The following is a 60,948-nucleotide window of genomic DNA, read 5'->3' on the forward strand; positions in this document are numbered from 1 at the left end:
TTGCAGGGGTTCTCCAGGCGGTGGCAACCGTTCCTTGACTTTCTCGCGGAACGTTAGATGGAGGTCAGCAGCAGCAGCAACCCGGGAGGGGGGGGGGGGGGGGGCGGGGGTAGGGGGGGGGGGTCGGGGGGGTTGATTTCATTTTATTTGTAAGGGGCAAATTCCCCACCTTGTTTGGTTTTGTTTGTTAAATTGTTAATTTGTTAGAGGGTTAAGTTGTTTTTGTTGGCATATTGTTTTCTTCTCTTTGCATTATATTTTCTTTTGTAGTGGTTTGTAAAAATTATTGAAAATTTTGAATAAAAACATTTTTTTTAAAAGAAGCCGTCCGGTGAACTCAGAATCTGTTTAGATCCTAAAGACTTGAACAAAAACATTCGCAGAGAACATTACCCTATCCCCAAGCAAGAGGAGATAACGAGCGAAATGGCGAAAGTTCACATATTCACCAAACCTGATGCCTCACAAGGCTCCTGGCAGGTGCATCTCGATGATTCCAGCCGACGCTGTGTACCTTCAACACGCCAAAGAACAAAGAAAATTACAGCACAGGAACAGGCCCTTCGGCTCTCCCAGCCTGCGCCGATCCAGGTCCTTTATCTAAACCTGTCTTCTATTTTCCAAGGATCTACTTCCCTCTGTTCCCCGCCCGTTCATATATCTGTCTAGGTGCATCTTAAATGATGCTATCGTGTCCGCCTCTACCACCTCCGCTGGCAAAGCAGTCCAGGCACCAACCACTCTCTGCGTAAAAAACTTTCCATGCACATCTCCCTTAAACTTTCCCCCTCTCACCTTGAAATCGTGACCCCCTTGTGATTGACACCCCCACTCTTGGAAAAAGCTTGTTGCTATCCACCCTGTCCATACCTCTCATAATTTTGTAGACCTCAATCAGGTCCCCCCTCAACCTCCGTCTTTCCAACGAAAACAATCCTAATCTACTCAACCTTTCTTCATAGCTAGCACCCTCCATACCAGGCAACATCCTGGTGAACCTCCTCTGCACCCTCTCTAAAGCATCCACATCCTTCTGGTAATGTGGCAACCAGAACTGCATGCAATATTCCAAATATGGCCTAACCAAAGTCCTATACAACTGTAACATGACCTGCCGACTCCTGTACTCAATACTCCGTCCGATGAAAGCAAGCATGCTGTATGCCTTCTTGACCACTCTATCGACTTGCGTTGCCACCTTCAGGGTACAATGGACCTGAATTCCCAGATCTCTCTGTACATCAATTTTCCCGAGGACTCTTCCATTGACCGTATTGTCCGCTCTTGAATTAGATCTTCCAAAATGCATCACCTCGCATTTGCCTGGATTGAACTCCATCTGCCATTTCTCTGCCCAACTCTCCAATCTATCTATATTTTTTTGTATTCTCTGACAGTCCTCCTCGCTATCTGCAACTCCACCAATCTTAGTATCATCTGCAAACTTGCTAATCAGACCACCTATACCTTCGTCCAGATCATTTATGTACATCACAAACAACAGTGGTCCGAGCATGGATCCCTGTGGAACATCACTAGTCACCTTTCTCCATTTTGAGACACTCCCTTCCACCACTACTCTCTGTCTCCTGTTGCCCAGCCAGTTCTTTATCCATCTAGCTAGTACACCCTGAACCCCATACGACTTCACTTTTTCCAAAAACCTGCCAGGGGAAACTTTATCAAACGCCTTATGAAGTCCATGTATATGACATCTACAGCCCTTCCCTCATCAATTAACTTTGTCACTTCCTCAAAGAATTCTATTAGGTTTGTAAGACATGACCTTCCCTGCACAAAACCATGCTGCCTATCACTGATAAGTCTATTTTCTTCCAAATGTGAATAGATCCTATCCCTCAGTATCTTCTCCAATAGTTTGCCTACCACTGACGTCAAGCTCACAGGTCTATAATTCCCTGGATTATCCCTGCTACCCTTCTTAAACAATAGGACAATATTAGCAATTCTCCAGTCCTCCGGGACCTCACCCGTGCTCAATGATGCTGCAAAGCTATCTGTTAAGGCCCCAGCTGTTTCGTCCCTCGCTTCCCTCAGTAACCTGGGATAGATCCCATCCGGACCTGGGGACTTGTCCACCTTAAGCCTTTTAGAATACCCCAAACTTCCCCCTTCCTTATGCCGAATTGACCTAGAATATTTAAACATCCATCCCTAGCCTCAACATCCGTCATGTCCCTCTCCTTGGTGAATACCAATGCAAAATACTCATTAAGAATCTCACCCATTTTCTCTGACTCCACGCATAAATTCCCTCTTTTGTCTTTGAGTGGGCCAATCCTTTCTCTAGTTACCCTCTTGCTCCTTATATACGAATAAAAGGCTTTGGGATTTTCCTTAACCCTGTTAGCCAAAGATATTTCATGACCCCTTTTAGCCCTCTTTATTGCGCGTTTGAGATTTGTCCTACTTTCCCGATATTCCTCCAACGCTTCATCAGTTTTAAGTCGCCTAGATCTTATGTATGCTTCCTTTTTCATCTTAGCTAGTCTCACAATTCCACCCGTCATCCATGGTTCCCTAATCTTGCCATTTCGATCCCTCATTTTCATAGGGACATGTCTGTCCTGCACTCTAATCAACCTTTCCTTAAAAGACTCCCACATTTCAAATGTGGATTTACCCTTAAACAGCTGCTCCCAATCCACATTCCCTAGCTCCTGCCGAATTCTGTTATACTTGGCCTTTCCCCAATTTAGCAGTCGTCCTTTAGGACCACTCTCATCTTTGTCCATGAGTATTCTAAAACTTACGGAATTGTGATCGCTATTCCCAAAGTAATCACCGACTGAAACTTCAACCACCTGGCCAGGATCATTCCTCAATACCAGGTCCAGTGTGGCCCCTTCCCGAGTTGGACTATTTACATACTGCTCTAAAAAACTCTCCTGGATGCTCCTTACAAATTCCGCTCCGTCTACGCCTCCAACACTACATGAGCCCCATTCAATGTTGGGGAAGTTAAAATCTCCCATCACGACCACCCTATTGCTCTTACATTTTTCTATAATCTGTCTACATATTTGTACCTCTACTTCACGCTTGCTTTTGGGAGGCCTGTAGTAAAGTCTCAACAATGTTTCTGCACCCTTCCTATTTCTTAGCTCTACCCATATTGCCTCAGTGCTCTAATCCTCCATCGTGCCCTCCTTAATCACAGCTGTGATATCATCTCTGACCAGTAATCCAACTCCTCCACCCCTTTTACCTCCCTCTCGATCCCTCCTGAAGTATCTATAGCCTGGGATATTTAGTTGCCAGTCTTGCCCTTCCCTCAACCAAGTCTCAGTAATACCAATAACATCATATTCCCAGGTACTAATCCAAGCCTTAAGTTCATCTGCCTTACCTGCTACACTTCTCGCATTGAAACAAATGCACCTCAGACCACCTGTCCCTTTGCTTTCATCATCTCTTCCCTGCCTACTCTTCCCCTTAGTCACATTGAGTTTATTACCATTTGGACAATATTGTTATAATCGTATGCCTTTCGGGATTATCTTTGCATCCAAACTATTTCACAGAATTATGGAGCAGATGACGGAAGGCATTGAAGGCGTCCGTGTATATGTTGATGACATCATAATATGGTCAACGACAGAGGAAGACCACATTGCTCGGTTAAAACAAGTCTTCCAAAGAATCCACCAATTTGGGCAGAAGCTCAACCAAGCCAAGTGCACCTTCGCACGTTCATCTCTGACCTTCCTGGGTGACACGATATCAGAGCACGGGGAAAAGCTGGACACTTAGAAGATTGCAGCAATTCAGAACATGCAGCGGCCACGTGACAAGAAAACGGTGCTCAGGTTTCTTGGATTCATCAACTTCCTAGGCAAGTTCATATCGAACCTAGCAGCACGGACGACGGCATTACGACAAGTGATAAGGAAGGACACGGAGTTTGAATGGACTCCACGCCACCAAGACGAGTGGGTGGATCTGAAGCACCAATTGAAGGCAGCTCCATCGCTGGCATTCTTTGACCCGGCAAAACCCACAAAGATCTCCACCGACGCCAGTCAACGTGGAATTAGTGCGGTGCTACTTCAACAGAATGACCAGTCGGACTGGGTCCCAGTGGCTTACGCTTCTCGAGCGATGACCGCCACCGAGTGCAAGTATGCACAGATAGAGAAGGAGTGCCTGGGATTGATCACGGGTATAACAAAAGTCCACCACTATGTGTGTGGTCTTCCCACATTTCTCGTGGAGACTGATCATAGACCACTGGTCAACATCATCAACAAAGATCTCAATGACATTGTGCTGCGCCTACAACGCATGATGATGAGGTTGGGATAAACGAGGACATAACAAACATGGTGCTCACATGTGACACGTGTCAAAAACATCGACCGGCACAATGCAAGGAGCCACTCCGACAGCATGAGATGGCTACGTCACCTTGGGACAAAGTAGGTATTGACTTGTTTAATTCCATGAGTCGACACTATGTTCTTCTCATAGATTATTACTCCAACTTTCCGGAGGTAATGAAACTCCCGGATCTCACATCGGCGTCAGTTATCAAAGCCTGCAAAGAAACCTTCTTGCGGTATGGCATCCCACAGACGGTCATGTCCGACAATGGTCCTTGCTTTGCAAGCTGGGAGTGGTTGGAATTCTCAAAAAAGTACAACTTCAAGCAAGTGACATCGAGTCCACACTTTCCTCAATCGAACGGCAGGGTGGAGAAAGGTGCCCACATTATTAAGCAACTGATCAGCAAGGCCACTGACTCGAATTCCGACATACACTTGGCTCTATTGTCATATCGTTCATCGCCTTTGAGCTCTGGGCTGTCACCGGCTCAAATGCTCTTCAATCGAGATGTGAGAACCACGCTACCGGTGTTACACTTCGCCAATCCAGATCACTCGCCCGTCCTGGACAAGATGCGTCACCAATGTCACGGACAAAAGCAGCACTATGACCGGCATGCAAAAGTGCTGCATCCGTTAGCGATCAACGACATAGTTAGATTGCGACACCCTGGTGGTGGTTGGTCTAACATGGCGATGGTGCTCCGCTAAATGTCGCCACGATCGATGTTGTGAAGTCTGATGATGGAATATTGTTTCGACGCAACCGACGAGACCTGCTGAAGGTTCCACCTCATCAACCTGTATTTCCGACGTTAGATCCGCAGGACTCTATCATGCGACATCCCGGGACTCCAGCAGTTGGTGCCCAAATGGACATAAAAACCTCTGGGTCTCCATGCCCACTCAGGAGGTCTACCCGAATCCGACGTGCACCCAACCGTCTGAACTTGTGAACATGAACTGATACAATCATTGCTCTCTGTTCTGTATTTGTGCATGCAACTAACTGTGTTTGATTTTTTTTTTAGTTACAGCTCTGCAACTAGAATCATAGAATCATAGAAGTTTACAGCATGGAAACAGGCCCTTCGGCCCAACCAGTCCATGCCGCCCAGTTTTTACCATTAAGCTAGTCGCAGTTGCCCGCACTTGGCCCATAACCCTCTATACCCATCTTACCCATGTAACTATCTAAATGCTTTTTAAAAGACACAATTGTACCCGCCTCTACTACTACCTCTGGCAGCCTATTCCAGACACTCACTACCCTCTGAGTGAAGTAATTGCCCCTCTGGGCCCTTCTGAATCTCTCCGCTCTCACCTTAAACCTATGCCCTCTAGTTTTAGACTCCCCCTACCTTTGGGAAAAGATGTTGACTATCTACCTTATCTATGCCCCTCATTATTTTATAGACCTCTATAAGATCACCCCTAAGCCTCCTACGCTCCAGGGAAAAAAGTCCCAGTCTATCCAGCCTCTCCTTATAACTCAAACCACCAAGTCCCGGCAACATCCTAGTAAATCTTTTCTGCACTCTTTCTAGTTTAATAATATCCTTTCTATAATAGGGTGACCAGAACTGCACACAGTATTCCAAGTGTGGCCGTACCAATGTCTTGTACAACTTCAACAAGACGTCCCAACTCCTGTATTCAATGTTCTGACCAATGAAACCAAGCATGCCGAATGCCTTCTTCACCACCCTGTCCACCTGCAACTCCACCTTCAAGGAGCTATGAACCTGTACTCCTAGATCTCTTTGTTCTATAACTCTCCCCAACGCCATACCATTAACTGAGTAGGTCCTGGCCTGATTCGATCTGCCAAAATGCATCACCTCACATTTATCTAAATTAAACTCCATCTGCCATTCGTCGGCCCACTGGCCTAATTGATCAAGATCCCATTGCAATCCTAGATAACCTTCTTCACTATCCACTGTGCCACCAATCTTGGTGTCATCTGCAAACTTACTAACCATGCCTCCTAAATTCTCATCCAAATCATTAATATAAATCACAAATAACAGTGGACCCATACACCGATCCCTGAGGCACACCACTGGTCACAGGCCTCCAGTTTGAAAAACAACCCTCTACAACCACCCTCTGCCTTCTGTCGTCCAGCCAATTTTGAATCCAATTGGCAACCTCACCCTGGATCCCGTGAGCTTTAACCTTCTGCAACAACCTACCATGCGGTACCTTGTCAAAGGCTTTGCTAAAGTCCATGTAGACAACGTCTACTGCACTGCCCTCATCTACCTTCTTGGTCACCCCCTCAAAAAACTCAATCAAATTTGTGAGACATGATTTTCCACGCACAAAGCCATGCTGACTGCCCCGAATCAGTCCTTGCCTCTCTAAATGCTTGTAGATCCTGTCTCTCAGAATACCTTCTAGCAACTTACCTACTACAGACGTTAGGCTCACCGGTCTGTAGTTCCCAGGCTTTTCCCTGCTGCCCTTCTTAAACAAGGGCACAACATTCGCCACTCTCCAATCTTCAGGCACCTCACCTGTGGCTGCCGATGATTCAAATATCTCTGTTAGGGGACCCGCAATTTCCTCCCTAGCCTCCCACAACATCCGGGCAAGGACCTGATCATAGCCGACGCTCTGTCCAGGGCAGTCAACACCCCGTGTGACCCAGAGGGGTTTGTCTGCCAGGTTGACTCCCATGTGGCCTTCACGGCCTCCAATCAGCGGCCACGGAGGAACGCCTTATCCACATTCGCTGCGAGACTGCGGCTGACCCCCGACTACAGCGTGTCATGCGCCACATGACGGACGGGTGGCTCAAGGGCCAATGCCCGCAGTTCTACAATAACAGAGATGATCTGGCAGTAATCGATGGTGTCTTCCTAAAGCTGGACCGCATCGTGATCCCGCACAGCATGGGCCAGCTCATTTTGGAACAGCTTCACGAGGGCCATCTTGGTGTGGAGAAGTGCCGACGGAGACCCGAGAGGCTGTGTACTGGCCCGGCATCAATGAGGACATCGCCAACACAGTGCTCAACTGCCCCACCTGTCAGCGGTACCAGCCGGCCCAACCACGTGAGACCCTACAGCCCCATGAGTTGGTTACGTCCCCTTGATCTAAGGTAGTCGTTGACCTGTTCCATGCACTCGGCAGGGAATATGTTCTAATTGTAGACTATTTTTCGAACTACCCGGAGGTTGTACACCTGCACGACATCACATCATCGGCGGTCATCCGTGCCTGCAAGGAGACCTTTGCTTGTCACGGCATCCCACTCACTGTGATGGCGGACAATGGCCCCTGCTTCGCGAGCCAGGAATGGTCTAACTTTGCCAGCAGGTACAACTTTGTGCATTTGACATCCAGTCCCCTGCACCCGCAATCCAATGGCAAAGCGGAAAAGGGCGTCCACATCGTCAAATGGCTCCTCTGCAAGGCTGCCGATGCAGGATCCGACTTCTACCTCGCCTTGCTGGCCTATCGTTCGGCCCCACTCTCCACGGGCCTATCGCCAGCCCAACTGCTCATGGGTCGCACCCTCAGGACCACGGTGCCGTCCATTCACGTCCCAGACCTTGTGGGCAGCACGGTAGCATAGCGGTTAGCGTATTGCTTCACAGCTCCAGGGTCCCAGGTTCGATTCCCAGCTGGGTCACTGTCTGTGCGGAGTCTGCACGTTCTCCCCGTGTGTGCGTGGGTTTCCTCCGGGTGCTCCAGTTTCCTCCCACAGTCCAAAGATGTGCAGGTTAGGTGGATTGGCCGTGATAAATTGCCCTTAGTGTCCAAAATTGCCCTGAGCGTTGGTTGAGTGGGGTTACTGGGTTATGGGGATAGGGTGGTGTGGGCTTGGGTGGGGTGCTCTTTCCAAGAGCCGGTGCAGACTCGATGGGCCGAATGGCCTCCTTCTGCACTGTAAATTCTATGATTATCTATGATATGATTATCCTGGGATACATTTCATCAGGTCCCGGGGATTTATCTACCTTGATGCGCTTTAAGACTTCCAGCACCTCCTCCTCTGTAATATGCACACTTCTCAAGGCATCACTATTTATTTCCCTTAGTTTTCTAACATCCATGCCTTTCTCCACCGTGAATACCGATGAGAAATATTCATTCAGGATCTCACCCAACTCTTGTGGCTCTGCACATAGATGTCCTTGTTGATCCTTAAGAGGCCCTACTCTGTCCCTAGTTACTCTTTTCCCCTTTATGTATCTGTAGAATCTCTTTGGATTCTCCCTTGCATTATTTGCCAAAGCAATTTCATGTCCCCTTTTTGCCCTCCTGATTTCCCTCTTAACTCTATTTCGACAATCTCTATACTCTTCAAGGGATCCACTTGATCCCAGTTGCTTATGTACATCATATGCCTCCTTCTTCTTTTTGACCAGAGTCTCAATATCTCGAGTCATCCAGGGTTCCCTACTTCTACCAGCCTTGCCCTTCACTCTAAAGGGAATGTGCTTACCCTGCACCCTGGTTAACACATTTTTAAAAGCCTCCCATTTACCAGCCGTCCCTTTGCCTGCCAACAGTCTCCCCCAATCTACCTCTGCAAGTTCCTGTCTGATACCATCAAAATTGGCCTTGCCCCAATTAAGAATTTTAACTCTTGGGCCAGACCTATCATTCTCCATAGCTATCTTAAAACTAATGGAGTTATGGTCACTTGTCCCAAAGTGATCCCTCACTAGCACTTCTGTCACTTGCCCTTCCTTATTTCCCAAGACGAGGTCAAGTTTTGCCCCCTCTCTAGTCGGTCCATCCACATATTGAATGAGAAATTCCTCCTGAATACACACAACAAATTTCCCTCCATCCAAGCCCCTAATGCTATGGCTGTCCCAGTCAATGTTGGGAAAGTTAAAGCCCCCTACTACTACCACCCTATTATTCTTGCAGCTATCTGTAATCTTAAACTATGAAAAAAAAAGTGAAAAAGGGGGATGTGGTGATCTTTACATGGGTATGTACAGAAGGGGCTGATGGGTAATGGAAAGACCACTAGGAGGCAGCACTGGCGTGTATAAAAGCAGGACGCAAGCAGCTCTCTGCCTCGTTGGCTGATTTGACTGTGAGGAGAACAGGGGCAGAAATTTAGCTCAGGGCTGCTAGTGTGGTCAGGACTAGTTGTAGAGCATAGAAAAGTTGTAACCTTTCTACTAGTACAGTTCTTAAAGTAAGAGCTCGTGCAGTTATTTAAGTTGTGTTGCTCAATAAGCCTTCTGTTAAACTTCTGGACGACTTTGAGCCTTCTTCCAAAGCCTCTACTGTAACTGAGTTGAGTAGCACAGATTACCTGCTCTACAGGTAACAAAACAAACGCCTCCCCACCTCCCATCCCTGAGACCTTTCCACCCTCATGCGAGCATCCATTCCCCCCAACTCTCCATGTGGCTCCCAATCTGTCTTTCACCCCTCCCCATCTCCTTTAAACCCCCTCCAACCCTTCCTTCACATTTCCCCTCCCACCACTGTGAACCACACAAGTTGCTAATGATGCCCTCTATGTCTCCATAGGAGAAGCTCTCCCACAATCACCGGGAGAGGGCCCAGACTGGCGGTGGCATGCGGACTCAAGAATCCTCACCACCTTCGAGGAACGAGCCCTGGAGGTGATGGGGGTGGCCGAGGACAGAGTGGTCACCAACGCGGAGGTTGGTGGAAGCCGCAGGGATGAGGATCCACCGGGCCCCACCCGGAGGAACTGTCAAATGTGTGTTGTTATTGACATACTGCCTGACCCATCCCTCCCACTGACCACATGTCCATTCTCCCAGAGGTCCTCCAGCCGCTGACGCCTGCCTATCCTAACCTCTCCAGCATCCCAGGAGAATACCTCAGAGGGGAGCTCCAAAGAAGACGTGATCAATGCCCTTCATCAGCACAGATACACACACCTCAGTGGCAAATGTTAGGGGTCAGGCTTCTGGGGCACAATCTGATAAGCAGCACACAGCTGCTGATGTATATCAGGTGGAGGCAGGAACCCCCCCAGGCGAGACAGCAGTCAGAGATCTGTTCGATCCCAGGACCCAGCTGGGTCCCAGCCTGATGCTGAGCCTCTGGTACAGGGTTACCCGGAGCTGATGGAGACCATAGGGTGCAACTGGGACATTCAGAGGGAGATGTCAGCATCACTGCAGCAGATCCATAGCCTCTTGGAAGAGTCCCAGAGTCTACTGGCGCAATGTATGGTACCGAGGCCAACACTGCTAGGGTGGTGATCGCAGTATAGCCTGGAGCATGACATCGGCACCATTAGCGAGGGTGTCTATGGCCTCACGCAGTTGGTGACGGCCATGGCTGAGGGTCTTGGCAGAATGTCCGACTCGCTGGGGGATGTGACCCAGTACCAGGCTGACCTTGATGAGGTGCTGTGGTATATGTCCCGCTCTCAGGTGGGAATGGCCAAGGCGCTACGGAGCTTGTCCCAGTTGCAGGTGGACATGGGCCGAGGCACTGCAGAGCATGACCCAGTCACTGAGGAGCATCGCCGAGGGCATCGACATGATGATGCGGACCACGGGGAACCGCCAGAGCTGCAGAGCAAGATGATGTAGAGGCAGTCAGGGCTCAGACAAGCTGCCCCTCCATCCCAAGGCGAATCCTAGGGCTCTATGGGCACCCGAGCGAGAGCGGTAGACGCTGGGTGGAAACCTGGATCCATCCAATGGAGTGGGGATGGGGGCCACCAGCTCCCCCAAGTTCCACCTCTCTGATGAGGCCATGTCTCGCAGTCAGCACATGGGAAAGGGTGGCATGTGCCATAGACAAGTGCACCGGGCCCTCCAGCCCCAGAGGACGCCCGCCGGAGGCACTGAAGGCTATGGGCCGAGGTAAGCAGCTGGCTGCCTCAACCTCTGAAGTGCGTCCTGGGGACACACCAAGACGTAGAGCAAGGAAGGTAAAGCATAAAGTGATATCCCCATGCACATCAATGACTATCGCCATCTATTAATGTATATAATTATCTATATGACCTCTGACCAGCAGGTGGCGATAGAGATCTGCCATGTGACTCCACAGGTCCAGCAGTTGGTTGTAAGTCATACTAGAGGACAGTCGCATTAGAAGTAGTTCCAGGAGAATTCAATTATTTGTTACCATTTGTATTATAGTTCATTAGTTATCTTTCCACATGTTCATTTTGTTGAACTATCTTACTAGTCAACGAAGTGTAGAACAATTGAAGATAACTGTGGAGAAGACGGGACAAAACAGACTGAAGAAAGAAAAAAGAAAATTCTTCCACCTACCTGGTAAACAACTGGAACTAAATACACGAATGACTGTGAAGTTAGAAATGGAAGGTCTGAAGGCAACTCACCAGTTTCAAGTCACCAGTAATGTCGACGGGAATTGGCATGTTTTAAGCAGCAATTCAAACTCTACGTGGCAGCCCTTGGCCTACAGGCACAGCGAGAGGCGTATTGAATTGCTGCTCACGGTAGCAGGTCCTCAAGCTATCAAAATTTATAATACCTTCGCATTCGACAGCGAAGCAGAAAACATAATCTTCGATGAAGTAATTAAACACTTTGATCAGCATTGTTCCCCGGAAAAAAGTGAAACGTTTGAGCGATATATGTTTCGCACGTTTCAGAAGGCAGACAAATCTTTCGATAGTTTTCGATCCGACTTGCGGTCGAAGGCTCAGTCGTGTAATTTTAGTACTTTAAAATCATCGATGATCCGTGATCAGATAGTGTTTGGGATATTGAATGATAAGGTATGCGAGAGGCTATTGAGGGAAGAAGAGCTTCAATAAGAAAAGGCTATCAAGATTTGCCACAAGCTGCACTAGCTGCACAGTAGATTAGCGTGCTCTATCTGAAACATTTTGGTTCCAATGTGGCATAAGACGCCAGCGCCATAAGCATAGTAACGCAGTCAAAGAAGAAACATGGTCTCAGTGCGGGTGGCAATTTTAAGCAGCCGACCACATCCGCCATTTTGTGCCAGCGATGTGGCAATCGACATTTGCCACGACAATGTCCTGCGTTTGGAAAGGTGTGTTCCAAATGTGGAAGAACAAATCACTTTCCGAGGCAATGTTCTTAACGTCCAACAGTGGACCAACCAGGACCAGTTAACTTAATTAATGAGTATGCATCAAAGACCTGGTTGCTGTTGATATGATTTTGACTAGGGGCACGAGTAGTCTGAACAGGCAAAATGGCAAATTTGACCTCACAATTTGCAGCCATAGTGATGCGGATGTGAATTCCATAGAAGATAGATGGACAATTCCGTTGATAGTTAATGGCACACTAATCAAATGCAAGCTCGACAGCAAGGGCCAACCTTATCACACTGTCAGCTTTAAAAGGGCTGAAAACTAAACAGAAAATAGTTTGTTGATCAGTACTACTGAAGGATTCTAATGGTAATGTGATCACAATGTTAGGAGCATGTGAGCTCGCAGTAGCTGTAAAAGACAGAACTTGTATGATTTAATTTTCCATAATGGAAACAGAGCGTGAATCTCTCAGAGGAGTGGAAGCGCGTGAAGCACTTGGGCTCGTTAAGCGGGTTTACAGTGCAGAGAGCATGGCACCCCACCAAGCTGCATCTGTAAAATCCATCATACAGGACTTTCCGGAGATATTTCAAGGCTTTGGCACTCTGCCTTTTACGTACCGCATCCAATTGAAGGAGAATGCGAAGCCAGTCATACACATGCCGAAATGTGTACTAGCTCCACTGAAGGACAAAGTGAAGGTCGAGTTGGACAGAACAGCGGCTCTATGAGTCATCAAACGCATAGAGGAACCTATAAACTGGGTTAACTCTATGGTGTATGTCAAGAAGAGGAATAATGACCGACGAATATGCATAGACTCAAAGACCTGAACCTTAACATCAAGGGAGAGCACTACCCGATTCCGAAGAGAGAGGAGATAACATGCGAGAAGGCTGGAGCGACATGTTTCAGCAAGTCGCACGCGTCACAAGGCTTTTGGCAGCTCAAACTGGACAAAGCGAGCACAAAGCTGTGTATGTTTCGCACACCCTTTGGGCATCCAAAGGAAACTATTGTTTCCTTTGGATGCCATTTGGCATATTTTCTGCTTCAGAAATTTTCCATCATGCCATCGAGCACATAGTTGAAGGGTTACCAGGCATCTGAGTCTATGTCGACGACACAATAATTTGGGGGTCCGTATGCGCCGATCATGACAGAAGGCTTCTCAGGGTCTTAAGAAGTATGAAGAAGAATGGCCTAAAGTAATATATCAAATTGGGGTTGGCAGCATCATCTTTTTGGGGGATTGGCTGTCTGCACAAGGTGTACACCTAGATCAAGAGAAGATAAAGGCTATTTTGACGATGCCACGTCCCACAGATAAAAAAGGCATCCTACGTATGTTCGGAATGATCAACTTTGTTGGCAAATTTATTCCCAACCTGGCATCTAAAACCTCTCACCTCCAAGATACGATCAAAAAGGACGTAGTATTCCAATGATCCCCCAGACATGAGCAGGAGTGGTGAGCAGTCCCGCAACCACCCTCCACGCCGGCCTTTGTGCAGACCCCTTCTCCAAGGCCACATTGGGGGAATGGGCTGGTTTAGCACAGGGCTAAATCCTGGCTTTTAAAGCAGACCGAGGCAGGCCAGCTGCACGGTTCAATTCCCGTACCAGCCTCCCCGAACAGGCGGGGAATATGGCGACTAGGGGCTTTTCACAGTAACTTCATTTGAAGCCTACTTGTGACAATAAGCGATTTTCATTCATTTTTCATCCACCAGGTGCGGAGCGTGATCTGAAATAACAATCGCTAAATATTCCACTTTCCTCACCCCCAACAACAACGACCTTCCCATAATAAAGAAATCAATCCTCGAATATACATTATGCACTGGCAGCAAAAAGGAATACTCTCTACCCCCTGGATCTATGAACTGCTCGGGTCTGCTCCCCCCATCTCCTTCATAAACACTGCCGACACCTTCGCCTCCCGCCCGAAGGGGTCAATGAGCGCAGCTTAGATTATTCCATCTTTGGATGCAACATGGCGTTTAAATGTCCCTAAATTATCTGATGCGTGTGCAGACACGGGATGGCCGCCAACTCCTCTTCATAAACCCTACATCTTCCTACTTTGGGGCATAGCCACTAACCAACATGCCCCAAACTTCCCTCCAAACTCCAGTTACTATAACCTATCTGCCCCCCTGATCCCCCACCACCCTTTCCTGCTGAAGCCTAACTCTCTTGCGGACCAGTATCACTACCCCTCCTCCCTCACCTCCCGGCCCATGATATCAAAGCCCGAGTGAAAGACCTGGCTCACCCAGCCCTTTAAAGCCTAACCTGGTCCTTCACCCTCAGATGGGTCTCCTGCAGTAGCACCACATCGGCTGTCAAGCTCTTTAAATGCGAAAGACTCCAGGCTTCTGCACCGGTCCACCCAACACCCTCACGTTCCACGTTACCATTCGGACGGAGGGGTCTCTCACCACCCCACCCCCCTCCCCCTCCCCTTCTATCAGCCATGACCACCCCACGGGGCATACCTGCCCCTCCCGTCAACTTCTTAGGCCCACCGTCCACCCAAAATGGCCCTTGGCCCCGCCCCACAAATGGGACCAAGTCCTGCCCCTAGTCACAGTCAAACAACCATCGTTTCCCCCCCCCCCCAGAAACCCCCCAATCACTTCCTCTCGAAACCGCTCCTCTCTACATGGTCCCCATTCCCCCACCATTCACACCTCCTAAGCCAGTTGAAACCAGCTCACATAGGTTCGGCGGGCCGCAGCCCCTCCCCCACCTCACTCCTGTTCACTAACCAAATTATGTTTGCTAGCAAGGTGGTCCCCGCCAGAGCCCCCTGTCCCCATATACCTAACATAAAAGCCAACAGAAAAATCCCCCCACACCCAACCCTTCTAAATAATCAACATGTAAACACAAAACAAAGGGGAAAAGAACCCCAACACATTACTCCAAAATCTGAAGATTCTGCCTCTGTGACCTGTTCTCCAGGTCCTCCACCTTGGCTCCCCATCCTTTATTACGCTCTTCCACCTTCCACAACTCCTCTTCCAGCGAGGCGAGCTGATTGTTGTACCTCAACAAGCTTCCTCCACCCCCTTCAACACCTCACCATACTTCCACACCATCTCTGATGTCTTTCCAAGAGCCTCTTTCATCGGGGCCAGCGTATTTTCCACCGACAATTTGAGCATTCCTATTATCCCTTACCACGCCGCTTAAAATGCTTCGCAAACTGCCGCTCGAACTTCATCGCCATCCCCTGATGGCCTATTTAAATATGCAGATTTGGATCTCGCCCAGTGTGAGATGACTTGCGATCAGCCTGGCGCGGAGCCTGATTTGGGGCTCTCACGTAATTCACCCGTTGCGCCCTGATCTGCGCCAGGCGCAACATAAGAACTTAAGAACCAGGAGCAGGAGTAGGCCATCTGGCCCCTCGAGCCTGCTCCGCCATTCAATGAGATCATGGCTGACCTTTTTTGGACTCAGCTCCACTTTCCGGCCCGAACACCAGAACCCTTAATCCCTTTATTCTTCAAAAAACTATCTATCTTTATCTTAAAAACATTTAATGAAGGAGCCTCAACCGCTTCACTGGGCAAGGAATTCCATAGATTCACAACTCTTTGGGTGAAGAAGTTCCTCTGAAGCTCAGTCCTAAATCTACTTCCCCTTATTGTGAGGCTATGCCCCCTAGTTCGGCTTTCACCCGCCAGTGGAAACAACCTTCCCGCATCTATCCTATCTATTCCCTTCATAATTTTATACGTTTCTAAAAGATCCCACCACATCCTTCTAAATTCCAACGAGTACAGTCCCAGTCTACTCAACCTCTCCTCGTAATCCAACCCCTTCAGTGAATCTCCTCTGCACACCCTCCAGCGCCAGTACGTCCTTTCTCAGGTAAGGAGACCAAAACTGAACACAATACTCCAGGTGTGGCCTCACTAACACCCTATACAATTGCAGCATAACCTCCCTAGTCTTAAACTCCATCCCTCTAGCAATGAAAGACAAAACGCCATTTGCCTTCTTAATCACCTGTTGCACCTGTAAACCAACTTTTTGCGACTCATGCACCAGCGCACCCAGATCTTTCTGCCCCAGATGCCGCGCCACCCGCCATGTGCGACCCGTGGGTGCCGCCATCTTCGCCGCCATCTTCAATTTCAGCAGCCATGTGCAACCCATGGGGGCCTCCATCTTTAATGCATCCTCCAACCCCCATGTGCGACCCACGGGGGCCGCCATCGTGGACGCCATCACTGCTGCCACCCACCACGCGCGACCCATGGGTGCCGCCATCTTGGACGCCGTCGCCGATGCCTCACGCCATGCGCGACTCATGGGAGCCGCCATCTTGGGACCACTCTGCTGCCTCCCGGGAGCCTGACTCACCCGACCATACGCTGGCCGATGCTACCTCTGATCGGCCTACCGACCGCCTTCCAAAGCTCGCCTCGTTCAAGCTTGACCAGTCCCGGCCGCACTACCTCGCGAAGTCTACGATGACCGTCCGGATCAACGGGCACGAGACGGCCTGTCTTTTCGGGAGCACAGACAGCTTCATTCACCCAGATACGGTAAGGCGCTGCTCCCTCCCAATCTTACCCGCGACCCAGAAAATCTCCCTGTCTTCTGGATCCCACGCAGTAGAAATCTGGGGGTACTGTGTCACGACCCTTACTGTACAAGGCGTAGAATATGCTAACTTCAAACACTACGTCCTTCCCCACCTCTGCGCTGCCCTATTACTGGGGCTCGACTTCCAGTGCCATCCCAGAGCCTTACCTTAAAGTTCGGTGGGCCCCTGCGCCCCCTCACCATCTGTAGCCTCGCGACCCTTAAGGTCGACCCACCCTCGCTCTTTGCAAACCTCACCCCGGACTATAAGTCCGTCGCTACCAGGAGCAGATGATACAGTGCCCGGGACAAGGCCTTTATCAGATCAGAGGTCCTGCGACTCCTGCGAGAGGAGATCATTGAGGCTAGTACCAGCCCCGGGAGAGCCCAAGTGGTGGTCGTCAAGACTGGGGAGAAGCACCGGATGGTCATCGATTACAGTCAGACCATCAACTGGTACACACAGCTCGATCCGTACCCCCTCCCCCACATTTCTGATATGGTCAACCAGATTGTGCAGTATCGAGTCTTATCCACAGTTGACCTGAAGTTCACGTACCACCAGCTCCCTATCCGTCCGGAGGACCGCAAATACACTGCCTTCGAGGTCCAGATGGCCGCTTCTACCACTTCCTCAGGGTCCCCTTCAGCGTCACCAATGGGGTCTCGGTCTTCCAAAGAGAAATGGACCGAATGGTTGACCAGTACGGGCTGCGGGCCACTTTCCCGTACTTAGACAATGTCACCATCTGCGGCCATGACCAGCAGGACCATGACGAAAACCTCCGGCACTTCCTCCACACCGCTAAACTCCTGAATCTCACCTATAAAAAAGAAAAATGCGGTTTCCGCACAACCCGCCTAACCATCCTTGGCTACGTCGTGGAACACGGAGTCCTAGGGCCCGACACTGACCGCATCCGCCCCCTCCTGGGGAACTCCCCCTCCCCCACTGCCCCAAGGCCCTGAATAAATGCCTGGGGTTCTTCTCGTACTATGCCCAGTGGGTCCCCAATTATGCAGACAAGGCCCGCTCACTTATCAAATCCACCGTTGTTCCCCTGACGGCTGAGGCCCGCCTGGCCTTCAACCACATCCAGGCAGATATTGCCGAAGCCACGATGCACGCGGTGGACGAGTCCATCCCATTCCAAGTGGAGAGCGATGCGTCGGACTTTGCTCTGGCCGCTACCCTCAACCAGACGGGCAGGCCCGTGGCTTTCTTCTCCCGTACCCTCCATGCCTCCGAAATTCGACACTACTCCGTCGAAAAGGAAGCCCAAGCCATCGTAGAAGCTGTGCAAAATTGGAGGCATTACCTGGCCGGCAGGCAATTCACTCACCTCACTGACCAACGGTCGGTTGCCTTCATGTTCAATAACACACAGCGGGGCAAGATCAAGAATGACAAGATACTGAGGTGGCGGATCGAGCTCTCCAACTACAACTACGATATCTTGCATCGACCTGGGAAGCTCAATGAGTCCCCAGATGCACAAGTAGACCGACTCCGGACCCTCCACAATGACCTCTGTCACCCGGGGGTCACCCGTTTTTTTCCACTTCATCAAGGCTCACAACCTGCCGTACTCCATCGAGGAGGTCAGGTCTGCGACCAGGGACTGCCAGGTCTGCGCGGAGTGCAAACCGCACTTCTATCGGCCAGAAAGAGCACACCTGGTAAATGCCTCTCGCCCCTTTGAGCACCTCAGCATTAACTTCAAAGGGACCCTCCCCTCCACTGACCGTAACGTGTACTTCCTCAACATTGAGGAACTACAGGGGCATGAGGGAGGAACAGACGAAAATCGACTGGGAGCAGAGCCTAGTGGGAAAGACAGTAAAACAGCAATGGCAGGAGTTTCTGGGACTAATTGAGGACACAGTATAGAGGTTCATCCCAAAGAAAAGAAAGGTTATCAGAGGGGGGATTAGGCAGCCATGGCTGACAAAGGAAGTTAGGGAATGCATCAAAGCAAAAGAGAAAGCCGAGAATATGGCAAAGAGTAGTGGGAAGTCAGAAGACTGGGAAGGCTACAAAAACAAACAGAGGATAACAAAGAGAGAAATAAGGCAAGAGAGGATCAAATATGAAGGTAGGCTAGCCAGTAACGTTAGGAATGATAGTAAAAGTTTCTTTAAATACATTAAAAACAAACGGGAGGCAAAAGTTGACATTGGGCCGCTCCAAAATGACGCTGGTAATTTTGTGATGGGAGACAAGGAAATAGCTGAGGAACTAAATAAGTACTTTGCGTCAGTCTTCACAGTAGAAGACATGAGTAATATCCCAACAATTCCGGAGAGTCAGGGGGCAGAGTTGAATATGGTAGCCATCACAAAGGAGAAAGTGCTAGAGAAACTAAGAGGTCTAACAATTGATAAATCTCCAGGCCCAGATGGACTACATCCTAGAGTTCTAAAGGAGATAGCTGAAAAAATAGTGGAGGCGTTAGTTATGATCTTTCAAAAGTCACTGGAGTCAGGGAAAGTCCCAGAGGATTGGAAAATCGCTGTTGTAACCCCCCTGTTCAAGAAGGGAACAAGGAAAAAGATGGAAAATTATAAGCCAATTAGCCTAACCTCGGTTGTTGGCAAGATTCTAGAATCCATTGTTAAGGATGAGATTTCTAAATTCTTGGAAGTACAGGGTCAGATTAGGACAAGTCAGCATGGATTTAGTAAGGGGAGGTCGTGCCTGACAAACCTGTTAGAGTTCTTTGAAGAGATAACAAATAGGTTAGACCAAGGAGAGCCAATGGATGTTATCTATCTTGACTTCCAAAAGGCCTTTGATAAGGTGCCTCACGGGAGACTGCTGAGTAAAATAAGGGCCCATGGTATTCGAGGCAAGGTACTAACATGGATTGACGATTGGCTGTCAGGCAGAAGGCAGAGAGTTGGGATAAAAGGTTCTTTTTCGGAATGGCAACCGGTGACGAGTGGTGTCCCGCAGGGTTCAGTGTTGGGGCCACAGCTGTTCTCTTTATATATTAACGATCTAGATGACGGGACTGGGGGCATTCTGGCTAAGTTTGCCGATGTTATAAAGATAGGTGGAGGGGCAGGTAGTATGGAGGAGGTGGGGAGGCTGCAGAAAGATTTAGACAGTTTAGGAGAGTGGTCCAAGAAATGGCTGATGAAATTCAACGTGGGCAAGTGCGAGGTCTTGCACTTTGGAAAAAAGAATAGAGGCATGGACTATTTTCTAAACGGTGGCAAAATTCATAATGCTGAAGTGCAAAGGGACTTGGGAGTCCTAGTCCAGGATTCTCTAAAGGTAAACTTGCAGGTTGAGTCCGTAATTAAGAAAGCAAATGCAATGTTGTCATTCATCTCAAGAGGCTTGGAATATAAAAGCAGGGATGTACTTCTGAAGCTTTATAAAGCATTAGTTAGGCCCCATTTAGAATACTGTGAGCAATTTTGGGCCCCACACCTCAGGAAGGACATACTGGCACTGGAGCGGGTCCAGCGGAGATTCACACGGATGATCCCAGGAATGGTAGGCCTAACATACGATGAACGTCTGAGGATCCTGGGATTATATTCATTGGAGTTTAGGAGGTTGAGGGGAGATCTAATAGAAACTTACAAGAAAATGAATGGCTTAGATAGGGTGGACGTAGGGAAGTTGTTTCCATTAGCAGGGGAGACTAGGACCCGGGGGCACAGCCTTAGAATAAAAGGGAGTCACTTTAGAACAGAGATGAGGAGAAATTTCTTCAGCCAGAGAGTGGTGGGCCTGTGGAATTCATTGCCACAGAGGGCGGTGGAGGCCAGGACGTTGAGTGTCTTTAAGACAGAAGTTGATAAATTCTTGATTTCTCGAGGAATTAAGGGCTATGGAGAGAGAGCGGGTAAATGGAGTTGAAATCAGCCATGATTGAATGGTGGAGTGGACTCGATGGGCCGAATGGCCTTACTTCCGCTCCTATGTCTTATGGTCTTATGGTCTTATTGTTTTTTAAAAAAATAAATTTAGAGTACCCAATTATTTTTTTTTCCAATTAAGGGGCAATTTAGCATGGCCAATCCACCTAAGCTGCACATCTTTGGGTTGTGGGGGTGAAATCCACGCAGACATGGGGAGTATATGCAAATTCCACACGGACAGTGACCCAGGGCCAGGATTCGAATCCGAGTCCTCAGTGCCGCAGTCCCAGTGCTAACCACTGCGCCACATGCCACCCTCTTCCTCAACATTGTTGACGAGTACTCAAGATTCCCCTTCGCCATCCCGTGCTCTGACATGACCTCTGCTACCGTCATCAAGGCCCTGCACGGTCTTTTCACCTTGTTCGGGTTCCACATCCGTAGTGATCGGGGTTCCTCCTTCATGAGCGCCGAGTTGCGTCAATTCCTGCTCAGCAAAGGCATTGCCTCCAGCAGGACGACCAGCTATAACCCCCAGGGAAAGGGACAGGTAGAGAGGGAGAACGCGACGGTCTGGAAGGCCGTCCTCCTGACCTTAGGGTCTAGGAGCCTCCCAGTCTCCCGCTGGCAGGAGGTCCTCTCCGATGCACTCCACTCCATTCGGTCGCTCCTGTGTAAAGCCACCAACGTGACTCCTCACGAACGCATGTTTGCTTTCCCCAGGAAATCCACCTCCAGGGTCTCGCTCCTGTCCTGGCTGGCAGTCCCAGGACCCGTCCTCCTCAGGAAGCATGCGAGGAGCCATAAATCCGACCCCCTCATCGAGAAAGTCCTGCTCCTCCATGCCAATCCACAATATGCCTATGTGGCACACCAGGACGGGCGACAGGACACAATCTCCCTTCGGGATTTGGCATCAGCAGGCTCCCCAGCGACCATCACCACCACCACCCCCGACCCTACACCGTCTTTCCTCACCCCTGTCCACGTACCTCACGAACTAGCACTCGCAGGCCCACCGGTGATCATTACCACCACCTCCGCCCATACACCGCACCCCCCCCTTCAACGACTCAACAACTGGGTGAAGAAGAGAACAACACGCTCCCGGACGCGCAGGTCTCGAGACCGGTGCCCACATTACAGCCGGGTCTGAGGCGATCACGGCGGAAGGTCAAGACCCCTGACAGACTTGACCTTTAAGACCACTTCACCCCCGCCGGACTCTTTTTTAAACAGGGGGTGAATCTGGTAAACCACTGTGTTGCATTGTGCTGTGTTGTACACAGTGGCGGACCTGCATTTTTGGGGCCCTGAAGCTTGAACTGTTATGGGGCCCCTTCGCAACCAGCAACGAGGTCTGGGTAACCACTGTTATCTTCTTCAATGGGGTTGTTCCACAACAGATCACCACAAAGTTTTTAAACATTTAACCACTACATCTCAGATTTTGATTAAAATTGCTGTACTGGATTATCTCACATGTCAAAGTCACTGGTGTGAATACAAATTTCCTATGCCTTATAGTTTTCGAGTTACGGGGGATGAAAATTAGGGAAATGTTATATACATGCATGATGCATCATAGAATGATGAAATAAACCATAGAAAAGACCACAGTCAATATAATCTTTTATTTTAGACACCTATGAGAATACATACTATATGAAGCACGTTTTACAAAATACTCTTTTTCTTGTTTTTTTTAGCAACATATTCACGTACAGTTTTGTCATATGAGAGCTTCCTTGCAATGTCATTTTCTAGAGACAATATGCATAAAGAATTTAAGTGCTCTTCAGTCATGGTAGACCAGAATTTGTTCTTTATAAAGGATAGCTTTGAAAAATTCCTTTCTGCTTCACAGCTCGTGATAGGCATTGTCAAGTACAGCTTAAGCACAGTAGTAATATTGGGGAACACTTCAATTAGGTGTTGCTCACAAATAAGCTGAAGAACTTCTGCGCATTGCATTTTAGATGGCATGTTTTCTTCTGTGCTCTGGGATTTCCTAAGGTGCAAATATTCTTTGAACTGATAACACTGGTTTACTAATTTGTGGTCAATATCATCTTTGTAATACGATATTATAAGTTTAATGTAATTAAACTTAAAATTTGTAAAATTTTAGGTCTACTTTCTGAGAAAGTTTTTTTTTTAAAACCCCTTCTCAGAAAGTAAAGCACCACTTTTTTAAGATTTATAATAAATAAGCTAAATAGGCTAAACTAGGCTATGTTCAAGCTAGCCTACGCTAGGCTAGACTAAGTTAACAAGACTAGACCACCAAAACTCATAGGCTAAGGTAATGTACACAATTTTGCCATTATTTGAACACTTTTCATAATAAACACCTGTAATTTAACACAAATTCACCCTTTTATTACTTTTTCATAAATACTTGTAATATAGTATTAGCCTAGGCTATGCGGTCGTAGCCTACCTTCCGTTCACCTCTTCATAAAAACAATAGGCTTAGGCTAATCTAACACTATTTCACCTTTATTACTTACCTTACTTTTCTAAATATAACATTTATTTTTGAGTAGGGGGTAATTAAAATATTATATCCTTATGAACACATTATTGAAAAAAATTCTTGTCCAGATCGCTATCACGAGTGCTATCACGTTGAAAATTCACATTAGCATTGTGATTGTCTTTTCAATGGCTCCCCTTTTTTGTTATGACACATCATCTACTGTTTGTATTTCTGTCATAAATGTTAATAGTGTTTTAAATTATTTATAATTATTTTATATTAAATATATTTAGAATGAACATCCTTAATTTGAATGTTTTTTCGTTTACGGCTAGCCTACATGATACTTTAATAACCGTTTAATTTTTATTTTAACTATTATTTTGTATTGAATTACACTATATTATTAATATATATATATTTTTTTAAACCCTTCTCATACAGTAGACCCAATATTTTTAAGCAATATGGACTAAATATCCCTCCGGGATTAGGGGCCCTGAAGCTTAAACTTCATTAGTTTCATAGTAGATCCGCCCCGGTTGTACATGCCCGGGCTTGTCCCGGCTGGCTCCACTGTGGCTCCTCCCCTCGGGCTCATGTATAAAGGTGGCTAGTCTCCGCCTCTGCCCAGTTCGGGACCAGAGGCCAGGAGGCTTGCTGTTTAGCGTATTAAAGCCTCAGTTACATTCATCACTCATCATGTGCTTATTGAAGGCATATCACACTTGGGATGCACCCTGCTCAGGAATTTTGTGTCTCAGCAGTTTATATTCAATTACAACATGTTTACCCCATGTGATTTCAGTATGCTGGTCAACTGTTGGTGCATATGTCTTACAAAAGCAGTGTCATATTAAACTGTCGTTCAGGATGTCTTTTCTGATTTACAGAACTGACAAACAATTAAAAGTGACTACATTTTTCACAAGTGTCTCTAATGTAATTTTATTGAGGTTCCTGAGATCTTTGATAACTTGTAACCAGTATCTCTGGTATTATTAAAATAACATTGTGTAAGTACCAGTGGGCCAATATAATGCACAACAGAAATAAAACAACACTCTCGGACAAGTTGCTATCTATAGAGTAATTTATTTCAAAATGTCAATCTCAACATCTGATTCAAATGAGAAGGAAAGCTAATAAATACAAGGTGTAGCAAAGCTCTTTGATGAGCAGCATTTGAAAGCGGCTTAGGCTTTGAGCCTAATTTCTAACACTACCCATCAGGCGGGAATGTAGCTGGCAGATAGTTCCCTCCGCCTTCCTGAAGCAGTACTTGCTGAAGCAGTACTTGCTGAAGCTGCCAGTTTAACTGCGGGGTTTTCAGCAAAGCTGAGTGGCCTCATTAAATATCTGACCTGATACATTATGTCAACGTTGTAAAATATTCCAGCAGCATTTTACCCGGGGTCTGAGTGTGGAAGTGGCAGATGCTTTTCGCCAGACTGGGAATTGGTAGAAAGGACGAGAGGCCCCTCCAGCTAAACAAAAAACTTTCCTTTTACTAGGCCAGGTGAAGCAGACATACTACTGCCACCCCTACAAGTAAAGTCAAGCAGCGGAATTCTTCATTGGCGGGATCCTCCGGTCCGCCGGCAACGCACACACGCCTGCAGGTTTCCCGATGGCATGGGGTGGCCACAATGGGAAACTCCATTAGTCGGCTGCGGGAACGGAGAATCACACTACTGGTGGGGGCACGTCGCGTCGGGGGCAGCACAGTGGCACAGTAGTTAGCACTGCTGCCTCACAGCGGTTCCGGGGTCAATTCCGGCCTCGGGTGACTGTGGAGTTTGCACTTTCTCCGTATGTCTGCGTGGGTTTCCTCCGGGTGATCCGGTTTCCTCCCACAATTTAAAGATGTGCAGGTTAGGTGGATTAGCCATGCTAAATTGCTCCTAGGTTTCCAAAAGGTTAGGTGGGGTTACTGGGTTACAGGGATAATGTGGAGGCGTGGGCTTAAGCCGGGGGCTCTTTCCCAGGACAGTGCAGACCCGATGGGCCAAATGGCCTCCGTCTGCAGTGTAAATTCTAATTCTATGAAAACGCGGCTCGCGGGCCAGAGAATCCCGCAAATGATTCTTTCCTGCTCAGGATTGTTCCTCATCCATCCCATGAGGTGCACACAGAACCCTCTTCCCCGAACTTACCTGGAGGCCAGGAGTCACTTGGACTAATAATAGGTCATATACCTGATATTTCTACAGATGCTGCACAACCTGCTGAGTATTCCCAACATTTCCTGTTTGATTTCAGATTTCCAGCATCTGCAGTATTTTAGTCATGTGCCATCTGGGTTGTGCCTGCTATGGCTGCTGTAGCATCCTCCTTGGGTCTGGAATATTATTTTTTTTAATCTATAAGAACATATGAAATAGGAGCAGAAGTAGGCCATTCAATAAGGTCATGGCTGATCTGCTTCTGTTTTGAGTTGAACATTCCCAACTACCCGATAACATTATGATTCTTGTTGGGAATCAATCTACCTCTGCCTTACAAATATTCAGTGATCCATTTCCATTGCATTTTGTGGTAGAGAGTTCCAGCCCTCTGAGAGAAACAATTTCTCCTCATCTCTGTCCTATAAAGGTGACCCCAAATTTTAAAACAGTGCCCCTAATTCTGGACTCGCCCGCGAGAGGAAAAATTCTTTCCATGTCCAGCTTGTCAAGACTATTCAGGAACTTCTATACATCAATCTAGTCACCCCTCACTGTTCTATACTCCAGTGGAATCTAACTTTCCTCATAAGGCAATCCACTCATTCTAGGAGATGTGAGTTGTTGGTTAGGCCAGCATTCATTGCTCATCCTTGACTGTGAGCAGCCTTTCTGAAGTGCAACATTCCATGTGGTGCTGATACACCCACAGTATTGGGATATGAAGGGAGTTCCAGAACACTGACCCAGTGACAGTGAAGGAACAGTGATATATAATCATTCTAAATCAGGATGGTAGGTGGCTTCGAGAGGAACTTGCGGGTGGTGGCGTTCCCATGCACCTGCTGCCCTTGACGTTCTATATCATAGAAGTTCCAGATTTGAAAGGTGCCATTGAAGGAGGCTTGGCAAGTTGCTGTAATGGTGCATACTGCTGCTACTGTGCTGTCACTGTGATCAGTGGTGGAGGGAGTGGATGTTTTAAAAAAATTTTTAGAGTACCCAATTATTTTTTTCCAATTAAGGGGCAATTTAGCGTAACCAATCCACCTACACTGCACATCTTTATGTTGTGGGGGCGAAACCCACGCAAACACGGGGAGAATGTGCAAACTCCACACAGACAGTGACCCAGAGCCGGGATCGAACCTGGGACCTCGGCGCTGTGAGACAGCAATGCTAACCACTGCATCCACGGGAGTGGATGTTTAAGAAGATGGATGGGGTGCCAATCAATTTTGCTGCTTTGTTCTGGATGGTGTCAAGTTTCTTGAGTGTTGTTGGAGTTGCACTCATCCAGGCAAGTGGAGAGTATTCCATCATACTCCTGACTTGTGCCTTGTGACGATGGACAGACTTTGTGTAGTCAGGAAGTGAGATAATCACCATAGAATACTTCATCTCTGATTTTCTGTTGTTACCATTGTTTTTATAAGTCTGGTCCAGTATACGCTTCTGGTCAGTGATGACCCCTAGAATGGCAATGCTGTGGGATTCAGCAATCGTAACATCACTGAATGTCAAGAGTGGCTAGATTCTAACTTGTTGTGGATGATTATTACCTGGCACTGTGTGTGGTGCCAAAAATACTTTCTACTTATAAATATCATAAATATGAATATCATCCAAGACGTCCTGCATGCAGGCACTGGCTGCTTCAGTATCTGAAGGGTTGTGCATGGTGCTAAGCATTGTGCTATCATTAGTGAACTTCAACACTACTGACAGTATGCTGTGGGGGATGGTCATTGATGAAGCAACTGAAGATGGGTCCAGGACACTGCCCTGAGGAACTCCTGCAATGATGACCTGGGGTTAAGATGATTGACATCCAATAATCACAACCATCTCCATTTGTGCTAGGTATGACTCCAGCTGGTGGAGATTTTTCCCTGATTCCCATTTGTTTCAATTAGGAGCCTTTGATGAATGTTTGGTTAGGTGATGCCTCAATGCCAAGGGTAGTCACTCTTACCTCACCTCTTGAGTTCAGCTCTTTTATCCATGCTTCGACCAAGACTATTATGAGGCCTGGAGCTGAGAGGCCCTGGCAAAAACAAACTAGGAGTCGGGCAACAGGTCATTGCTGAGTAGGTGACGCTTGGTAGCACGGTCGACGACTCCTTCCATCACTTTGCTGATGATTGAGAGTGAAATGATCGGGCGCTATTTGGCCAGATTTGGTTTGTCTTGATTTGAGGACAGGATATATCTGGGTATCTTTCACTTGATCGAGCAGATGCCAGTGTTGTAAATGCACTGGAACATCTTGGTTTGAGGCACAGCCGGTTCTGGAGCACAAGCTTTCAGGACCCGGTAAGGATGTTATCAGGGCCCATAGCCTTTTCTGTATCCAGTGGGTTCAGCCCTTTCTTGATATCATGTGGAGTGAATTGAGTTGGCTGAAGACTGGTATTTGTGTTTCAGGACTTCAGGAAGAGGCCAAGATGGATCATTCACTAGGCACTACTGGCTGAAGATGCTTGCTCTGAAGAGGTCATACAGACCCGAAACGTTAACCCTGTTTCTCTCTCCACAGATGCTGCCAGACCTGCTGAGTGTTGCCAGCATTTTCAGTTTTTACTGCAAATGTTTCAGCTTCGTATTTTGCACTGCATACTGGGCTCTCCCATCACTGAAGGTGGAGGTTGATGCACGACCAATTACACAAAGACGAGTGTAATGACCTCCAATTGGCATTATTGGTTGGCCAATTGGAGTATGAGCTCCCTCAATGATAGCTCATTGAGGGGGCCCATATAAGCACCTGGGTAGGCTTTGTGAAATAGTTTTAAGTTGACTGGAATGCTAGCAGCACTGTTTGGAGCTGCTCTTGGATATATTTATTGCAAATAAATACTGTTGTAGTGATGGTACCCCTGCCTCCTGTGGATTATTACAGTGGAGACGAGGATGGGATTCGAACCCACGCGTGCAGAGCACAGCATCGACAATTGAAAAGCTCAGGGCCTCGTTTGCAACACATGGACTTCCGGAGGTATTGGTATCGGACAACGGAACGGCATTCACAAGTGGGGAATTTGGAAAATTCCTAAAGGGAAACGGAGCCTGCCACATCAAAACGGCCCCTTACCATCCAGCGTCCAACGGCCTGGCAGAGAGAGCGGTCCAGACACTAAAAGCGGGACTCAAGAAGCAGCCGGCAGCGTCAATGGACACAAAGCTCTCCCGCTGGCTGTTTGATTACAGGACCACACCGCATTCCACAACGGGCATACCGCCAGCTGAACTCTTAATGGGAAGGCGGCTGCGAACGAGGCTGAGTCTCCTTTTTCCAAATTTAACGGGGAAAGTGGAGAAACAACAGGAGGTCCAACACAGGGGGCATGATAATAGTCGGCAGCAAAGACATTTACAGGTGGGGGCACCGGTTTGGGTCAAGAATTATAGGAATGGACCAACGTGGGTCAAAGGCATGGTAGAGTCCAAACAGGGCCCATATCCTATGAAGTTTCGATAGGAGGTAAGGTGCTGAAGAAACACCTAGACCAAATAAGGGCAGCGGAATGACACCTGGAGGCAGGCGAAGCAGGACCGCCTCAGCTGGGATAGCCCAGACTGAAAAGATACCCACACCCCAGCCCCGAGCAATTTCTCAGATCCCATCATCCAGTTGTCAGAGTCGGAGATGGACACGTTCGACGAGGCTGCCGCGACACCTCTCCCCGAGGAGGAGGAAGAACAACTTCCAAGGAGGTCGTCAAGGAAAAGACGGGCACCTATAAGGTACACCCCACCCACGTCGGAGAACGACCCGCCGGACGACACAGAGGTGACAGACCCGGACATGAGGAGCAGGAAGAAGCTCAGAGGAATGCCAGCTGGCAGGAATTCCTCGGACCTTGGGAGGGAGGGGTGTGATGACCTCCAATTGGCATTATTGGTTGGCCAATTGGAGTATGAGCTCCCTCAATGATAGCACATTGAGGGGGCCCATATAAGCACCTGTGTCGGCTTTGTGAACCAATCTTAAGTTTACTGGAATGCTAGCAGCACTGTTTGGAGCTGCTCTTGGATACATTTATTGCAAATAAATGCTGTTGTAGTGACGGTACCCTTGCCTCCTGTGGATTATTACAACGAGAGTAGGATGTAATCGAGGCTTTATTACACTGAGATGTGTGGCCTCCTACAGCAGCTGACGAAATGGCTGCTGTACTGCAAGCACACATATTTATACTCTGTCTACTGGGCGGAGCCAGCAGGCAGGGTTCTACCCCCGTACCTGTAGTACAGGGGCCTTACCGTAAAGCACCTATATCAACATCCTATATATACATCAGTGGTGACTACCACACTCCTACAAATAGTTAATTGCCCATCATCATTCAAAATTGTATCATGACTGCAGAGCCTTGACATGATCTTTTGTGGGATAGTTCAGGCTGTCTATAGCCTTCACTCATTGACCTGCATGTGGTCCTGTGTTGCAGCTTCACCAGGTTGCACCTCATTTTAAAGCATGCCTGAAGATGCTCCTGGCATTGCTCTCTTATACACATTATTGAATCAGGTTGAACGCCTGGCTTGATGATAATGGTAAATTGGGGGAGATACGGGCCATACAGATCATGGTGGTATATAATTCTTCATACAGGACAGAAGCACCGTGAACTGCCAATTCTGGAGCTAGTGGTCCTTACAAGGATGTCTTTTTTACCAATCTGGGTAAGTATCTGTTGCTGACATGTTTTTAAAAAAAAAAAAAATTTAGAGTAGCCAATTCATTTTTTCCAGTGAAGGGGCAATTTAGCGTGGCCAATCCACCTAGGTTGCACGTCTTTTGGGTTGTGGGGGCAAAACCCACGTAAACACAGGGAGAATGTGCAAACTCCACACGGACAGTGACCCAGAGCCAGGATCAAACCTGGGACCTCAGCACCTGGGACCTCAGTGCTAACCCAGTGCGCCACCGTGCTGCCCCTGTTGCTGGCATGTTGAAGTTCACCAGTGTTTCATCCATATTTCGAATGCTGGCGAATCAAAATAATTCTTCTTTTGATGCTGATGATGACAAACCTGTGGAATTTGGTGACTTTATCATTAGGTTCAGATGGCAAATGCAATGAAATTTTTATTTTCTGACGGTGTACTAAATCATGCCTTTTCATGGTTTGCAACCTTGTGCAACCTCTGGCCCCGACCTTGAATTCTCAAATACGATCTTCGGTTGTGAGGGCAGAGTTCTAAGGCTCTGTGAGTGATTACATGGCCTTTCTGCCACTTTTTAACCAGGTTAAATTGTACTGCCTTCTTGATATTCTTTCTTGTAGGCATCATGCTAGTTCATGTGACATGTTAGTCTTGTTGATTGTTACCCAATTCTTTTTTTTCCAATTAAGTGGCAATTTAGCATGGCCAATCCACCTACCCTGCACATCTTTGGGTTGTGGGGATCAGACCCTTACAGACACAGAGAGAATGTGCAAACTCCACATGGACAGGGGGCCGGAATCGAACTTGGGTCCTTGGCACCGTGAGGCAGCAGTGCTAACCACTGTGCCGCCGTGCCACCCTTTAGTCTTGTTGCTTGGCTGGGAGATTGCCGCAAGAATTGGTGAAGGGAAAATTGAAATGTTCCTGCATGTGCCTTTACATTATCAGAAAGTGATTAATAATCACGATGTGGTTTGATCCTTGAAAATCCAGGATCGACTTTATGAGACATATGAAAAACTATGCTTTTATAGGCCAAAAGTTGCTTTTATACAAGATTGACTTTGACACAAATACAAACTATATGTTTACTTATAAAACATTTGTGCAGTGATAGTATTGTTTTATTTGTGTGGGTGACATAGTCTTTGTCAATTTAGGACAATGGGGTCCCTGTTTGTGTGCCAATTTTTGCAGAAACCGCAAACATTAGAAAGTTTGAAAAATACAGAAATAAAGTATCAGCACTTTTTCGCCTTAGTGACGTAAAGCTCAAAGTGCTTTTTCTAAATCACAGCCCTAATGGGGAAGGGTAGTGGCTATGATTATACTGCTGGATCTTGAAATGCATGTTAGCTGTTTTAAAATTCCATGTACCCACCATGGTACTTTACTGAAACCGCGTACTAAGTACACGTTTCATAAGATGATACACTGAATTACTTCTATTTAATCTGCATTGTACTGTACTCTTCATTCCCATTTTTAGCATTTTACTATCATTACTATGTAATGAGTTTTGCATTTTGAGAATCTGTACTCTAGTTTGTGTTGTATTGTACAACCCTGCTATTTTATTTTGGAAGTATGCTGTACTTTCTTAATTTCCTTTTATTCTGCATACTATTTTGCAATGTACTGTATTGTTCTATAATGCACTGATGCTGGTGCTATACTGTACTTGCTGCAGCGCACCGTCACTGGCTGCACTCTATCATTACTCTTCATTGTATTTTCCACTGCTCCCTCTTACACTGACTATGAGTCTCTCTCTCTTGTCAGCCAGCTGCGTAAATGACCTCTGACCGCGACACATACGCCGCGTCTACTTCCGGTGCGAGCCACAGTGTACGCTTGCGCGGCGGGAAGGCTCGGCTTCTGTTCCGGTTGGTACAGGTGAGTGGAGGAGGGGGCGCTTCAGCAATTATCCGGCCACCCCCTCCCGGTGGATAGCCGGTGCGGCCCCGGGGTACTGAGCCCCAGCTTGCAGCCAGAGTGCGCGGAGCGAGGCCTCCTGACTGCTTGCAGCTCAGGCTGGGTCCGCCCACCTCTTCTGTTTGAACCAGAAAGTGCTGGAGAAACTCAGCAGGTCTGAGCAGAGAGAGAGCAGCAGAGTTTATTTTTAGGGGGCTTTCTGCAGAAGGGGTTTTCTTGTTGTGGAGTGTGTAGAATTCCTTCAGACTCAACCTCCTGGGGCCACCGGTTCAAACACAAAATATGTCAGGCCAGCTTCAACAAGTGCTGCAGAAAGTGGCACATGACACACTTGTGATTAACAGAGCAAACTAGATTGGAACTTCACAATGGAGACAAATCCTAAAAGATCAATGTTTGGACAGCAACCCCCCTGCTCCCCCATGCTGTTTTTAAGTATCATACCTGGTAATGTAACTCTACTAAAATTAGAGCTAGGCCAATTTGGAGTGGAATCAGGAAGCACGTCTTGGAAGGGTAGTTGAAATCTGACCACCCCCCCCCCCCCCCCCGGAAGGCTGGATGCTGAAGTCAGTTGAAATTTTCAAGATGTTAAATGCTCGAAATTTTGTCAACTAAGGGTGTTGAGACACGTGGAACAAAGGCAGATAAATGGAGTTTAAGTTGAGACCGGCCCTGACCTTTTTTCATGGTGAAATCAGTTTGTGGGGTTCATTGATAGTCTGGATTAGGCAATGTCTGTGGTCTATTACAAGCAGATTCTTCAGCAGATAATTAATTGCAGGGAGTCAATGGCTGGAACACTTTGCAGTAGAAATAATGGTGAAGCTATTAGAACAGAACATACAGTGCAGAAGGAGGCCATTTGGCCCATCGAGTCTGCACCAACCCACTTAAGCCCTCACTTCCACCCTATCCCTGTAATCCAATAACCCCTCCTAACCTTTTTGGTCACTAAGGGCAATTTATCATGGCCAATCCCCTAACCTTGGTGCTCATGGTTATTATACAGCTAATTGCCAACCTCATCCCGTCTCTGCATTTGCACAGTTAAACATGGCAATTAGAAAGTTGCTATCCAATTTCCCTTGTTCTTCTGCAAGCTTTGCTACAATGGTACCTCATAGATTTGGGATTAAAATGCAAGGATGTGAAGTTGTACTTCAGATTAGTATATTCATGTGTAATTGAATCTTTAAAGCTGTGATAAATTTTAATTGCTGCCAGTTAGCCCCCTGCCTGTGAAAGTGTAATTTTACAAGTGAGATCTTATTCCTTCAGAATTTAGTGATTGTTGAAGATGTAATTATTTTACTTTTTCTTTCTTTCACTTAATCTATCATTTTCATTTCCCTCTGTACATCATTTTACATTAAATTAAGTATACTAATTTATACTTCCTCTCTGTCTTGGTAATGTTTAGGGGCTGGTTTAGCTCACTGGGCTAAATCGCTGGCTTTTAAAGCAGACCAAGGCAGGCCAGCAGCACGGTTCAATTCCCGTACCAGCCTCCCTGAACAGGCGCCGGAATGTGGTGACTAGGGGCTTTTCTCAGTAACTTCATTGAAGCCTACTCGTGACAATAAGCGATTTTCATGTTTCATCAAGTGATTGGTTGAAGAAACTGGGTATTGATCGCCCTGCTCAGACATGTCCCAGATCTGTGGAGGAAACTGCACTGAAAAGGATTATTGCGTAACCATACGTTGTTGCTCAAAAGCCCATAGACTCTTCAGGAAGATGTAAGAGTTAACCTGTTACTTCAACACTGAATGCAAAATCTGGGCCATACTATCCAGTATTGTGTTTTGTACTGTAGAATGGATGTCAAAGGGTACAAGGGATTTAAGATGTTAACAGAGATTAGAAACTTTCATTCGGAGAAGAGAAAGGAACAGCAGCTTTGTATTAGAAGGTTAAAATGAGATTAGAAAAAGGTGTTCAGAATTGTGAAGGATTTGAGAAGAAAAATGGAGAAAAAATATTTCTACTAGTTGATGAATGGGTATGGAAAGAGAGGCTAGATGAATTATAATTTAAGGTTTGAACTCCCTCGGCAGATACCGATGTGGGAGCAGAAAAGAGCAACACGTAAATGACTTCAGAAAAATTATTTCAGACCAGAGGAATGGGATGAAGTGGGTAACTGAGAGAACTGATGTAGGTATCATGGAATGCATTAACTCCTTTTGTCTTGCTATGCATGATTTTAAATTTCCTGTTTTAACTGGGAAAAAAATTAAAATTTTCCTGTGTTTTAAAAAATTCTGGATGTGGTACTCATTTGCATTGGGAAGTTTTGACTATTATAATTGTTTGGTATTTGAGGTAATCTGTTTATTAGTGCTTCTGATACTGGAGTTTTGTCAGAATATGCACTTCGATTTAATTATAAAAGTTCTATTTTTAACTAACCTACTTTATGGTTTATATCATAAGTTACTGCAGTCAGTTCTGAAGTAAGCAAAAGTTCTTAATGTTTATTACATCACTGACCATTAAAAAGGAAAAAGTGCAGGGGAAACATTCCAACATAAATATATTCTCAATGTTCCTTTTGAATGCTTAACAAAGTAAAGTCAATATTACAAGCCATTTGTCACTATCCATTTATTGACTTCTGTTAATGGGGAAAGGGAATGCAAAGTTTTCTTGCTGTGCATTAAAAGTAACTGACTGCATTTTTATAGCTTCGTCACAATTTTATTATGTTGCAAGAAAAGTGGTTGGCACAGAAGAGTGCATTGCAAGCTGTGTAAAAGTTGAGAATTTGGTGCAAAAGGAGGAGGTAGTGCAGCTTTTTGCCACCAAAACTTGTAAAGGTTCTTGTTATCGGTTACTATTCAGATCCGCCATGATTGTATTGAATAGTGAACCAAGCTTGAGGGGTCATATGGTCTACAACTGTTCTGATTTCTTGTGTTTTTAATGTTCTTATTTAATTCCATCTACCTACAACTTTAAATCAAGTACTTGATTTAGTTTTTAAAGCCTAAAAAACAGAAGTTTAGTTGATTAGATACGTACACTAATTAAATAAACAATACGTGCACTAATTAAATAAACAAAAAGAATAAATGTCACCACTGCAGTATAAGGAGATTTTGGCGAACATTGCAGTTAGCAAGTTTATCTTTAGGAACTTCAGCTGTTGAGTTGTTGAGTGGAGTCCAAGGTGTAGACCATGCATCAGAAAGGGGGGAGGGGCGGTGATATAAACCATAAAGTAGGCGAGTTACCTGGACACTTTGAAATTGGAGTTTTTTTTTAGGGATAGGAGAGATATATAACTGGGTTTACAAATAGGGCTCTAAATTAAAAGATTGCAAGGGATGGTTCAAGTGAACGAATATTTATAATTCTAAATAAAACAGTCAAGGTTGTATAATAGTGTAGCATTTTGGAAAAGATGAGCTGAGTGGGACATTAAGGGACAAAAGGTTTAATGGCAATAGTGAATCAGTGAATAAGGGCAAATCAGGAAAAAACATAATGAGTTAATAAAGGTATTTTAATTGCAGGAAGCTTTCATAACAAGATAGGTGAAGTAATGGCCCAAATAAAAGCAAATTACTGCTGGAATCTGAAACAAAAACAGAAAATGCTGGACAAACTCAGCAGGTTTGACAGCATCTGTGGAGAGAGAACGGAGCTAGCTTTCGAGTCTGGATGACTCTTTGTCAAAGCTACAGAGAACTGGAAATAGGATCAGATTAATACTCTTGTGGGTGGATGGGTGTGGCTGGATAAAGGGCCAGTAATAGGTTGAGATTAACAAAGATGTTGTGGACAGAAAAACAAAGGGAATGTAAATGGTGGGGATAACGATTAAGAAGGGCACTGATAGTGGCACAATTAAGAGACCAGAATGTGTTAATGGCAGAACAAAGGTCAGCAGTGTCAAAGGACAACAGGGAACAGGTGGCCCAGATAGGGGGTGCAAATCGATGGAAGAAATTAAATTGGTGCATTCTCCGTGTCTTGCGTGGGTCTCACCCCCCAGTAACCCAAAAGATATGTAGGATAGGTGGATTGGCCACGCTAAATTGCCCCTTAATTGGGGGAAAAAATATTAGGTACTCTAAATTTATAAATAAAGAAATAAAATTGGTGGAGGAGAGAGTTCAGTTGGAAATTGTTGAACTCCGTGTTAAGTCCGGAAGGCTGGTAATGTGGTACAGATATATTAGTTTGATCTAATAGTTGTTACTGAGATGTTGCATTGTGACCAAGGTTGAGAACTAAATATTTCAATTTACATTTTGAAAAGACAAACAAAATGTAACTGGTGGCGGGTGGCCCCGATAATGACTTGGAAGTTGAATCCGTATTGGTGGAGATAAGTAACAAATGTGTTATGCATGATGGCAGCGTTGGACTGGGGTGAGCACAGTAAGAGGTCTTACAACACCAGGTTAAAGTCCAACAGGTTTGTTTCAAATGTGTTATCGGTAGCTTATAGACCCTCCTAACCGTAGTTCTACTGTTGGGCAGAGTATTAAGCAAGAAGTAAAAGGAGCCTGTCTAAATACAGGAGTGACTTTAATCATCAAATCGACTGAACAAATCAAATTGGCAAATGTAATTTAGAGGACAAGTTCATGGAATGCATTCAAGGCAGTTTTCCTCCTAGAAAAATCAAGTGGAAACAACCAGGGAAGAGGATAAGATCTTGTTTTGTGTAATAAAACAGGGTTAATTAATGATCTCGCAGTCAGCGATCCTCTGGCAAAAAGTGGTTATAATAGAAATTCAAAGTGCGTTTGAGAGTGATGTGCATAAGTCCGAAAGTAGAGTATTGAACTTAAAGCCAATTCCATAGGCACTATATGAGGGGTGAGTTGTCTGATGTAGATTAGGAAATTAGATTAAAAGGTATAACAGATGAGCAGTGGTGAACATTCTACTGAGAAATGAAAATTCCACATGAAAAGCATGCATCCCTGACTAGCTGAAGAGATTAAGAATAGCATTCAATTAAAAGAACAATCTTGCACGATTGCCAAGAAAGGTAGTAACTGGAGAATATAAGATACCAGTAAAGTTTGACCCAAAAATGGATACAGGGAGAACTTGGGATGGGTGGGGGTGGGGGGTCATTTTGTTCTGAGATGAGGGAAAATGTCTTCATTTGAGGGATGTGAATTTTTGGAATTCTCGAACCAAGAGGGCTCTGGATGCTCCGCAGATTTAAGGTGATGGATATAGGGATCGGGCGGGGAGAGTTGTGGTCAAACACCAGCTATGATCCTGTTCAATTCTCAAGGGAGCCATATAGCTTATTCTTGTCCCAATGTTTTATTTTCTTATAATTTTATTGCTATGTGATCAGCAAACTAAATCTGTGTCCAGGCTCCTGAAATTCTTCAATGACATGAGTATTGGATTTTTTTAAAAACCACAATAATGTGTAAATTGGCCTCATTATTAAATGGCCTCTTTGCTATAAATTTGTTTCCCAGCTACCACGCTGCATTAGATTCAAAATGAAAACATTAATTAGCTGTATAGTAGATGCGCCGTTGCTTTTGAAGTCATGTGGGGCTGAATCCCTCTGCTGCCTGCGATTTGAATCTAACCACGTGTGATATGTTTTGTCAGTTCACAAATGGATGCCAGCTGGGTTACCTCTTGATTGTTGAACATCTTGCCTCAAGGGAGGGGAAAACTGACGTGGGCTGTCATGACCTTCACTTGAGGTACACTTCTGGGATGCCTCATGGTAGCGAAACATCTCACCTCATGGGAGGAGAAACTGATGCATGATCTGGCCTCTACTAAACACACCTCAAAGTAACTAAGCAGCTTATCTCCAGAGGGTTTGGGGGTGATATGAGGATAAACCGATAAAGGTTGCTTCACCAAAACAGCAAATGGTTTTGTTGGCTTTGTGCAAAGTAGGGGGATTGGGCCTAGGTAGGGTGCTCCATCCCAAGGTCAGTGCAGACTCAATGGGCCAAATGGCCTCCTGCACTGTAGGGATAATGGGATTCTATGATTGAAAGGAAAGTTGGGCCAGGAAAGGAAACCGCCTCAACTAGCTTGCCTACAGCGCTTCTTTTAAACTAAAATTTGCACTTCATTTCTTTTGAGAATGAAGTCTCATGAATTTAATTCTACAGAGAGGTATGTGAACATGTACAAAACAGTGCTTTTTTTTTTTGCAAAAGGAACGGCAGTTGAAGTAGATATCCTCTCTATTTCAAAGAAAAGCTCAAGCTTTGTAAGACATGGGGAAACCGTGGTGGGAAGTGGGGCTAAGGAGAAACAGCAGACACTGGGCCAAGATTCTATGATTTTCAAAAGTTGAATAAATACTGTTTTCATTTACTTAATGTTAATTTTATTAATTAGGTTTTATGTCTGGATTATTGATCTATGAAATATTAATTCCAGTATTAGTCTAATAAAAACACGTTTTTATTTATTGTTCATAGAATGTGGTTATTGCTGGCGTGGCCAGTATTTATTGCCCATCCCTAATTATACTTGAGAAGGTGATAGTGAGTGGCTGCCTTGAAATGCTGCAGGCTATGTCGTGTAGGTACACCCATGGTGCTGTTGGAAGGGAGTTCCAAATTGATGCAATGACAGTGAAGGAACAGTGATTATAGTGCCAAGTCCAGGGTGTTATGTGGCTTGAAGGCGAGCTTGCAGGTGGTGCTGTTTGTGTGCACCTGCTAGCTTTGTCCTTCTCGGTGGCAGAGTCCGTGCGTTTGGTAGATGCTGTGGAAGGAACCTTGGTGAGTTGTTGCAGTGTTTCTTGCATAGGTTACACTGCTGCCACTGCATCGGTGATGGAGGGAGTGAATGTTTAAGGTGGTGCATGGAGTACCAGTCAAGTATGCTGCTTTGTCCGGATGGTGTCAAACATCCTGAATATTGTCGGAATCCAGTTGAATGTTGTAGTCCAGGTAAGTGAAGAGTATTCTTTCACACTCCTGACTTGTGGCCTGTAGATGGTGAAAAGACTTTGGGGAGTCAGGAGATCAGTAACATGCCATAGGATTTCCATCCTTTGACCTGTTCTTGTTGCCACAGTATTTACATGACTGGTCCAGTTCAGTTTTTGGTCAGAGGTAACCTCCAGGATGTTGATAGTAGAGGACTCTGATTGTAGTGCCATTGAATGTCAAGGAGAGCGAGTTAGATTCTCTCTTGTTGGAGATAGTCATTGCCTGGCAGTTGTGTGATGCAAATTTTATTTGCCACTTGTCAACCCAAGCCTGAACCTTGCTGCATATGGACACAAACTGTTTAAGTCTCTTGAGAAGGTGAATGGTACTCAACATTATGCTGGCATTCGCAAATATTGACTTTATAATGAAAGGCAGGTAATTGATGAAGCAGCTGAAGATGGCTGGCCTGAGAACACTGTGATGTCCTAGGACTGAAATGATTTACCTCCAACAACTGTAACCATCTTTCATTGTGGGAGGTATAGCTGAAACCATTGCAGAGTTTTCCCCCTGATTCCCATTGACTCTAATTTTGCGAGGGGTCTTGGATGCCATACTCAGTCGCTGCCTTGATATCAAAGACAGTCACACTTGCCTCACCTCTGGAGTTCAGCTTTTTTGTCCATGTTTGGACCATGGCTCTAATAAGGTCAGGTGCTGGGTGGCCCTGGCAAAACCCAAACTGAGTGTTAGTGAGCAGATTATTGCTAACCAAGTGCCACTTGATTGCGGCCCCTTCCGTCACTTTTCTGATGATTGAGAGTAGACTGATGGGGATTGGGGCAGAGCTAGTTCTTGAGCACATGTCTTCAATACTATTGCCAGAATGTTGTCAGGGCCCATAGCCTGATCAGCCGTTTCTTGATAATATATAGAGTGAACCGAGTTCGCTAAAGATTGACACCTCGCAATGGAGACTGAAATGGATCATCCACCTGGCCCTTCTAGCTGAAGATGACTACAAATGGCCTTTCCATTTGCACTGGGAGGGGGGAGGATCCAGTAGTCATGGTCCATGCAGGACAATGGAGGAGGTTCTGCATAGTCGGTATGAGAACTTGGGCACCAAATTAAGAAGCAACATCTCAAAAGGTCATAATCTCTGATTGTTACCTGAGTTATGTGCAAATTAGTATATAACAAATCAGATTAAAGAGATGAATGCGTGGCTCAATGATTGGCATGGGTTCAGGTTCGTGGGGCACTGGCACCAATACTGGAGAAACTGGGATCTGTAACGTTGGGACGGCCAAACCCAAAACATAGTGGGGCTGGTGTTCTTGCGAGCTACATAACTAGGGAAGTAGATTCGGTTTTGAACGAAGTAGTGGGGACAAGGGATCAAATTTGGAAGATTGGGTAAATCAAAGAGTAGAGACGAGGCAAAAGATTATGACAGAGAAATGAAAAAACAGACCGTGACAGGAAGGAATAGAGTGTGCAAATCTAACAGTAAATCAATGGATAAAACAAGAGGTTATAAAAAGAATAAAAGGAAAGACTAAAAGCTCTGTTCAAATGCTATGTATGTTCAGAAAAACAGATGAACTGAGAGGGCACATAGAAATGAATAAGAATGATTTGATTGCCATTGTGGAGACATGGCTGCACGAGGACATGGATTGGGGCCTGAGCATTGAATGGTACAAGATGTTTAGGAAGGACAGGAAATGTGGAAAAGGTGGAGGATGGCTTTGATAGTTAATGATGGTATTAGCACAACACAGAAGGGAGTTCAGGTAACCAGGATGTGGAGATGTTTTGGGTAGGGATGCAAAATGATAAAGGCGAGAAGTCACTTGGAGTTTTGTACAGGCCCCCTAACAGTAACCACATGGTAGGGTGGAGCAGAAAGGAAATAATTGGAGCTTGTCAGAAAGGCACAGTGATAATCATGGGAAATTTAAATTTACATAGACTGGAACAATCTGGTGGGCAAAGGGAGCCTAGATTGGTGTTTTGGGGAGCCAACCAGAGAGCAGGTTATACTGGACCTGGTATTGTGGAATGAGATGGGGATTCTTGGTGACCTCTCAGGAAAGGCACCCCTAGTTGGGGCAGGGAAGTGGGCGAAGGTAGGGTGCTCTTTCAAAGAGTCGGTGCAGAATTGATGGGCCAAATGGCCTCCTGCACTTGAGGGGTTCTGTGATTAGATAATAGTGACGTGAGTTTTAATTTCAGTTTGAGGGAGAGAGGAATGGGTCTGAGAAGGTTTTCACTTAAATCGTGGTAGCACAGTGGTTAGCACGGTTGCTTCACAGCTCCAGGGTCCCAGGTTCGATTCCTGGCTTGGGTCACTGTCTGTGTGGAGTCTATACGTTCTCCCTGTATGGGTTTCCTCCGGTTTCCTTCCACAGTCCAAAGATGTGCAGGTTAGGTAGATTCGCCATGCTAAATTGCCTCTTAGCATCCAAAAGGTTAGGTTGGATTACTGGGATAGGGTGGAGGTGTGGGCTTAAGTTGGGTGCTTTTTCCAAGAGCTGGTGCAGACTTCTTGGGCCGAATGGCCGCCTTCTGCACAGTAAATGCTATGATTCTGACCAGGAGTTGGCCATTCATCCCCTCAAGGCTGCTCCACCATTTAATAACATAACGGCTGATAGTAATCTCAAATCTGTATTTGATCTGTTGGTTGTGGGAGTACTTAGCTCTGTCTGCAGCATGCTACATCTGTTTGTAGCTTCAGCAGATTGACACTTCATTGCTCGATATGACTGGTGCTGCGTCTGGCATGCACTCTTCATTAAATCAGGTTTGATTTCCCCCAGCTTGACGGTAATGGTAAAATGTGAGATACACCAGTCCTTGAGCTTGCAGATTGTGGTTGAATATAATTCTGCTGCTAATGGCCCAAAGTGCCACATGGATGCCCAGTTTTGAGCTGCTAGTTCTGCTCAATCTATTCCATTTAGCACAGTGGTAGTGCTGCACAATACAATGCAGTGTATCCTCTTCATGAAGACAGGACTTTGTCTCCACAACTTTGTGGTGGTCAGTCTCACCAATACTGTCATGGACAAATGCATCTTCAGGTAGACTGGTGAGGCTGAGGTCAAGTCCAAGAATTAGTTTTACGCTGTTTTAGAAGAAGTGATGGAGCAGTTATGATTGTGAATGCACAAGAGGCCAGAATTCGAGGAGCACATACTTTGCAGAGGATTCTGGGAAGGAGCATGGTCATGGAGGGCTATGAAAATAAGAGTGAGAATTTTAAAACCAAGATGTTGCTTGACCAGAAGACATTCTGGGTCAGTGAGCACAGGTGTTAAGGGAATAGGACTTGCTGCTGGTTAAGGTACGGACAGCAGAATGTTGGAATTTACAAAGGGTAGAATATGGGAGACCAGCCAGGAATGCATTGGAATAGATTGTGTGGAAGAGAGGTTTGCAAATATTTTCAGTTATATTGAAGTAGAGGTGACACTTTTCTATTTACTTTGAATATCTGATTACTGTATTTGAATTAGGATTGCTCCATCATATTTGACTGAGTGCGTGTTGGTAACAGTATGGGTAGTATTAATAGACATGCCCATCAAACATTGTATGTTGTCAGGGTATTACCAGATGATTGTCAATTAGGTTTCAGATTATGGTTAACGTTACTGACCGTTACTGAGAAAATCCAACAAAATTAAAGATACAAGATTGGTTGTTCTGTGATTATTGAAATACTTGTGGTCTAGATTTAACGACTTTTAAGTGTTTTTGACTAACATTTAACATCTGAAGTTTCTAAAAAAAAATCTGATAAGCAGAATGCTAAACTGATACCCTTTCCGTGAAATTCTAGGAGTGGAATTGTATTTGGAAGGATAAGGGTACAGCCCATGGCAATAAATTCTTTTGAATCCAATAAATATTAATGAATTTTTAGTTTCCTCTGGTAACATCTACACAGCACAAGGAAAAGTCATTATCCTAATGCTCCATAAATAATATCATTACAGTGCTAAAGAAATTATTCTTTTTATTTGTCAATATGAGACCCTTAGAAGGACTGGGGTGGGGGCAGGGAGAGAACTGAATGGAATTATGGATGAAAATCATTTTTCAACTTGTGTCACTGCAGACCAGAATGAAAGAAAAGAAGCCTATTTCATTTGTGTTTGTTCATTGTGGAAGTATATTTTTCTTTCTCCACACATTTTTCACAATGGCCTACATATTCAGACCATGTTATTGAAGAATTGCATTTATAGATCCGCTTGTAACCTTGGGATATCTGAAAGCACTTTGCACCATTGAAATACTTTTGTAGTGTGATCACTAATATAAGAAAACACAGCAACCAATTTGTGCCCACCAAGGTGTCTTGGACAGAAATGCGAAAATGATAACATAGTGGTTTAGTAATGTTGATTGAGGGCTACATATTGGCTATGGCACTAACTGGATACCAGAAGGCGCAGGGAGATTTGCAAAGATGCCCCAGGATTTTTACAATTTTAAGGGAGAAAATTTAATTCTTGCCAACGTTTGGCTGGAAGGATGGCAGTTATATTGTTTGGTTGGGAGAGCAAATGCTTCTTTTAAGGAAAACTGAGATATTTATTAATTTTGAATGATTTAGGACATAGACATCGAATCTACAGTGCAGAAGGAAGCCATTCGGCACATCGAGTCTGCACCGGCTCTTGGAATTAGCACCCCACTTAAGCACACACCCGTAACCCAGTAACCCCATCAAACTTTCCTGTACAGTTAAGGGCAATTTAGCATGGCTAATCCACCTAACCTGCACATCTTTGGACTGTGGGAGGAAACCGGAGCACCTGGAGGAAACCTACACGGACACTTGGAGAACGTGCAGACCCCGCACAGACAGTGACCCAAGCCGGAAATCGAACCTGGGACCCTGGAGCTGTGAAACAACTTTGCTAACCACTGTGCCACCGTGCTGCCCATTTACCACAGGGGCAGACAAACCCTTAGGCTAGAGGGCCACATCTGGGCATGGGAAATTTGGGGAGCGGTTTATGGGGTGTGAGGGACTAGCTGTAAACGCTCAAGAAATGAACAATTATAATGAAGATAACGCTTTGCTGCAAATAAACATAAAACCTTTATAATTGTAACAATGCATTACATTCAATATTGAAACTATACATGCCCTCTTTTTCACCCCTGGTAGGATACCAGACCAGACCCCAACTTTTGTTAGGATACTGAACGAGAACCTCAACCAATTTTTTTTAATTTGTAAAACTGCAGAAAGGATATTTTGCCCCCAGGAAGGATGTCTCTGACCAACAGATAGCTTTGCTGTTAATACAAACTAATTTAAACACATAATTAACCACATTAACATCAAAGAAATAGCATTACAATTATCAGTTAAACAGTTCATGAACAAAAGGGAAAAAACTTGAACGTGTCATCTGTCCCTGTCACTAATTCCAATTAAGCAACCCAATGCAGTTCAAATGCCACTCATAAATTAAGTCAACAAAACCGGTTACTTGTTTAGCTATGTGGAGACCTTTGGAGAGAGTTCCTTTCAAGAGCACACCCAGTACGCTTCTGCTCAGCCGAACAGCATTTGGCAAAGCTGCTGTTCAACTTAAAATCCAATAACAGACTGCAAAACTACAGACAGACCTGACTCCTCCTCCTCCAGCAATCAAAGCACAATTCTATTAGCCCTTTATCTGCAACCAAGTAGGAATGAATTATTACCTCGCCTTTTATAACTATAATTACAGCTTTAGTAGACACACTGCTCGTATGTATTTTAAACCAGGGTTTTAATATCATCACTGCCCCAAATATGAAATATATGTAACAATTCTGACATTCATCACACACACTAAGCTTAATTTGAGCAATGCAGTTGGTCATCCCTCTTTACTAATGAAAAGACTAGCCTTGGTAATAGTGACCATGAAACTATCAAAAGTCCATCTGGTTCACTAATGCCTTTGGGGAAGGAAATCTGACACTCTTACACAGTCTGGCCTACATGTCACTCCAGACCCACAGCAATGTGGTTGATTCTTAAATGTTCTTTGAAATTGCCTTGCAAACCACTCAGTTGTAAACCGCTGCAAAGTCAAAAAAGGAAATGAAACCAGATGGATCACCTGGCAGCGACCTGGGCACTGGAAACGACAATGGCAAACCCAGCACATCTCACGGACTATAGTGGTTCAAGAAGGTGACTCACCATCACTTTCCCGAGAGCAATTAGGATGGGTACTAAATGCCAGTGACACCCACACCCTTGAAAGAAGAAAAAGTCTGGCGTCACTCTTTCTATGCAGAGCTACCTGATCTGCTGAGTACATCCATTGTTTGCTGTTTTTATTTCTGATTTCTACTACTCTGCATTTGCCTTGCTTTACTGTAAATTACAATATGATGTTACAAGATCTACCAGGGAAAACAGTAAAGAAAATGTTAACCAAAAGTCATCCATCTCCGAGGCAGTCATCACATCTTGTCGGGAGTTCAATGATCTGTATGCACTCTCTACCTCTCATTCCTAGAGCTGGGGTTTAATAAACTCATGGAACATTTTAAAAGCAATGCTACCAAATTTTGTAACCAGTTTCAATTTACTCAAAACGTCAAATTGTAACCTAAAACCACACACTTCACTTTCTATTAAATTCATCATCATCGTCCTTCTAGAAATATAAACTTCAGCTGCAATTCTGGCAGGAAGAAAAGATGCTTTGCAAATTAATTTTCAGAAGTGCATAAACAGCTAATCACAGAGACGCCCATGTTAATGTTAAACTAAGATTGCTTGTGACCTTCATACATATGGCTAGCATGGATTTCTTAAAGAAAAATAGTGTTTAAGGAACTTGCTGGAAGAGGTAAGAGGGTCAATGAGGGGAATGATGTTGATGTGGTGTACATGAACTTTCAAAAGACATTTGATACAGTATCACACAACAGACTTGTGAGAAGTTATAGCTAATGGAATAAAAGGGACACCAGCAGCATGGATACAAAATTAGCTGAATAATAGGGAACAATGAGTAATGGTCAATAGATATTTTTTGGGCTGGAAGAAGTTTTATAGTGGAGCTATAATAGGACCCTTGCATTTCCTGATATATATTAATGATCTAGATGTGCAGGAGACAATTTAAAAGTTTGCGGATGATACAAAACCTGGAAGCATTATAAACTTGAGGACAGTGTAGAACTTTAAAAGATGAAGACAAGATAGTGGAGTGGGCAGATAGTGGTGAATGAAGTTCTATGCGAAGAAGTGTGAGGTGATGCATTTTGGTAGGAAGAACATGGAGAGACAATATAAAATAAGTGGTACAATTGTAAAGGGGGTGCAGGAGCAGAAAGACTTGGTTATATATGTGCACAAGGTGCAGAGATCAGTTAATAAAGCATAGTATTCTGGGCTTTATCAGTAGGGCATAGAGTACAAGAGCAAGGGAGTTATGCTGAACGTACACAAGATACTGGTTAGACCTCCGCAGGAAGTATGTGAACACATTGGAGAGAGTACAGAGGAGGTTTACAAGAATGGTTCTAGAGATTAGAAACTCCAGTTATAAGGATAGATTGGTCGGCGCCAAGGCCCCAGGTTCGATCCCAGCCCTGGGTCACTGTCCATGTGGAGTTTGCACATTCTCTGCCTGTTTGCATGGGTTTCACCCCCACAACCCAAAGATGTGCAGAGTAGTTGGATTGGCCATTAATTGGACCTTAATTGGACAAAATGAATTGGGTACACTAAATTTATTTTTAAAAAGGGTAGATTGGAGACGTTGGAACTGTTGTCCTTAGATAGGAGAAGGTTAAGAGATGATTTGATAGAGGTGTTAAAAATGATGAGGAGGTCGGGACTGGACGCGAAAAATAGAGGGGTGGCAATTTTGGTGGGAAAGCATGTGTCATTTGAGGCCAAGACTATCGTAGTGGATAATGGAGGGAGATATGTGATGGTGAGTGGTAGGTTGCTAGGGACATGGGTGGTGTTGGTAAATGTATACGCCCCAAACTGGGATGATGCTGGATTCATGAAGCGCATGTTGGGGCGCATTCCGGACCTGGAGGTAGGAGGCCTGATAATGGGAGGGGACTTCAATACAGTGCTGGACCCAGCACTGGACCGCTCCAGATCAAGGACGGGAAAGAGGCCAGCGGCGGCCAAGGTGCTCGGGGTTTATGGATCAGATGGGGGGAGTGGACCCATGGAGGCTTGCAAGACCGCAGGCCAGGGAATTTTCTTTCTTCTCCCACGTGCACAAAGCCTACTCCCGGATAGATTTCTTTGTTCTGGGCAGGGCGCTCATCCCGAGGGTGGAGGGGACGGAGTATTCGGCCACAGCCGTTTCGGACCACGCCCTGCACTGGGTGGAAATGGGGCTGGGAGAGGAGAGGGACCAACGCCCGCTGTGGCGGCTGGATGTGGGACTGCTGGCAGATGAGGTGGTGTGTGGGAAGGTGAGGGGGTGTATCAAAAGGTACTTGGAGGCCAACGACAACGGGGAGGTGGGGGTAGTATGGGAGGCGGTGATCAAGGGAGAGCTAATCTCCATCAGGGCTCATAGGGAGAAGGCAGAGGGCATGGAAAAGGAGAGGTTAGTGGGGGAGATTTTGAGTGGACAGGAGATACGCAGAAGCCCCGGAGGAAAGATTACTGGGGGAAAGGCGACGGCTCCAGATGGAGTTTGACCTGTTGACCATGGGGAAGGCGGAGGCACAGTGGAGGAAGGCGCAGGGGGCGACCTACGAGTACGGGGAGAATGCTAGTCGGATGCTGGCACACCAGCTCCGTAAGAGGACGGCAGCAAGGGAAATAGGGGAATCAAAGATGGAAGGGGAGCCAATGGTGGCTGGTTTGGGGGCACCAATCTGGTTGGAGGAGCTGAGCAAGGGTTTGGGGAGTATGCAGGTGGGGAAGGCCCCGGGGCCGGACGGGTTCCCGGTGGAGTTCTACAGAAAGTACGTAGACCTGTTGGCCCCGCTACTAGTGCGGACATTTAACGAGGCAAGAGAGGAGGGGACCCTGCCCCCGACAATGTCGGAGGCGACAATTTCCTTGATGCTAAAGCGAGACAAGGACCCACTGCAATGTGGATCGTACAGGCCGATTTTGCTCCTCAATGTGGACGCTAAGTTATTGGCAAAAGTGCTGGCCACGAGGATTGAGGACTGTGTCCCAGAGGTGATTCACGAGGACCAGACGGGATTCGTAAAGGGCAGGCAATTAAACACTAATGTGTGGCGGCTCTTAAACGCGATAATGATGCCATCGGAGGAGGGAGAGGCGGAGATAGTGGCAGCTATGGACGCGGAAAGGGCCTTTGACTGAGTAGAGTGGGAGTACCTCTGGGAGGTGCTGCGTAGGTTTGGGTTCGGGGGGGGGTTTATCAGCTGTGTTAAGCTCCTTTACAGAGCCCCGGTGGCGAGTGTAGTGACGAACCGGCGGAGGTCGGAGTACTGTCGGCTGTACCGAGGAACGAGGCAGGGGTGCCCCCTGTCCCCCCTGTTTGCATTGGCGATCGAACCCTTGGCCATATCACTGAGGGAGTCTAATAAATGGAGGGGGGTGGTCCGAGGGGGAGAAGAGCATCGGGTGTCGCTATACGCGGATGACCTGTTGCTGTACGTGGCGGACCCAATGGAGGGGATATTGGAGGTCATGCAGACTCTGAGGGAGTTTGGGGAGTTCTCGGGCTATAAGCTCAATGTAGGGAAGAGTGAGCTTTTTGTATTACAGGCAGGGGACCAAGAAAGAGGGATAGGGGACCTACCGCTGAGGAGGGCGGTGGGGAGTTTTTGGTATCTGGGGATCCAGATAGCCAGGAGTTGGGGGGCCCTACATAAACTGAATCTGACGAGGTTGGTGGACCAAATGGAGGAGGACTTCAAAAGATGGGACATGTTACCGCTCTCACTGGCGGGTAGAGTGCAGTCGGTCAAAATGGTGGTCATTCCGAGGTTTTTGTTTGTGTTTCAGTGCCTTCCCATCGTGATCACCAAGGGCTTTTTCAAGAGAGTAGGTAGGAGTATTATGGGGTTTGTGTGGGCGAATAAGACCCCGAGGGTAAGGAGAGGGTTCCTGGAACGCAGTAGGGACCAAGGTGGGTTGGCGCTGTCAAACCTAGGGAGCTACTACTGGGCAGCAAATGTGGCGATGATCCGCAAGTGGGTTATGGAGGGAGAGGGGGCGGCATGGAAGAGGATGGAGATGGCGTCCTGTAAAGGAACGAGCTTGGGGACGTTGGTGACGGCACCGCTGCCGTTCTCACCATCAAAGTATACCACGAGCCCGGTGGCGGTGGCAACGTTAAGGATCTGGGGCCAGTGGAGACGGCACAGGGGTGCAGTGGGAGCCTCGGTGTGGTCCCCGATCAGGGGTAACCACCGGTTTGTCCCGGGGAAGATGGACGGGAGGTTCCAGGGCTGGCATCGGGCGGGGATTCGAAGAATGGGGGACCTGTTCATTGACGGGACATTTGCGAGCCGAGGGGCACTGGAGGAGAAGTTTGAGTTACCCCCGGGAAATGCATTTAGATATATGCAGGTGACGGCTTTTGTGAGGCGACAGGTCAGGGAATTCCCGTTGCTCCCGGCACAAGAAATTCAAGACAGGGTGATCTCGGGTGTATGGGTCGGGGAGGGCAAGTTTTCGGCAATACACCAAGAGATGAAAGAAGGGGGGAAGCGCTAGCAGAAGAGTTGAAGGGTAAATGGGAGGAGGAGCTGGGGGAGGAGATCGAGGAAGGTTTGTGGGCTGATGCCCTGGGTACGGTTAATTCCTCCTCCTCTTGTGCCAGGCTCAGCCTGATACAATTTAAGGTGGTTCACAGAGCGTACTTGACGGGGGCGAGGTTGAGTAGGTTCTTTGGGGTAGAGGACAGCTGTGGAAGGTGTTCAGGGAGTCCGGCGAACCATGTCCATATGTTTTGGTCATGCCAGGCACTGGAGGGGTTCTGGAGAGGAGTGGCGGGAGCAATACCTCAGGTGGTGAAAGTCCGGGTCAAGCCAAGCTGGGGGCTAGCAATATTTGGAGTAGTGGACAAGCCGGGAGTGCAGGAGGCGAAAGAGGCCGGCATTCTGGCCTTTGCGCCCCTAGTAGCCCGGCGAAGGATCTTGCTAATGTGGAAGGAGGCGAAGCCCCCTAGCCTGGAGGCCTGGATAAACGACATGGCTGGGTTCATAAAGCTGGAGAGGATTAAGTTTGCCCTGAGAGGGTCTGCGCAGGGGTTCTACAGGCGGTGGCAACCGTTCCTAGACTATCTCGCGGAGCGTTAGAGGAAGATCGGTCAGCAGCAGCAGCAAGCCTGGGGGGGGGGGGGGGGGGGAATGGGGGATTGCTTGGGGGGATGGATGAACAGGAGATAACATGAAGGGCGGGGGAAACTGGCACGTGTGGGAGAGAGCCAGTGTATAAAGCTATGTAAATATACAATTTTGCCATATATATATCTTGCTCAGTGCAATTTCGTGTTATTTTGTTACCGGGGGCGGGTTATTGTTTGTAAGGGAAAAAAATTGTTTTGGTAAAAAACTTTAATAAATATATATTTTTTTTAAATGATGAGGAGGCTGTTCCCTCTTGTAAAAGGATTGAGAATCAGAGGGTACAGATTTAAAGTGATGTGGAAAAGAAGCAAATTCGATGCAGAGAAGTGTGAGGTGATGCATTTCACACAGCGAGTGGCTGGGTCTGGAATGCACTGTCTGGAAGTATCGATGATTGACAGGCCAGTTAGCTTGACATCTGTAGTAGGGAAGATGCTGGAATCTATCATCAAGGAAGAAATAGCGAGGCATCTGGATGGAAATTGTCCCATTGGGCAGACACAGCATAGGTTCATAAAGGGCAGGTTGTGCGTAACGAATTTAGTGGAATTTTTTGGGGACGCCAAAATAACGGGGAGCCAATGGATGTGGTATATCTGGATTTCCAGAAAGCTTTTGACAAGGTGCCACACAAAAGATTGCTGCATAAGATGAAGATGCATGGCATTAAGGGTAAAGTAGTAGCATGGATAAGTGGGGATTAATGAGTGTTTCTCTGGTTGGCAATCAGTAGCTAGTGGTGTCCTTCAGGGATCAGTGTTGGGCCCACACTTGTTCACAATTTACATAGATGATTTGGAGTTGGGGACCAAGTGCAATGAGTCCAGGTTTGCAGCCAACACTCAGATTAGTGGGAAAGCAAAAAGTGCAGAGGATACCAGAAGTCTGCAGAGGGATTTGGATAGGTTAAGTGAATGGGATAGGGTCTGGCAGATGGAATACAATGTTGACAAATGTGAGGTCATCCATTTTGGTAGGAATAACAACAAAAGGGATTATTATTTAAATGATAAAATATTAAAACATGCTGCTGTGCAGAGAGACCTGGGTGTGCTAGTGCATGAGTTGCAAAAAGTTGGTTTACAGGTGATTAAGAAGGCAAATGGAGTTTTGTCCTTCGTTGCTAGAGGGATGGAGTTTAAGACTAGGGAGGTTATTCTGCAATTGTATACGGTGTTAGTGTTCAGTTTTGGTCTCCTTACCTGAGAAAGGACATACTGGCGCTGGAGGGTGTGCAGAGGAGATTCAAAGAACAAACAAAGAACAAAGAACAAATGAAATGTACAGCACAGGAACAGGCCCTTCGGCCCTCCAAGCCCGTGCCGACCATGCTGCCCGACTAAACTACAATCTTCTACACTTCCTGGGTCCGTATCCCTCTATTCCCATCCTATTCATGTATTTGTCAAGATGCCCCTTAAATGTCACTATCGTCCCTGCTTCCACCACCTCCTCCGGTAGCGAGTTCCAGGCACCTACTACCCTCTGCGTAAAAAACTTGCCTCGTACATCTACTCTAAACCTTGCCGCTCTCACCTTAAACCTATGCCCCCTAGTAATTGACCCCTCTACCCTGGGGAAAAGCCTCTGACTATTCACTCTGTCTATGCCCCTCATAATTTTGTAGACCTCTATCAGGTCTCCCCTCAACCTCCTTCGTTCCAGTGAGAACAAACCGAGTTTATTCAACCGCTCCTCATAGCTAATGCCCTCCATACCAGGCAACATTCTGGTAAATCTCTTCTGCACCTTCTCTAAAGCCTCCACATCCTTCTGGTAGTGTGGCGACCAGAATTGAACACTATACTCCAAGTGTGGCCTAACTAAGGTTCTATACAGCTGCAACATGACTTGCCAATTCTTATACTCAATGCCCCGGCCAATGAAGGCAAGCATGCCGTATGCCTTCTTGACTACCTTCTCCGCCTGTGTTGCCCCTTTCAATGACCTGTGGACCTGTACTCCTAGATCTCTTTGACTTTCAATACTCTTGAGGGTTCTACCATTCACTGTATATTCCCTACCTGCATTAGACCTTCCAAAATGCATTACCTCACATTTGTCCGGATTAAACTCCATCTGCCATCTCTCCGCCCAAGTCTCCAAACAATCTAAATCCTGCTGTATCCTCTGACAGTCCTCATCGCTATCCGCAATTCCACCAACCTTTGTGTCGTCTGCAAACTTACTAATCAGACCAGTTACATTTTCCTCCAAATCATTTTTATATATATATATATATATATATATATATATATATACTACAAAGAGCAAAGGTCCCAGCACTGATCCCTGTGGAACACCACTGGTCACAGCCCTCCAATTAGAAAAGCATCCTTCCATTGCTACTCTCTGCCTTCTATGACCTAGCCAGTTCTGTATCCACCTTGCCAGCTCACCCCTGATCCCTTTTGTACTAGTCTACCATGAGGGACCTTGTCAAAGGCCTTACTGAAGTCGATATAGACAACATGCACTGCCCTACCTGCATCAATCATCTTAGTGACCTCCTCGAAAAACTATCAAGTTAGTGAGACACGACCTCCCCTTCACAAAATCATGCTGCCTCTCACTAATACGTCCATTTGCTTCCAAATGGGAGTAGATCCTGTCTCGAAGAATTCTCTCCAGTAATTTCCCTACCACTGAAGTAAGGCTCACCAGCCTGTAGTTCCCTGGATTATCCTTGCTACCCTTCTTAAACAGAGGAACAACATTGGCTATTCTCCAGTCCTCCGGGACACCCACTGAAGACAGTGAGGATCCAAAGATTTCTGTCAAGGCCTCAGCAATTTCCTCTCCAGCCTCCTTCAGTATTCTGGGGTAGATCCCATCAGGCCCTGGGGACTTATCTACCTTAATATTTTTTTAAGACACCCAACACCTTGTCTTTTTGGGTCTCAATGTGACCCAGGCTATCTACACACCCTTCTCCAGACTCAACATCTACCAACATCCTACTGATTCACCAGGTTAATCCCAGAGTTGAGGGGGTTGGATTACGAGGAGAGGTTGAGTAGACTGGGACTACACTTGTTGGAATTTAGAAGGATTGTCTACCTTCCGATTCTTTTGGCAGTTACCAAGGGTGGGATTCTTTGAGCCCCTGCGCCAAAATCGTGCTCGGTGCGGGGGCGGAGAATGGGGCATCAGACCTGCGATCGGGAGCCACCGATCGGCGGGCGCGCACTATCTGGGGGGGGGCCTATATTTACGGGGCCAGCCTGCTGTGTGGGTCTGCCATGTTGCGCAGACCCGCGGGCGGAAGTGCAGGGCCCCGGGATCGGCAGCCAGAGCTGCGAAGAGCACTCCAGGGCCCTGCTAACCCCTTTCAAAACGGAGAATCACTCTGGACTTTCTCCAAGAAAGTCCAGAGTGATTCGTGCCCGTTTTCTCGCGGGCGTGGGGACATAGCCCCATTATTGGAGAATCCCGCCCCTACACCCTGTCCTCTGGTTACTGATTCTTCTTCCACCAGAAGCCAGTTTCTCCTTCTTTACCTAATCAAAACCCTTCATGAGCACCTCAATTAAAGTTACCCTTGACCTTCAAGAGAACAACCTCTGCTTTTCTCATCTCCCCACTTGATTGAAGTTCCACATCCCTGGTACCATTATAAATGGCACTATAAGATGTTGGCAGGGCATACAGATGCACAATTTTAAATATATATTAAAAATCATTTTAGTGGATGGGGCACCTTTCATTGTATTACTATACCAGTAAAGATCTGAAGGCCCCAGGTTCAAATCTTGCACTGCCAGCACCCATGGCACAAGAATCAACACCTTCAGTGAGGGGATGGCAAAAGTGAGGAAACAAAACTATATAAGAGTTGACTTTTCATAGAATGTTCAAGTCTAGAATAAGTTCGAAGTTTTGAAATTAGTGTATATACTTGTAAAACCAAAAAGCAAATCAAAGCTGCAGGATCTTGATTACATATTTAGTGTTCTGCTCTCCCTGCTCTTTCACATGCAATATAACATGCACATTCCCAAGAAAAATCAACCTCTGATCAATGGTCAACTCCAGCTTACTTGGAAGAACTATTGGCCTTGAAATGCTTCGCCCTGATGCTCTCGATAGCATCTGCATTTTATTTTCACGATTCCTGATGCTGGTTGGCAAGGCAGCAGGAGCACATGCACACTCGCATTGCATCTTGCGCATGCCTGATAGCTCACACAGCTGGTAAGCGTATGACTGTGGGGTGAACCTTGTATGTTTTTCCTGGTGCAGCCTTGAATGGTATTCGGAGCTCCTGTAGACTCCATAATGATCCCTATTTTGGGTTGATATCTGCACGTGACTTTTGCCCAGTATCAAAAGTGGGTGAAGGCTGCAAATAGTGGTCAGTACACCGCTTTGTAATGCAACTTTGCAGGAGTAGCATTAGTAAAAATATCCATGGAATGGATCGTTACAGCATCTTGCCGGAGGATCGTGTGAATGAATGATATATTTCACAAAGAAAATTGGAACGGTGGTGAATAGAGTGCTATGAGGAAGTGAGTAATTGTATTGATGCTAATCTGTTATTTTACTTTTACAGGTCGTGGTGTAAGCAAGAATGTTGGACATCAGAGGTTGGGCAGAGTACATTGTTGAATGGGCTGCAAAAGACCCCTATGGTTTCCTTTCAACCGTTATCTTGGCACTAACCCCACTCTTCTTAGCAAGTGCAGTGTTGTCGTGGAAACTGGCAAAAATGATTGAGGTCCGAGATCGAGAGCAGAAGAAGAAACAAAAGCGTCAAGAAAATATTAATAAAGCAAAAAGACCAAAGAAGGATTGAACATGTAACCAGGAAGCATTCCCTATCTTGAACAAAAATGCAGCAGCTGTTTTTCATATTTAACAATTGTAGTTATATTTGGCAATAACTTCCCAGGATGGCACCATACTTCAGTGACTGCTTTATTAGATATGTGCTTTTATCTTCTAATATTTCAAGTTTGGGTTTATATGATATCCTTTAATATTGGGATGAATACTCCCACTAATGCTTTACAGCTAATTTTCTACTGTGCTGTTTCCTGTTTGAAATAAGTATGCATTCTCATTCCTTGTGTACCTATTTCATAACATCTGTAATATTGTGATTATGAAAGTGTACTGAACCATTGCACTGAAATTGATATATTGATACATTCATAAAAAATAATGCTTGGAAGCCATTGTAAAGTTACTGTTTCTAATTTTAAAAACAATCTCTAATTTATATCTAATTCTATTTTGCTTAAAAACCTGAACTGTTATTGAATTTAATTCACAGTTGCAAAATAATATGAGGGAACGGAAAAACCTGAAAGTTTTATTTTGTAACACGATCCATAGTACAGCCATTGGAGGACAAGGCTGCTTTTCGAAGTGAAAGTCTTTGGCAAGATATTTCTTTTCGTTGGTAGCCAACCAGAATTAAATTGTGATACAGTGCACCATTACACCACTTGCATGTAATGTCAGAAACATTTTGCAAGATGGTCCGTTGTTTCTAAACAGAATTTTTGCCAAATACTTTTATAGCAGAGGGTGCTCTTTAGTTTCTCCATGCTCCTAATGGTAATTATGTTAAATGGTACATTTTGTACTGTGAAAATGATCCTTTGCTCTATTGAATGGCATGAGCTGAATGCTGCTGTGTCAACTGTTCACTCCTATATTGATGTACATTATTGGGCATTGTACATTGCTAACGGAGCTATCTGCACACACTGAAGATTTTATAAAAATCTCAATCTTTGTTATGGAATTGTTGATGGTTGTACTGGATGTTGCTAATGAGTGTGACTAAGTTACTACTGGAAGTATGTCCATCTGTGGCTCCTTGTTGCATATCAATCTCATTTGTATTTCTGTACTTTTTTCTTCCTTAAAAGTTTGAAAATGATTAGTAGCTATTTACTGATGGTTGCACTAAATCTGCTTCATCATACAACATGTGCTAATATTGTGAATTTAAAAAATATGCAGGAAATACTAAGCCAGTCTGGCAGCGCCTTGTCAAGAAAGAAACATTTCAGGAAAGACTATTTGAAATGTGAGCAATTCAATGCACAGTTGCTGTCCGACCTGCTGAATATTCTCTGTATTTTCTATTATTGCACAAAATGCTAGTTGATAACTGGCGGTACGGGTTTCGCTTGTGACCTACCTAGGAATTTCTGATTCCTGTAGATGTGGCTGATCAAAACATGGTGGGAATTTGTAATCAGGTGAGCCTTCATTAGTGCTCAAGAGCTTTTGCCATCAAATGAGACTTGACCTTATGAGGGGGGGGGGGGGGGGGGGAGGGAGGAAAGAGGGAAAGAAAGGTTTTAAAAATTCTTACATGTGGACATTGTTGACTCAACCAACATTTCACCATCCCTAATTGTCCTTGGATGCTACGCCACTTCAGAGGGTGTTTAAGAGTCAGCTATATTACTGTATGCCTGGAATCAAATGTAGGCCAGACCAGGTAGATTTCATTCCTTAAAACATCTCGGGGAAGAAGATGAGTTTTTATTACAATTTAATTCCATTTCACGATCTGCTGTGAGATTTGAACCTCTTCTCCAGAGCTCTATCCGAGGTCTCTGGATTGCTAGTGCAGTGACAATACCACTATGCCACCATCTTCCCCTTAAAGGATATTGAAGCATGGGCCCTGTTGTGTTACAACGTTTTCAATGAGAGAAGGGAAAGCAGCCAGATAGCTAGACCTCTCCCCACGCCAGGGATTTGATGGAACTGTGTGATGGAATGGTCAGCTTGCATGCAGGGATCACCCAGGTGAATGGTGGGCAGTGTGACTGGGCAGGAGTCAGTTGTCACACGATGTGGGGCACCAGAGCTCATTGCAGAGTGGGTCATATCATCCTCTATCCCATGGACCAAGCCCCATGTTACTGCCAGCCCAGGGCCCGCACTCGCTCATAGAAATCAAGGAGTGTGTTGCAGTGGACGGGGGGGGTGCTGATTGGTGTAGGTTTCCCATCCTGGATCCCCTCCGCATCCTTATCAGGACAAGGCCTGGTGTTCATCCTCCTCTGCTGCATAATGTTGTAGAGGACACAGCTGGCAACCATGATGTGGGAGACTCCGAGTGCTGTACTGGAGGGCCCCTCCAGAGCGGTCCAGGCACCTGAACCATATCTTCAGGATGCCTAAGCATATCTCAATCACACCCCTTGTCACTGTAGCCGATCTCTGCATTGGGCTGTGGCCTGCTGTCATCAACCACAACTATCACCCAAGAGCCAACCCTTTACCGGGGGATGTGCCTCGGTGTCAGGAACCGTCGAGTGTGCCAGGATGAAGGCATTGTGCACAATGCTTGGGTATCGGGTGCATAATGTGCAACTCATGGTTACACACCAGCTCCACGTTCATTGAGTGGAACCCCCTTCAATCCGTGAAGACCGGCCCGCTCGTAGGTCAACATGAATTGCATCGATCACCCCCTGCACCTGTGGCATCCCGGTGCACCCCGCTGCCCGGGTATTCTGGTGGGCTTGTCCACATTGAACTTGATATATTGTGCTGAGTGGCATATAGGGCCTCTGTGTTGGCACAGATACTCCTGTGCACAGGTCTGTGAGATTATCATAGAATTTACAGTGCAGAAGGAGGCCATTTGGCCCATTGAGTCTGCACCGGCTCTTGGAAAGAGCACCCTACCCAAGATCCACACCTCCACCCTATCCCCATAACCCAGTAACCCCACCCTACACAAAGGGCAATTTTGGAGGAAACCCACGCACACACGGGGAGGATGTGCAGACTCCGCACAGACAGTGACCCAAGCCGGAATCGAACCTGGGACCCTGGAGCTGTGAAGCATTTGTGCTATCCACAATGCTACCGTGCTGTCCCAGACAGATCCCCATTCGCCACCTGGAAGGGCTCCTTGGTGTAAATGTTCAGGGCGACCATCACCTTGACGCCACTGGGTGTGGGTGGGTGGCATCTGGGAGTGTCCTCCCACATACCCCAGCGTTTTCAGGTGTGCCTTGATCTGACAGATATGCCGTACAGTCCCCCTGCTCAGCCGGAGTCTTTGGCAGGTTCTCGAATGACCGGCGTTGCCTGTACACACGAGGCCTCATGGTGCCTCCTTCACACACACAGCCTGCTGGGTGGTTGGCTCTCCATTTCCATGGGCTGGATCATGTTCTCTGGGACAGGCTCCTGGTCTGCAGGGTCCTCCTTGAGCAGCTCCTGCTCATACAGCCTCAGTACATCCCCCAAGGCTGCGGCGGCCAGACTGAAGGCCAACATTCCTGGTTGGGTTCTAGTCCATTGTCTATGGGGTGGAAGGCAGATATGTTAGCTTGGAGCATACCTCTATGTCCAACCAGGTCCACCGGGCTACACAGTGGCAACAGCTTGCACTGCAGCTCCTGCCCCCGCATGATCATCTCCCTCATCCCTGTTCCTCCTGGGATTGTGCACTGCACTCTGGCACTGCGGGGGCCTCTGGCCCTGGCGCCCGCCCTGCTGGCAGGGTTATCTGTGGCTGGTGTTACCCATGCCGGTGGAACACACTGCGACTCCCATCCAGAGTCCTCCTGTAGGGGCAACTGTGGGCATCCCCCTTATCTGGCTGCGTGCTGCCCTGCCAGCGTGTGGTGTCCGGTTGTGGGGTGTGGTGGGTACGCCCTTGCAGCTGGTGTCACTCTGCGCAAATATGGGCCACGGCCAGCAATCAGTGGGATGCGCAGCAAGATGACGACCGTGCAGGCAGTGGCTGTCCGTGCCTGAACACCCTGATCTCCAGGGGGTGGCGGCAGACCAACCCCAGTGTCAATCCCCTGGTCACCTTCCATCACTGCCTGCTACTCCCCCTCAACTCTGGCCCTCCTTAGCCAGCCCACAGTCACACCTTTGGGAGCATGTCCTATCTCCTCTCCCTCAGCAGCCATGGCGCCTGTTTCCCGATTTTTAAAACCACAAGTGAAGCTCGCCATCAATAATTCCTCCTGGCAGATGTGGAACATCGCGGGTGCCCCGGAGAATACCAGGTCAGGCCTGTTAATGATATGCCAACGGCTTTTACTGTATGTGTGGAATAGAGCACATTAACACCGCTGTTGAGGCACCAGGGCATAGCATTCTGTCGGGCGCCCACGCCAGCCGCAATTTTCACCTTGCGTGCAATGCTCCGCTCGATCGCGCTTCAAGATTCTGGCCTCACTGGATGGAGAATCCTGCTGATAGTTTGCAAAGTAAAAATATGATTGTACTTTTTTCTACGCTTGTTTAAATGCCTAAAGAAATTGGAATATATTGAAAACAAAATTTGTGTGTCAATGTAAGGATGCGCCTGTTCAACTGAAATTGCTTTAATTTCCAGTAGTAAAATGTCATAAACTTAGAAAAATCAGTTATTCTAAATGAAGTAAAAAAAAAAGAATGCCGGCTGCAACTGGCTTTTAAGTTGATAATGCCAGTCGCGACCGACCTTCAAATACAACACTAGAGTCTTTACGCCAGAAGTGGCAGCAGAGAGAAGGTCACGCGCCCAACACGCACACTGATGTCATGTGTCCTGTACATCTGTGCTTTGGATGGAAAATCACAGAGGAGACATTCCTCCATTTTGTAGCTGCCTGCAAGCAAGCAACAGGACTGTGAAGAACTGAAGATGGATCATTTTGTAATAAGGAAGAAAGGGTCAGAGACACAAACAGGCCAGGATTTCACAACTGAATCTGCTGGAAGATAAAAAAAGAAACATAGGGATTTAGCTGCACTGAGGACTTGAGATGCAGATTCGTCTTGTGTCCAGTGAAACAGATACTTTGTTAAACAAAGCGGAGACTAGCATCATAGCGACGGCCAATTGCCTAACTGGCCAAATGGCCTCCCTCTGTGCTGTAATCGTGCGATGCTCTGTACCCGGGAATCCCAAGTTGCTTTTTAAAAATATAAATTTAGAGTACCCAATTCTTTTTTTTTTCCAATTAAGGGCAATGCAATTTAGAGTGGCCAATCCACCTACCCTGCACATCTTTGGGTTGTGGGGGTGACACCCACACAGACTGGGGAGAATGTGCAAACTCCACACGGACCGTGACCCGGGGTCAGGATCAAACCTGGGTCCTCGGTGCTGTGAGGCAGCAGTGCTAACCACTGCGCCACCATGCCGCACAGTAATCCCAAGTTAACTTGACATGTGGAGTAGTAGCAACTTTGAATGCATTTAACAAATAATTCAATTCAACATTAATTTCTTTTTAATAAATATTTTTTTAATTTAATGTTATATTTGTACACTACACAGGAGATGATTGAAATCGTTATCATTTACAATTAACATGTTTTTCTTTTCTTTGTTAGGGGCTCTTCTCTTCCCCCCCCCCCCCCCCAAATTCCTTCCTGCCCTTTCCTGTTGTTCGGGCTCCATCTAAGACCCTTTCATCCGCCGTAGATGTTCTAATCTATCTTTCATCCTGTTTTTGTTCCTATGGCTTTGTGTGTGTGGGTGTGTGGGGGGGGGGGGGGGGGGGGGGGGTGCGGGGGGGCTCTGGCCCTCTCTTCAATCTTTCCTTGGGTACTCTCCTGATATTTCTCTGGCTTCTTCCCTTGCTGCCCACTCCCTCCTTGTTCCTGT

General features: G+C 46.3%; 1 protein-coding gene across 3 annotated transcripts; it reads left to right on the top strand.

Annotated features, from left to right (window-relative positions):
* Window positions 1–31,926: 31,926 nt before the first annotated feature.
* smim15 (small integral membrane protein 15) lies at window positions 31,927–56,241 on the top strand. 3 transcript variants are annotated; one of them, XM_072496973.1, is made up of 2 exons: window positions 31,927–32,061; window positions 54,904–56,241. In XM_072496973.1, exon 2 carries the CDS (start codon window positions 54,922–54,924, stop codon window positions 55,144–55,146), a length of 225 nt encoding a protein of 74 aa, XP_072353074.1. In that variant the 5' UTR covers window positions 31,927–32,061; window positions 54,904–54,921; the 3' UTR covers window positions 55,147–56,241. The 3 variants fall into 3 exon arrangements, with proteins under 3 accessions (XP_072353074.1, XP_072353076.1, XP_072353075.1); XM_072496975.1 differs by lacking the exon at window positions 31,927–32,061 and adding an exon at window positions 33,604–33,842; XM_072496974.1 differs by lacking the exon at window positions 31,927–32,061 and adding an exon at window positions 34,161–34,260.
* The last annotated feature ends 4,707 nt before the right edge of the window (window positions 56,242–60,948 follow it).

The sequence above is a fragment of the Scyliorhinus torazame genome, chromosome 3 (assembly GCF_047496885.1).
Source record: "Scyliorhinus torazame isolate Kashiwa2021f chromosome 3, sScyTor2.1, whole genome shotgun sequence".
NCBI lineage: Eukaryota > Metazoa > Chordata > Chondrichthyes > Carcharhiniformes > Scyliorhinidae > Scyliorhinus > Scyliorhinus torazame.

What these genes read in the sequence shown, in the direction of transcription:
- smim15 (XM_072496973.1), top strand. Translation starts at nt 54,922, where the DNA reads ATGTTGGACATCAGAGGTTGGGCAGAGTACATTGTTGAATGGGCTGCA.